The sequence below is a fragment of the Gigantopelta aegis genome, chromosome 10, assembly GCF_016097555.1.
Source record: "Gigantopelta aegis isolate Gae_Host chromosome 10, Gae_host_genome, whole genome shotgun sequence".
Taxonomy (NCBI): domain Eukaryota; kingdom Metazoa; phylum Mollusca; class Gastropoda; order Neomphalida; family Peltospiridae; genus Gigantopelta; species Gigantopelta aegis.
This window is the reverse complement of record NC_054708.1, coordinates 73,029,245-73,096,744: the sequence shown is the minus strand read 5'-3', so window position 1 is coordinate 73,096,744 and position 67,500 is coordinate 73,029,245. Positions and strand designations below refer to the sequence as shown.

At 36.6% G+C, this 67,500-nt stretch overlaps 1 protein-coding gene across 1 annotated transcript; it reads left to right on the top strand.

Annotated features, from left to right (window-relative positions):
* Window positions 1-12,889: 12,889 nt before the first annotated feature.
* Window positions 12,890-26,532, top strand: LOC121384498 (zinc finger protein sens-like). Its single transcript, XM_041514906.1, has 4 exons — window positions 12,890-13,094; window positions 19,403-19,657; window positions 20,167-20,745; window positions 25,494-26,532. Exons 1-4 carry the CDS (start codon window positions 12,995-12,997, stop codon window positions 25,889-25,891), a joined length of 1,332 nt encoding a protein of 443 aa, XP_041370840.1. The 5' UTR covers window positions 12,890-12,994; the 3' UTR covers window positions 25,892-26,532.
* Window positions 26,533-67,500: the final 40,968 nt, after the last annotated feature.

Below are 67,500 nucleotides of genomic sequence, written 5' to 3'. Positions count from 1 at the left end.
AGGAAAATCATTCAGCAAATATTGACAGGATGAGGGACCGTGCAGCAGTTAGGATTTGTTCGTTCCGGATTAATCTCATTTTTTTATATAACCAGCGGGTTTCTTGTTTACACGCTGCATTTGAATGAACCGGGCTGATTCTTTGTTTTCCTGCATGCAGGGAGAAAATCAGAAAAGCTCTACAACAAACTCGCGTGTCTCTTTCAGCTAAATTGGATTACCATCTATTAAGACTGCGGTGCGCCGTTACACAGCTGCATACCACAATTCCTCTCAGTGGCTAATCACCACCCAACAACGTGTAGGCCAACAGGTAATTCCGAGATTACCTCACTCGTCTGCGCGTGCTCGTATTGTCCTCGTGGCCAGCGGCGCGTGGTCGAGGGCTGTTCATCGCCACTGATGTACATTCTGCACCAAACTAACGACCAGTGACAGAACGCCAGATTTGAAAGGATGCGCTCGCGTTGTGGTCGCGGGTTTGTTAAAACTAACAATCGCTCGCATGGGTGACGTTGTCCAGCCGTTGTCATTATTTGGTAACATGGTAACAGTATTATTAGTTCATTCGTTTCAATTAATTTCCGTGCTTATATTAAATTAACTACGGTTCAAGCATGTTGTCCAGGGCACACTTTTAAGACATATAGATAATAGAAAGAAATGGACGTTTGCGTAAAGACACATCAATGGCCGTGGTATGTACTGTCCTGTTATCATGGGAAAGTGCATATAAGATATATTTCTGCCGTTCGGCAGGAGTAGCCTCTCTCTCTCTCTCTCTCTCTCTCTCTCTCTCTCTCTCTCTCTCTCTCTCTCTCTCTCTCTCTCTCTCAATAGTAGCCTCTCTCTCTCTCTCTCTCTCTCTCTCTCTCTCAATAGTCTCTCTCTCTCTCTCTCTCTCTCTCTCTCTCTCTCTCTCTCTCTCTCTCTCCCTCTCTCTCTCTCTCTCTCTCTCTCTCTCTCTCTCTCTCTCTCTCTCTAAATAGTAGCTCCCTCTCTCTCTCTCTCTCTCTCTCTCTCTCTCTCGTTCTCTCTCTCTCTCTCTCTCTCTCTCTCTCTCTCTCTCTCTCTCTCTCTCTCTCTCTCTCTCTCCATCTCCCTCCCTCCCTCTCTCTCTCCTCCCTCCCTCTCTCTCTCTCTCTCTCTCTCTCTCTCTCTCTCTCTCTCTCTCTCTCTCTCTCCCTCTCCCTCCCTCTCTCCTCTCTCTCTCTCTCTCTCTCTCTCTCTCTCTCTCTCTCTCTCTCTCTCTCTCTCTCTCTCTCTCTCTCTCTCTCTAAATATTCGGGCAAAATGTGCTAACCTGAGACCTTTTTAACAATTGTTTCCATCATTCTACCCTCAAAATTAGTTGTAATCCATGTAAAAATGCATAGTGATTTGTTTGCAAACCTATATATCTGTTTGACAGTAATGCTAATATCAATAAATGTTATTATCCATTATTATTCGGGCTTTTTTTTCTTTTCTTTTTTTATTCAGCCTGTCCCCCTACAGATATGGGAGCCCGTACGCCTATGAATCTAACCACTGGACTACAGAGACCAGTATCGAGGCGGGCGGTTCCTTCTGGTGGTTTGGTCACCTCGCGCGTGGCACGATCACGACTACCCGTGGCATGTAACTACATGATACGTAAACATCAATTTAACATATTGTTCCCAAAAGGATTAGTAAAAAGCAGCGTTTGTTGTTTTGTTTAGTACGAAAGAGTTCATTAGTTGAAATAATATGATCGTAACAGTAAAAACAAAACAAAAATATTTATGTATCAGTTTTGCAGAACACGTTTTATTTTGTGTTGGTCGTTGTTACATTATAAAATATATTATACGTGATAATAAAATATTGTCACAGTGCTTTAAGTTTGGAAAGTGAATATATAATGCTTACTGAAATCCCAAAGTATAAACAATAGAAATAAATGTTCATTAAAAAAACAAAGAATTAAAACTAGTAAAAACTAAACCCAGTAATACAATACTCCAGTAATTCTGTAAAATGTTATATACAAATAATGAAGAACAAATAAGAAAATGAGAATTCAGCACACCTAATAAATCAGAAAATGAGAATTCAGAACACCTAATAAATATGAATTCAGCACACCTAATAAATGATAATTCAGCACACCTAATAAATAAGAATTCAGCACACCTAATAAATGATAATTCAGCACACCTAATAAATAAGAATTCAGCACACCTAATAAATAAGAAAATAAGAATTCAGATACCGAATAAATAAGAAAAAGGTAATTCAGACACCTAATAAGTAAGAAATTTATAATTTAGCATACTTAATAAATAAGAAAATAAAAATTCAGCACACCTAATAAATAAGAAAATTATAATTTAGACACCTAATAAATAAGAATTCAGCACACCTAATAAATGAGAATTCAGCACACGTAATAAATATGAATTCACCACACCTAATAAATAAGAAAATGAGAATTCAGACACCGAATAAATAAGAAAATTATAATTCAGACACCTAATAAATAAGAAAATTATAATTCAGACACCTAATAAATAAGAAAATTATAATTCAGACACCTAATAAATAAGAAAATGAGAATTCACCACACCTAATAAATAAGAAAATGAGAATTCACCACACCTAATAAACAAGAATTCACCACACCTAATAAATAAGAAAATGAGAATTCACCACACCTAATAAATAAGAAAATGAGAATTCACCACACCTAATAAATAAGAAAATAAGAATTCAGACGCCGAATAAATAAGAAAATGATAATTCAGCACACATAATAAATGAGAATTCAGCACACCTAATAAATAAGAACATAAGAATTCAGCACACATAAAACATATACAGTACCTATTAGTCTTAAGACCGACGACTTAACTACTACGTCACCGAGGTCTATAATTCATATTGTAAAGTTTTCTGTTTTTGAAAAGCCAGAGTAATTCAATTACTCAGTGTAATATCTTCTTTGATTGATTCATACATTCATTCATTCATTCATTCATTCATTTCAACTTATTTTTTGTTCGTGCTTATATCCAGTTAAGGTTCAAGCACGATGTCCTGGACACACACACACACACACACACACACACACACACACACACACACACACACACACACACACACCTCAGCTACCTGAACTGTCTGTCCAGGACAGAGGGTTAGCGGTTAGTGGACTAATTGAGTCGACGGACTCGCTCTGGGTGGGAGACGATACCGGGGTGCGAAACCAGTACCTATTAGCCACTACGTCATTGAGATCTGTAATTCATACTGTACATTTCCATGGGGTTTTTTGTTTGTTTTTTTTGTTTTTTTAGAGAGAGACCAGAGTAATTCATTCACACAGGGTAGCATGTACTTTGAATCCCAACGAGAAATTAAACTCGAGGTAAAACAAGTAACAAGCCAGGTAATCATACAGGTAATCACACAAATGCATTACTGGGTATTTTGCAATGATTCACTGGCACCACGTGCTTCGATCATATACCGAGAATGGCAACAAACAGCTTCCTACACATTGAACCGTCTCATTAATCATTCACCGTTCCCCATTTAATTAACAGAAAACCAGTCGCTAATTCTGATTGAAAAATTGCGAAAACCGAGAGTCGAAAATGACTAACGAAGGTAATCTGGAAAATTGAGATTCCGGAGTAATAATTTTTATTGCCTACAGCCACGTGCGATGGAAAGCGCCGCCACTGTTACGGCGCATGTCTTTTGCCTCTAGCGCCGCGTGTGTTCCAGTGTCGTGGGAATGACCATCACGGCAAGGGAACGCCGGGGAGGAGACGACAAGTCGTATGGGTCCTCAAACGTGGAGGAGTCACGCAACATCGGTGATAAAACAGCGCCGCGATCCCACCAAGGCGTTTCCCAGCTCTAGCTGTGATATCGTGATCCACGGACGTGACAGGCTCACACTCCCGTGAATGCTTTTCCTGATTACGATTTTGTTGTTGGTGTCGTTGTTTCATGTTCACGATGATGATCATGATGATGTTGATTGTCTTGTCTTGTTGTAGTTGTAGTTATTAACATGTGCTTTCTAAAATTTGTGTTGTGATTTTATAAAGTTTGGTTTGGTGTTATTTAGTATGAACATTGTTTGACATCCAATAGTTGATTTCTTTTTTATGAAGCATTCATTCATTCATTCATTCATTCTTTAATTTAATTTCATTCATTTATTAATTCGTTTATTTATCCATCCATCCATTCATCCATCCGTTCATTCATCCGTTCATCCATCCATCCATTCATCCATCCGTTCATTCATCCATCCATCCATCCATTCATCCATCCGTTCATTCATTTTACGTTAGTTTGACACCTAATAGCTGGTTTAGTATATATGTGCTAATCGTTCGTTCGTTCATTCATCCATATACTAATTCATTGATTCATTGATTCATTCATTCGTTCATTCGTCCATTCATTCATTGATTCATTCATCCATTAATTAATTCATTGATTCATTCATCCTTTCATTCATTCATTCATCCATCAATTAATTCATTCGTTCATCCATTCATCAATTCATTGTTTAGTTTTCAGTGTCTGTTCTAGTTTGTGTGGATATAAGTTGAAAATATTATGTACGTGACCTATTTATGTTTTATATTTTGCCAGTATTTTTTTAATCTAATTAATTTCATTATTATTTATTTATTTAAATTAAAATTCATAGATATATTATCTTTTTTATGTTCTTATTCTGAGTGCAGCGGTTGTTGCATTGACACAAAAGCCAGAGACAATGAGGTAAAAAGTAGACCAAACGCACAGTGTACTGATATCATCTCACCTCTGTAGTAATATCGTATGATGCAAACAATCTCTTACACGTGAACCACACATATACTGAGAAACTAAAACAAGGTAACATATGGCATTGTAGACCACAGTTACTTCACCGACCAGCGTTGTACTTCATATCATATACATTATACAGATGTCAACCAGAACTGGGAAGGAAGGAAGGACATGTTTTATTTAACGATACACTCAACACATTTTATTTACGGTTATATGGCGCGTTAAGGACCACACATATATTGAGGGAGGAAACCCGCTGTCGCCGCTTCATGGGCTACTCTTTTCGATTAGGAGCAAAGGATGTACCAGTCGAGGTGCACTGGCTGAAGCGAGAAATAGCCCAATGGGCCCACTGACGGGAATCGATCCCAAACCGATCGCACATCAAGAGAGCGCTTTTCCACTGGGCTACATCTCGCAGGATTGGTTGTCAGTAACGTGGACTGGGTGGAACATCCTGATACTATGGGAGAGGGTTCTCATTCTAGTCAGGGCCGGATTTAGACCATGGGAAGCCCGGGGCAGGGGCCCGGGGCACTTCAGGTTCGGGAGCCCCTCAACATAGAAATTAAATTACATGATAAATTAAAAAAATTAACTAATTTTATAATTATTAATTTTGTTTAATAAAGGAAGTTCTTAGTCGGGGGGGGGGGGGCTCTAGCAGGGGGCCTAGGGGCAATTACCCCCTTTACCCCCTTATAAATCCGGCACTGATTGTAGCAGTATTTGCTGCTGTTACTAAAGTGTTCCCTTATTTTTCTTGATCAGTATATGTGTGTTAGAGAGCAGCTGTTTGGTACCATGACCTCTGTATATTGTGGGTGGTTGTGAAACTGAGTCAACGTGACACAACTTTTAAGAAGGACAAAAAAGTGTTTTATTTCATGACACTACTATTGCATATTGATTAATTAATCAATCATCGACTGTTGAAAGTTAAAGTTTGCTTTGTTTAACCACACCACTGGAGCACATTGATGTATTAATCATCGGCTTTTGGATGTCAAACATTTGGTAATTTTGATATATAGTCTTAGAAAGAAAACCCGCTAAAAAAAACAATTCCAAAAGGATCTTTTATATGCACCATCCCTTAGACAGGATAGTAAATACCACGGCCTTTGATATACCAGTCGTGGTGCACTATTGGAAACGAGAAATAGCCCAATGGGCCCACCGACAGGGATCGATCCCAGACCGACCACACATCAAGCTAGAACTTTACCATTGGCCTACGTCTCGCCCCCTCGACTGTTGATGTAAAATATTTGGTAATTGTGATACGCAGTCTTAAGAAGAAACCCGCTACATTTTGTTCCATTAGTAACAAAACAAAAATGTTTTCAGTTGGTACTGGTTGGGACGGAAAAAAAACTATATCAGAGAGGGGACCTCAGAAGGGATTCGATCCTTCGGCAGAAGCACCTCATGGAAGCGATCTACCGACGGAGCTAGACCCCGCTCCTTTAAGAAAACGAAAGAGAAGGAATGTGTAACTCAGCACATTTTAAACTATGACTGTTTGTTGTTTAACAATTGGCTGTTTCCACACTTAACGAGGCTTTAATATAGGAGAGAAATCACCTGCCATGATATGTTATGTAACTTTTTTACCGACAAACAGCTACAAATCGTTTATACGTTCTTTCTCACAGACAGGATAGCACATACCATAGGTATACGGGATCTCATTTTTGTAGTGGCACAGGCTGGTTTTTACCCGAATTAAACGAAAATACCCGAATCTTGATAACAACACATATTCATATTACCATTACTACCAAACAGCTATATATAGGGTACGCATTTGTACATGGATTACAACTAATTTTGAGTGTAGAATGATGGAAATACATAGTGAAAAGGTCTCATGCTAGCACATTTCACCTGAATATCTCTGTAATATTTGCCCGAATTTGAGGTTTTGACAGTACCCCCCCCCCCCCCCCCCCCCCCCCCCCCCCCCCCCCCCCCCCACACACACACACACACTTCCAGGTCTCGTACGCTTATGATGGTTATGGTTAGGTTTTTAACGTGTTCATATACCTTTATGGTTTCGAACACGTCTATCCCGAGTCCGGCTTCCGATAAGATACGCGTATGAGTACATACCGTGGAAGGAGAAAATACAATACTGGTAGGTCATCCGAGTAAGGTCGGCCAACTCAAGCAAATGTACACTGGCGATTCACCGCAATTAGTGTAATCATCGTGGATTGACGAGGAAAGATATAGTTGGTTTTAGAAATGTAGTGAAATAATTTTGATTTTTTTTTTTTTATGAAATGCTGATTTTAATGCAGACAGTACATACCACTGTCTTTGATATACTAGTCGTTGTGGACTGGTTGTGACGCGGGCAAAAAACAATCGGAGAATGGATCAACTAATGTGATTCGATTCTACGTCGCATGCACGTCAGAACGATTAAACGGTCGGCTAAATAGAAGAATAAACGGGGTAGGGTCAGAATTCCGTTAATAGTCAGAGTTTGACCAAAGGAAATTCAGATCAGATAATGGACATACCAATGGATAAATGGACGGACGGGTGATTAGACTGGGGGGTGGGGGGGTGGGGGGTGGGGGGAATCGTTTCAGCTGATCACTTCCGAAATGCACGGCGTGACGCGAAGTGTGGCCGTTCAAAGCTAATGACAGGCCGGCCTGGCCCCGTACACCAACTGTCTTTGTCAAATTCAAAGGTAACGGCTGTTTTGTTATTGTCAGGAAAATGTTCGTCGACAGCTTGTGGAAAATAAACATGAGCAATATGCAAAGTGCGACGTAAAAAACTACAATGAAGAAGATTATATAACACTATATTTCATCAAGTGCTACAAGGCTTGACTTGAAATTAGTACATGTGTTTTCGAGAAATTAAAATAGTGAATACAAATTTCCACTGAAAGTTTTGAATGTATTTTTTTTCTCAGAATCTGTTATTCTGTTAGAAATAATTCAATATTTTTAACATTTTCTTAATCGTGTGCTAGGCAGGTGTGTGTGTGTGCGTGTGTGTGTGTGTGTGTGTGCGTGCGTGAGACGTATTTCAGTACGCGTGTGCGCGTACGTATATTTATGTATGTGTATTGAGAGAAGGTACTTTTTTAAAATTTCTGATGCAATATTTTGTGAGAATGTTTTTCGTATGACTAAACAAATTATCCTAAAATGATTTTTTAAAGTGTTTTTAAAAAGTAATAATGAGGAAAGTGAAGAAAATATTGTTCTAAATGTTCTGCAGGGCATGATTACTGTAAACAGATACAATAACTGTCATTTAGTTTCAATCTGTATTATTTCAGGTGAAGGGTGGACACTTCAGCAAATACTAACCTACAGCTATTTAGTGTCTAACAAATCTAGAATATGGTTATATCGACATTTTATCGATGAACAAAATTAATCTGTTTTCTGTTCACCATTTTCCGGTATACGTTTTAAAATGTATTAATTTAATATTAAAGTTTGTTTTGTTTAACGACATCATTAGAGCACATTGATTAATTAATCATGTAATATTAGTTATGTTAAAACATAACCACCTGTTTATATATATATATATATATATATATATATATATATATATATAATAAAAATAATAATAATAAAAAAATAAAAATAACATAAAAATTACATAACCACCTGTTTTTTTTATTATTTTTTTGTTTTGTTTTTGTTGTTGTTTTAATTACTTATGTTTTAAACTCTAAATCAATTGTTTTAAGCAACTATTTTTTTAAATTCTAGTCTATTGTAGTCTTGTTTAGTCTAGTTTGTTTTCGGCTGTAACACCTCTATCTTCAATAAAGAATGATTTGTTTTACAATTTAAAAAAATGTCTCGTTATAAAATATGTACTTTCTTGACACAAAAAAAACTCGCAGAAAATATCATTAAATGTGAGAACCAATAAAAATCTCGAAAGCAATTTTTAAATTTAATGTTTAAAAAATAGCCTATTACCATTAATAAATATTTTAATGCATTATTTCAAATACTTAATTTATTGAAAACATTTTACATTCTAAACTTATGATACAAAACAAAATTCACGCATGAACACCTATAATTAAAACCGAAATAGGTATTAATTATTCATCAGAATTTATGTCACATGTGCAACAGAGTACTCTGAGAAATTACATTGATTGTGTTTTTATTTGGTTGCTTATCATTACTGTGTCTCGGTATGGATCGTTTTGACCATGATTTCTACAAAACAGCTATGATTTTTTTTTCTCCGCGTTATTAATAATTGACCACTATAGGAATCCGGCGTGTGTGTTGGAGCGTGTGCGAAGCGACATGTGGGGAATGGGGTTGATTTTTCTCTGAAGAACTTTGAAGACGTGACGGCGACCGCTCGCACGCGCTGCCTGTCACCGGTGGCGGGTGTAATCAGTGGCGAGTATCTCACAGATTGCGTTTTATCAAACCCGTACACCCTCGGCCGCCTTTTGAAATCCGCCATACGTCCAACACCTGACGGGTTCCACGCGCGAGAAAACCGCGCGAAAACATCCGAACTCGGCACGCGCCTCGCGCTCAAATCTCGCGCTGACGAAAAAGGAGTGGCGAGACATTGTTTTCGACGACTTGTCCCTTCTTCGTTTCTCTACTGCACTGGCGGATCCTGAGGGGGGCTCAAAAGGGTCTCGTGACCCCCTCCCACACACACACACACACACACCGTTTGAAGTTAAAGTTAAAGTTTGTTTTGTTAAATATTAAATTTGTTTTGTTTAACGACACCACTAGAGCACATCGATTTATTAATCATCGGCTATTGGTTGTGAAACATTTGGTAACTTTTTTACACAGTCTTAGAGAGAAAACACACTACGTTTTTCTGTTAATAGAAATAGATATTTTATATGCACCATCCCACAGACTGAATGTTTGTTTTGTTTAGCAACAACACTAGAGCACATTGATTTATTAGACATCGGCTACTGGATGTCCAACATTTGGAAATTTTGACTCGTAGTGTTCAGAGAAAACTCACTACATTTTTCCATTAGCAGGAAAAGATATTTTATATGCACTTTCCCACAGACAGGACAGAACATATTACGGCCTTTGATATACCAGTCGTGGGCCTGTTTGAAGAGCCCTTTTCATCTCTAGAAAAGAAATACGGTAATGTCAGAGTTGGGGGCCCTGGTATCACTATTTTACATTAATGTTATACTATAAACAATATACAAGAATACAAATAATATGTCACGACAGTATTAAACACATTCCTTTTGAGAATAGTGTGCGCCCCCCCCCCCCCCCCCTTACAAAACTTCGATCCGGCTCTGGCTACTAAATTGTCTACAAATCAGCATTATAAGTAAATGTAATGGACATCGGTATTAAAGACTGTGTTATTTATACAATTTTCATAATCGAAAAAAGGAATAATAAATTTAATTTCTCCTGTGGTTTCTGAGTAAGAAAAGAATAATCTTTGGCGCAACAGGTAGTTAGTTATGATAAAGCTTTGTCGTCTAGGCGCGGTTCAGTTATAATATTGACTCGGCAAGCGGGAACGCAAACATCACTTATCGCAAATGTGGGAACTGAGCTGCTTGTGGCTTTCGTAAAGATCAAGACACACTTCATAAATTATTGTCATATTGTGCTTTTCACTAAACAATATAAAGATTGAAAGTGCTCGTAACATCACCAAACAACGCACACAAACAGTAAAAGTACCACGAAATCGCACACACACACACACACACACACACACACACAATTACCAACACACAATCACACACACACACACACACAATTACCAACACACAATCACACACACACACACACACAATTACCAACACACAATCACACACACACATTCGCACACGCACACGCGCGCATTCACGCACACACAAAACGTCACACTTAGAAAAAAAACCGCAAACACCACACACAAATACACGATCAGTGATACACATATATACACGCACGCCAACACAAACACACACATTTTTGTCCAGTCGGCAGTCAAGTATTTAACTATAATGCAGGTTTTTGACAGACACAGCAGCGTGACTCTTTAAATAAATACCAATAGTGAACAGACTGACTGGGAGATGAATAATAAGCAACGCTGAACACAAACAATAGATATCCGGTGTTTGATTTCAGCTAACTAAAAACACGTCTTGCTAATCTGTTGATAATAAAATAATAAAGGATCATTGGACCTAACTGGCGGTGGAGGGACATTAGGCACTAGTTTTGTCATATAGTATATTGAGTTTTTCTGAAATTACGTTCCACTGCACGTCATGTCCATGCATATCGGGGACTCTCCCGCCACCCCCACTCCCACACACTTCACCTTTTATATTTATCTGTCGCCCATAACACGACTTACAGATAGTATGGGTGTCTCCACCCCACTCAATGTGGGTTGCCCCTCAATTTAAAAGCCTTATTATGACTCCACACAGTTTCTTCGTAGTCTAAAATTAACTCCAGAATGTTTCCACGTTGTCTAAAATTAGCCCTAACCCTGATGTTACCCCTGCCAGTAATGAACTGAATTAGTAATCTGGAGCCAATATTTCGACTATAATTAAAATACATGGCAGCCGAAATAGTTGACACTCAAAACGTATCATTGCTTGGGTGTTCTCAGTTAAGGCATTCAAGTAGCTATATCATGTTAAGTTTGTTTAATATGCACACATAGTTCAGTATAATATACTAAAAATAAAAATAACTGAATCTGTCGGGTAATGATTGTAGCATAAGCTACATTCAAACCCACTGGTACTTCGAAGGCATATCAGTAATTTGATTGAAATATATTTTATTACATAATATAAATTATACATTAAATAATATAGTCCATGAGCGAGGACCCATTGGCTCATGGACTAATAGTTTATAAAATAGGAATGGACACATGTTAATAGTATTGTGCTGACGTTATTAGTAACTGTTTATTCAACTGTCATATGGGTGTTATTTTTTATAGCTTCTTTCTTACTTTAATTGCAATTATTATAATTTTATTTCTTGGTTTCCCACAGATATTCATATTTTTGTTTTTATAAATATATTTTCTCACTGATATGTCGAATACTAATGTTTCCTGTTTATAAATATATTTCCCACTGATATATCGAATTCTAATGTTTCCTGTTTATAAATGTATTTTCTCACTGATATATCGAAAGTTAATGTTTCCTGTTTATAAATATATTTTCTCACTGATATATCGAATGTTAACGTTTTCTGTTTATAAATATATTTTCTCACTGATATATCAAATACTGTTTCTTTTTTAGAAATATATTTTACCACTGATATATCGAATACTAATGTTTCCTGTTTAGAAATATATTGAACAACACAAAATCAGTGTTATGATTAGCTTGTAATTATAATAGGTTTATTTCATTACAAATGCTCAATTTGTGAAATGATACACGATATACCAATATATAATTGTCCTGAATCTCAAAATGTAATGTTATTGCTGAAAAGTATATTCGTGTTTGTTTTGGCCTTCAGTATATGTATATCTAATATTCAGATTTCTAATACCTTGTATCGTGCATACTAGTAATTTGTTTACGCCGCATATAAGACGGGAATATGTGAAAGTGTTATTGGCATGGCAGTTCTAATATATACCAAGCTGTTAGTTTGAAATAATTACTAAAACGAGCGACAGGGAATATTTATTTTCTCTCAGTAAACTTTAATAAACCTCTGGCATACACAATCGTATAAATTCTTGCATTTCAAATGGACTAACGTGATTTTGACAATGTTTTTCTGTGTCTTCAATCACTTTCTCCAAATCCCAGCGGACCAAGAGGCGGGATGAAAAGAGAGGTTGGTCTTCAATAAACAACTGGCCAATCATAGCAGTTCTCTCGCTGATTTGGCTCGCGCTCTCGGAAGCAATCATCGAATGAGCATCCGCGTGTTGCGTACGCTCGGCAAATCGCGTATTGTTAAAGGCAGCCCGTAACAGCTGTTTAGCGATGGGATTATAACTCTTAATACTTTGTTTCCACTTGCCGGAGATAAAATAATTACCATGCCTATAAAGATTACAGTTCAGATCTTGTTAGGACATTTCATTGCTGTTCTTTGAGTGACCTCGGTTCGAGATTTTCCTGCGAGTGCGTACAGTGTTTTAGTTGAATATGCCGCGTTCGTTTCTCGTTAAGAACAAAAAGGAAGAGGAACTGTTGGATGGCCCAGAACATAAAAGTGCATTTAGAGCTGTGATGCCCAGAAATTCAGGTAGGTGCATTTTAAAATGTTCTTCTTATAAATTTAAAATAATAATAAAAATATATACCTGATGTAATGATATTGATCAGATCTTGCTCTCATATTAGTTTGCCTCGCAAATATTTATAATTTGATTAACTAATATGCATAATGTAAATTTTAATTGCTCTCTCTCTCTCTCTCTCTCTCTCTCTCTCTCTCTCTCTCTCTCTCTCTCTCTCTCTCTCTCTCTCTCATTCTGTATGTGTGTGTGTTTGTGTGTGTGTGTGTGTGTGTATCTCTATACCTCCATCCATTCTCTCATTCATCAACCCATCCATTCATTCATCCATTGACTTTTTCATTCATCTACTCGTTAATCCACCAACTCATCCATCCATCCATCCATCCATCCATATCTAAGTATCTATACTTCTAAATATATTAAATGGTGTTCCTATGTTTCTACATATTTACCTCCTATGTCTCTTTCTCATTGTCTCTTTATTTCTCTCTCTCTCACTTAACTTTTTCTTTTCTCTTTCTTTCTCACTCGCCATATTCTGTCATTATGTTTATTTATTTATTTAACATTTAGTCAATTAATTACCATTACAGACTACAGAATATACCGCCTAAATTAGAAAAACGTTTTTATTTCACACCACCACCAACATCATTGATATCCCTTCCATTAAAGATCCCCATTAACGACGCACAGAGCCATTTCTTGAATGTATAATATAAATTGTTTATTTCCTCATCTGTTTAACACGTGTTTGTAATCTCTCTTTTTTATATTGTCCCTATTGTAGTTTTATGACATTACAGGTTTCTTTTATGTTTAGTTACTATAAATAAATTAGTAGTAGGCCTATATAGCATCATAATAGTGAGTACAAAATATACATGTATACAGTTTAAAGCTTATTTTAAACTTAACGTCCTTGATTTTACATTAAATCAAAAATTATATGGGTTTTTTTCTATGTTGACGATGCCTATAATTATCTATACTTTGTTTATAAATATAAGCTGTATTACATAAATATTTAATTAATATATAAATATTTTAAAATTAATTCCACTAAACTCCTCGCTCCTACATCATCTAAACTCACTGTGATTTTAGAGAGAAATATAAAAATCATTGGGGGTTTTATTTCGTTTTTCTTCTTTTCTTTCGTTTCGCGAGTCTAGACACACACACACACACACACACACACGCACACACGCACACACACACACACAAATTATTAATAATTTCTTGCACACGCATCTGGGTTGGTTGATAGTTTTTAATGTTCTTATTGTTATTGTTCTCTGTTTCGGTGTTTGTGTTTGTGTTGTACCGAATATATTTTATATTTCTAGTATTTCGAATATCAAAATACCTTTCTTTTGTGTGTTGGTTATTGAACGAGAGGTCTTACTATAGACATTCGGAGTCCTAATTAATACTTTGATATCGTTTAAATAAATCGTATTAACGAGAGCAAGGCGACTGACGTGAGAAAAAATCCACGATGTACGACAAAGATGTATATTAAATTTTTACCCCCATTATAAATATGTACACAGATATGTACAATAATTATTAATAGTAATTAAATAATAATACTTAATAATATTTATATCACTTGCCAAAAGTGTCTATATCATATGGTTTTACTTTTACGAATATAGCATAATTACTTATTCTCTTTTCGTCATTTTGTTTGATTTTTGTGTTATTATTATGTTATTTTATCCTAACAAGACACTGTTTACTAACACTGGTGTTTCAGCTTTTTTTTAAATTTAGTTTCTACGGATGACAGATATATTTTCATCGGATCAAACACCCGCGCGAGATAATGTTTTATAATTAAGGAAAAAGAAAGTGTCATGCATTGTAATGTTTGTTTTTCGAAGGAATTACCCACTACTAAATATTTCTTAAGGTGTGGAGGCATTTGATATCCAAGTCAATTAAAGTGTACACGATAACACATGCACTGTTCAGCAAGTAGCACTTTACACTGTTGTGTTAGGGAGGTGCAGGGGGTTGAGGGAAGGGAGGTGTCTGTCTTAAAAAGAACATCTTCCACGTCTTAAGTCCCCGTTTCAAAGTCATCAGTACAAATGAGCGCGACAATATTGTCGATAGCACCTAGTTAATCTTAATCTGCCTCCTCATTGATCCCTTTAATCCGCGCCCGTAGTGAGCCACGCGGCACTGGTATTAACCGTTCAGTGTGGAGGGATGAAAAAACACACACTTGTCGCATCACCTTGACAGGAGTAAACCAAACGCGTGGCATGTTGTGAATTCTAACACGTTGCACGTTGCGGTGCTCGGCCCTCTGAACTCAACAGGTGTTCTCGCACTTTACCCGTGTGTTCGATTGCCCACATAAATCATAAAGATCAAGGGCCGTACCTGCATAGGCGTCAGAAGTGGGGTCGGGGTGTGTGTGCAGGAATACACGGCCTATCCATTTCTACAGCTGGGGCATCACGGTGTGCAAGTTAAAGGCGATCTAAATATGGATATGGATATCTAAATATCTAAATATGGTCATTGTTTTAAATTAGTAATCTGACAGTTCATTAGTATGAAGCTTAACTTTCTGCACGTGATTAAAAACTGATTTAATACGACAAGAGTTGATTATAAACATTCTGAATAAATAAAGATGTTACTTAAAACATATATATATATATATATGTATTTTATTATGTAATTAATGCAAATATAAATCTTATTGTACTTTGTTATTTTATTCCCTGAGGAAGTTTAAAGTTTTTAAACTAAAACGTTGGGATTTTAAGATCGTTTTCAAGACACATTTAATATAGTAAATATATACTAAGTTACGAAAGAAACGCCAGATTCAAACCAATACTATAGGTATATTTTTCGCGACACCCCTCACTTAAAGGCTAGTTTCATTCCGTGAAAAGGACACTAAATTTGGTTAATCTACAAACCTTTAACACATTTGAATAAAATTACAATAAAATGAAATAAAAGTTTGTGAAGTTGAACTGAGAAATACTCTATGGAAGTAGTCTAAAGCTCGTCTCCATAGCTGTCACTTCTGAGAGGTACGTGAGTTTTAGAAATATGGAAAATGTATTTCGCGGTATTACAAACATCAATATAATAACCAGAAGCACTCGAGTGCACGGATCTGGATAATGTAAACAATGCAATGTAAGTAATGTCTGATTTCAGTTATCAAAACCAGATCTACAGTGAAACATACGCAGTACTGATTAAAAACCAGGGTTTGTCTCTTGAAAAGAGTAGTTTCTGTTTTAATTAATATCATAACATATATTTTATATAATAATTTACACTGTGTGCAGCATTATGTACAGGGTATTGGTATTTTCACGTCTTTCTTTTGTCGCTCAGTATACGAACCAAGCACCATAATTAGGTTTAAAAATGAAATTTAAATTGAAATGTTTTACACTGTTATCAAGTTGCAACATTTCAGATAGAAATGTTTTTATTGCAGTAATGAGATTTAGCGAACACGAGATGAGAACTTGTTTCGTTACAAATTTCAAGTGGAAATAATGTTTAGCAATAACGAAACTTAAGACAGCAAAAGTAAATTTACTACATGTGTATTTATTTTGTTTCACTAAATAGAAAAACAACTTTCATGATGCGCATTTCAGCTCTTCTGCTGAACGTTGTAATAAATAAGTAAATAAATAAATATTAAGGAACAATATCTAACAGATTTAAATATCTAAAAGCCTCTCTTATGGTTGTACTATTAGCCGTAAAATATGGCAGCCTTTACCCATCAAACAAAATAAACCCACACATAAAAACCACACACAAAACAACAACAAACAAAGACAAAAGAAAAAATAACATAAAACCATTATCAACGTGTGGATAACACATGTATTGTAATTATATTAATTACGCTTATATTTTTTAAATTAATTTATCAATCAACGAGTAAATAATTTTAGTCATATATTGGAAAACTGTCAAATACATTTAATGTTTTTATTTGATGTCTACACGAAAGCACGTCATATTTCTGTTGATAGAGGAAACTAATTTCAATTCAATTCAGTTCATTTTATTTCCGTATATGCTTTATAGCACATAATTTAAAATCGTAAACAAAATCGTAAACTACATATATATCCAAATTATAAAACCAATAATCAATACAACATTACATAATAATAAATATAAATTATTAAATAGGTATATAACTATTATGTTTCATGAGGGATACAGCTATTCTAATTATTAACGTTTCGCTGTAGCAACTTAGAAAATGTACCAATGTAACTGTTAATAATAAATTTCACAACTGGGTTACTGACTTAGTTTTAAAAAACGCAGTTTCAAAACTTCAACTTGAGTTGTTTTCCTTGGGGTGTTTTCATTGTTTGTTTATGTTTTGCTTTTTTAATTATTTTCTTCTTTTCCCCCACCTTTTTTAATGTTTTGTAATTTGTAATAAATACTTTTAAAACACTTTTTTAAATTTTAAAATGCGCTGCAGAAAAACACTATATCCCTCGAATGTGAAATTATTAATATTCTTTCCTTCATCGCGTCATGTAATATGACTTATAAATAATAAAATATGATGATGTTGATATTGATGATGTTGTTGTTGTTGTTGTTTGTTGTTTGTTGTTTTGTTGTTTGTTTGTTTGTTTGTTTGTTTGTTTGCTTGCTTGTCATCAAACTCGTTTTTACTCTCTTATCTTTATTAGATAATATTCGATAATTGTTTTCCACGAAGCCATTGCTATTTCTATAAATTTAAATTGCTGGCTAGACTAAAGTTAATTTCTTTATACGTACAAGGTGTTTTCAAAAACGAATACGCAATACGCATACGCAGATATACGCACACATATACGCGGATATACGCACACGTATACGCGGCTATACGCACACGTATACGCGGCTATACCCACACGTATGCGCGGATATACGCACATGTATACGCGGCTATACGCACACGTATGCACGGATATACGCACACGTATACGCGAACGAAAGTGTCCCCAGTTTGCAGCCAATGTAAGATGTTTGCGATAACAGAGCCTTGTTGGCGACTACTATTTCATACTAAATACATGTTCTTGTTTAGAATACCAGTGTCTGTATATCGAATGTGTTTGCGGTCGTATACTAATGTTTGTTGCAACCCGTTTTTTACTTTAATTCGTGATATATACTTTTTCGTACGTACGAAATTATTGGGAGGTAACATCTGGTTTGGGCTACTACAAGCATTAAGACAACAAAAAATGCCTTGAAAATACAGACACTGATATTTTAATTTAGAAAATGTATTTAATTTGTATGTTACGTCATCGAAAAGGCTCTATTGGTCGGAAACACTTTACAATGGTTGTAAACTCAGGACTGTCCCTTTACTATTGTAGACTAGTGTTTGATTGTCAAATGCAATTCAAATGCAGATGTTGGAATATTAACTTAACGGTCATTCTTATTGAATTTTTCAATAATAAATATATATAAAACAATTTAGCAGAAAATAAAACTATTTGGATGTAAGGATTTTTTGTTATTCAAAGTATAATATTTATATTTCACAAGAAAAATTAATAAATATATTTGGTGGTTATGCAACACTGAAACTGCTACTTTAAAATAGCATTCCGTTTCTTTAGTTTTATGGTCTGGTTACTAGTAAGTCTTGTCGCACGTATTCATAACGTGATCGTTTGTATAACGTGACCCAAGTTCGAGTTAAAATCTAATTATGGAAAGGTAAAAAGATAAGGTTGACGATTTGTTATATGTGTACTTTCTCCCAGATTGTGATTTTGTTTACGTTCCCACGAGTGCAGCGAGTTGATAAAGTGCATTTCATGATTTAACTTTTTCACGTACACGGTTTGGTTTAGATTTAGTCATACAACCACCCACGACATTTGGTATTTTTCAGTAGAAAACAAAATCTGAACGAAAACCGATAATTATTTAAACGTTATATACATTAGTTTGGAAGAAATATGGGTTTTATTAATTTATTCATTTATTTATTTATTTATTTATTTATTTATTTCATGTTTTGTTTTGTTATTTATTTAAAATATGGCAAGCACAAGCTTGACTTTTTTTTTTCTGTTTTTTTTTTTTTATTGTTGTTGTTTTGTTGGGGGTTGGGGTTTTTTTGGGGGGATTGATGAATAATTTTGTTTGTGTGTGCATGTGCATTTTTCGTTTGGTGATTTTTTTTTTCGGGGACTGGGATTTTGTTTATTTTATTTTATTTTTTGAAATATTTTTAATCGTGTTTCATCGTTGCTGTTTGTTTTCTTTTACACAGATATGAACGTGCAGACACGAGACACAAAAAATGACCAAGACAGTCAACCCGGGTCGACACATCACACGTTTCTTCTTACGCCAACAGTTGTTGTGAAACGAGAACGTGAGCACGTGCAGCCCGCGGACGCACACGCTCAGACGCCACTCTCACCAACGAAACTAGACAGACATAGCGATTTGTCCGCCTTCAGTGTTTTCCGCCCTTGGTTGACGGAACCGAAGCAAGCTTCGCAAGGCACTCACCTATGGCAACGTAAGAGTGCATTTTAATATTAAATAATCCACGTTAACATGTTCGCTTGTTTATTATGTGAAATAAAGACTCTTATTTTATGTATACATTTGGTATAATTATAAAAGTTGCACTAGTCACTACTGTGTAAGCATAATATCTAAAAACAAATATCATATTATAGGTCTGTGATATTAGATTTAGGATACAGTATTTAGCGACTGTTCGGTCGTTAACAAAATGTTGATCTAACCACACGTTGGACTCTAAATGTCCATAGTTCGAAATGTGTTGAGGTGTCGTTAAACAAACTTTCCTTTCCTTTCCTTTTGTTCGTTGAACATTTCGAAATTGTCAGTATTGAATACTATGTCTGCTCCAGCCCGATCCTCACATATAAACAGAGTGGTGCTAAAGTACGCTCGAGCTACATCTTCATTTATTACAATACTTGATTATGTTTTTTTAAAAACTTTTTAAAGATCTAGGCTTACTCTCCACACTCTGTATAATGTATTTTATTTTAACAGGCGAGCCTCTGGGTACCCTGTTACAGTCGCGTGAATTCCGTCTGCGATATGGCGACTTCTACCGCTATCACGTTATGCACGGGCTGACGCAAAACCACCTTGACCTTTTCCCGTTCACCGCGCCCTTGTGGGCGGACCCACGGTTCCACCCTCACTTCGACAAGAAACCCTGGAACTGCGGCTTCTCCACAAGAGGCGGCAAACCCTCCTCCGGTGACGCGACCAGTGAGGCCACCTACGTCAAGGGCTCCTATGAATGCGTCAAGTGTCTGAAGCAGTTCAGCACGCCACACGGACTCGAGGTGCACGTGCGGCGCTCACACAGCGGGCGGCGTCCGTTCGCGTGCGACATCTGCAACAAGACGTTCGGTCACGCCGTGAGCCTGTCGCAGCATCGCGCCGTGCACACGCAGGAGAAGAGCTTCCAGTGCACGCAATGCGGAAAGACGTTCAAGAGGTCGTCCACTCTGTCGACGCATCTCCTCATCCACAGCGACACCAGACCCTACCCGTGTCCGTACTGCGGCAAGAGATTCCACCAGAAGTCAGACATGAAGAAACACACGTACATTCATACAGGTAATTATTGCAGTGCTTGATACAATCTGAGACGTGTTCAGGGGGGATCGCGGTCGCTTACTAGACTGGTGGGGGGGGGGGGGGTGGGGGGGGGGGGGGGTGTTGTTGTTTTTTAGGGTTGGGTTTGTTGCTCTCTCTTTTTTTTTGGGGGGGGGGGGGGGTTAGGTTGCTGAGACAACAAGCGAACGAAACGATCGAGTTCATAAACCTGTGCAATGGCCAGAAACAATGCGTATTATGATATGGTTCCATCTCAAGCGATCATTTGACCACTGGACTTCAATTTGAAATTCCGAAATCATCGCTCGTCTATTTCCCCAAGCGATGCTATCGCATGACGCACAATCGCTTCATTTTGAAACGATGATCGTTAAAGTTTGCAGCCATTGTAAGATGTTCTCGACTAACAAGGAACTGTACTAAAATTACATACTGAATATAGTTTTTTGTTTATAATATCAGTGTATTTATATATTCTATCCTTATGTATATATATCCTAATGTTTGTAAAGTAGCCCAAACTGAATTTAATCTCCCAATAATTCCGTACGTGTGAAACAAATATACACTAATATTAGATAATAAAATTATGTTTGACTTCGCTAGTACAAACATTTGGATGATCTGAAACACATTTATATACAGCATCTATTAATTCATGAAGAAAACTGTATTTAATATGCGATTTTTGACATTAAAACATCTCTGTTCGTTGGCAACATATTAATGACAACACACTCAGGACAGTGCCTTTGGGTGGAGGGCAGCTTTTACATTATAGTTGTTTAATTCCGCCAGTAAAACACGGCGCACCATTTGTAAAGGATATTAGAGAATTTCTATCATGACGTTCTCGTCAAATCGTTGCATATGCAATTAAAGGTAATGTTTTAAACATGTATTCATTTAAATCATGTCCTACCTGTCCGTTGCACTCGTATGCTGATTGGTCTGTCACCACTAAAACTCAGTCTCATTAATAATGCATAGTGTTGGCGACTCACATTTAATTGGAAATCATACTTTGTATCTCCCTTATACAGTAATAAATTATACAACTAATGGACGGCAGTTTGCATAAATTTCAATGAATCTTTCTTTGTTTGCATCTTTCTGGACTGGACTTCAAACCGCATTAAATTCACAAGCCATGCTGTTTATATATTAAAAAAAAAAAACATTTTCGACAGCTTCGTTTACACGTGCATGCAGTGATCTGAATGTTGTTAAACATGCAGCTGCTTATTCGTTTATCATTCAATCAATGAACTGTTGCAACGACGAACTGTCGGTAAGCACGGTGTAGATGTCAGCTTTAGAATATCATACATTCAACAATGAGTAAAACAGACAGACAGGTTTTGTAAAAAAATGAAATAAAAAACCCCCACAAAAACAACACCAGCAGAATAGAAGAGAACTTCATTTAATCAGGCACGATAGGCATTGTTATAGTTAATAAATGAAGTTGTTTCTATAAATGAGAGTTGCGGAGATAAATAAATAAAAAGAGATATATAAACTAATTGACAAGCAAACTGAGATAGGATTGGCCCGAAGGCATAGTTTTGGATCAGTCCAGGGTATATAATCTTTTTCAATCTTAATCTTTTTAAGGGCATATTTATTGTTTAATTTTTCATTTTTCATTTACCTGTTTGGAAATGCCCAGTCAAAAACAAGCGTCACACTAAAGTAATTAAAATTAATTTTTATTTAAATACCATAGGTTATTTCAACGACGCATCAAAATCCCCCCTATGCCTTTTATAAATAATTCAAAATTGCCCCATTAAAAATTAATTATCTGTCCCACACTCGACCACTGGCCATGCCAGAGACTGGGTGTGGGAGAGACGTGCCTGAACCTTAATTGGATAGAGGCACGTTAATAGAGTTTACGCTACGCCACTGAGATAGGCTCACAGATAGGTAGATCCGCAAACACTATACGCTCGATAGGTATTACGCACGCACGCACACACGTACTCACACATCACAGATAGAGCGAAAGGAAGACATTAACAAATAGTTTAGGATATCTGATTTTTGTCATATCGATATTTATAAACCATTTTCAGTTTGGTACGTTAGTTCCAGATTTCTGTAAAATCAGTAATCATCGAAATATTTGCGATTGGAAAATTGCGTTTACACGGAAATCTGATGTTTTTATAACCTCCATAATAATCAAACATCTTGTTTCATATGGAAGTCTGATTTTTGTAGTTAATATTAATTAGCATTAGGTTTTTAATTGGAAATCTGTTTATATTATAAAAAAAAATAGTTTATGATTTAATTTCCAGTTTAAAAAAGCAACACCACCATATACATTTGTTTTTCATTTGTAGATCTATTTTTAATACAGTTAATATATTTTTTTTAACATTTTCTGTGAAAACCTGGTAGCATACAGTGGATATTAATAAAAAAGAAAAAAAAAGAAACGTTTCGAAGTTCGGATTTGAATAATCAATATTAATTAAACATTGTCATTTCTAAATCGGTTTTTGAACAAACAATATTGAAACATTTCTATTTGGAAGCCTCTTTAGTAAACCTGTTTTGAACAGTTATTATTAAGAAAATGTTTTCAGTTAAAATCTGTTCTTTTACAGTTAACATTTTAAGTTGAAAACCTGTTTTTATACAGCTGCTATTAATCAAACAATTTCAGTTCAGCCGGACACCTGATTTCTATAAAGTCATTATTAATCAATCATTTTACCTGTACACCTGGAGTTTCTCTTACAGTCGATACTAATAAAACATTGTCACTTGGACACCACGTGTTCGTCCAGTCAACGATAACAAAGCATTTAATCTATAACTCATTGATTTTTATTAATCATGGTTGTTGGATGTCAAACATTTGGTAATTCTGACATATAGTTTTAGAGAGGAAACCCGATACATTTTTTTATTAGAAGGGATATTTTATATGCACCATCCCAAAGACAGGATAGTACATACCACGGCGTTTGATATACCCGTCGTGGTGTACTGGCTGGAACAAGAAATAGTCCAATGGGCCACCGACGGGGATCGATCCCAAACTGACCGCTCATCGTTGAGCGCTTTACTATGTCTGAACAGCGACTTTTAACAAAACTGATTCAGTTAGATGGACACCTGATTTCTCTGTGAAGCCCATTTGCTCTAGAAAGTGGCTCTCGGGTTTGGTTTTTTCTTTCTTCCTGGAACCTAATTTGTCTTGAGACCAACGGAAATCATGGGAGTCACTAAAACGGCACATTGAGTTCTCTGTTTTCAGGTTAAGCCAATAACGCGCCTGTGCGAGAAATCTGTCTTTTGGGAAGGACACTCAAATATTTGTGATTACCAGAGAAATTGAAGACGATATTCGTACAAACACTGGCTTAATGAAGGCACATCAAAGCCGTCTCGCGGGGTAGCGGCGGCCATTCTCTACGACCAGGATTCGTCGCCTTACGCCATGTTTGTGCTTCGAGACCCCAAATTTCACAATTAAATTTGGCCCATAATCTGGAGCGTTATAATTAGGCCACGGTTTATCACAACGCTGGAAATTAGTGACTTCCTTGGAGACTGGAAAGGGCAAAGTTAATCTGTATTGGCTAATTGCATTAGTAGTTAACAGTGGTTCGAGATGGAATCCTGCAGACGCACTGTGGTGTGATTTTACTAGCCTCTGGGGTCATCTACACTCGTCCATGGCGTCCACGGGGGTCCTGTCGTATTTTTAGAGCACCGTACAAGTCGTCTCTTAATGTACCCGTCGTGTGAAAATCAATTGCGTCCAAGTACTTTGTGGTTTAAACGTTAGTTAAAGCTAACTGTGCGGTGGTCAATAAAAAATTACTCGATTCGTGGCGCACCGATTTAGTAACTGATATTATTGTGGTGAGATGCATCTGCAAAAACTAAAATACATTTGTAAATGACAAATAAATAAATAAATAAATAAATAAATAATAAAATAAAATATAGATTCCAATAATATTAGTGTTGTCAGTCAGTCAAGTATGTTTGCCTGTTTGGTTTTCTTTACTTTATGTCTGTTTGGTTTTCTTTACTTTATGTCCGTCTCTTTATTTGTCTATCCATACAAGACACATACAGACAAAATGTATGCCTGTAGCACACCTAAGCAGAGCTCCATGGCTAGTACATCAAAGGTCGTGGTATGTGCTGTCTTATCTTTTGAAGTGTGCATATAAAACATTCCTTGCTGCTAATGGACACACAATGTAGCGGGTTTCCTCTAGGACTACGTGTCACATCTAATAACGGATTATTAATAAATCAATGTGCTGTTAGGGTGTCGATAAACAAAACAAACGTTTAACTGTCTTTCTTTACTTTCTGTCCGTCCATCTGTCTGTCCGTGCGAGAGACATACAGACAGAATGTGTTTGCTGAAACAAATATTTTATAGCAAATAATGTACATATACAAAAGGATTGGACACAAGTTATCCAGACTGTCTGTCTGTAGCTCATCTTAGTCCGTCCCATCTTCATACAAAAATGTTTTTATGTAAATAATTTCAATTTGGTATAACGTAAGAAGAAAAGTAAAAGTGTTTTTGGCAATAACAAACAAAATACTATTTTTGTGTGCAGTTTAGAAAACAATCAGCTCAGAAATAAATAACTTGTAGTAAATTCCATAGTATGAAAAAAAGGCGTTCCCTGTGGGAAGGACTATAACCTATTTTGCTAAAAAAAAAATTATATTTTTATTTTATTTTATGTTTGTAGGTGAGAAACCTTATAAATGCAGCCATTGCGGCAAGGCGTTCAGCCAGTCGTCCAACCTCATCACCCACTGCCGGAAACACACGGGCTTCAAGCCGTTCTCCTGTAAGAAGTGCACCAGGGCCTTTCAGCGGAAAGTCGACCTCAGGCGCCACGTGGAGACACAGCACGCAGAGGACAAGCAGGAGCCTGCCAGCCAAACACAGGAGCACAGGACGGAGTCTCCACTGATGTCACCCATGACGTCACCCATGACGTCACCAACTTCTTCGTCGCTCTCTTCGCCAATCAGCCCGCCTGTCTCTTCTCATTTGTCACCGATATCCCAGAACTCTGCTCACATCCCGCACTTCATGTCACAGCCTCAGCGATTGGCTGAACACATAGCTCTGCGTTCATAACCACCCTGCGGGGGTTTATTTATTTATTTAGTATTCGATTTTATTCGATTTTTATCCGTTACCCCCACCCACTCTCCATCATGGAAGAAGAACAGTGGAAAAGTTGTCAAGTTAATATACAATTGTGAATACACAACAAAACGAAAATGTGAATAGAGTGTGAATATAAATGAAGACTCAAACAAACAGAATTTAATTGTGAATACACAATAACAATGTAATTATAACAAAAAGTGCAGTGTTCGGAGTGATGGGGTTTCTTCTTCTTTTTCTTCTCTCTTTTACGGTCGGACTTGTCTACGGAGTGTCTTATGTACACAGGTGGTTGTAAAACAAGATGTGCTTCATAATAGGTTCGACTACTGTTTTTTGGACATTCTAGTGATAGGGTAGGGGTGGGTAATTTTTTCTACTAAATTTGATCGAACACATTTTAGTTTCCAGTGATTTGTAGTGGATTCAAGAGCATAGTGAATTATCATTACCATTTTAACATTGTACCCTAGTCAGTAAATGCACATTGTTATCTTACCAGCCATACATTTATCTCCTGATGAATTTTAACAAATTGTTTAAAGGGACATTTGTGTTTTTATAGCTTATTTTCGGCTAATAGAGTCATTGAAATTACACATGAAGCTTAGAATTTTCGGCTAATAGAGTTCTAAATGTTTGAACTTAAAAATGGATTGAAGCTTACTGCAATATGTTTGTGCTTATATATTTATATTCAGGTTGTTCTAAATGTCATTATTATAGCAACAGTGTAATCAAAGTATGTGATAAAATGGATTCTATCTCTCAGTAATATGGTCTATATATATAATACGATATATATATATATATATATACATATATATGTCATATGTCATATATTAGCTAGCATACCCAGTGTAATCAAAGTATGTGATATGACATATGTATATGTATATGTATATGTATATGTATATGTATATGTATATATATATATATATATATATATGTCATATGTCATATATTAGCTAGCATACCCAGTGTAATCAAAGTATGTGATATGACATATGTATATGTATATGTATATATATGTATATATATATATATATATATATATATATATATATATATATATATATATATATATATATATATACATATACATATGTCATATGTCATATATTAGCTAGCATATCCAGTGTAATCAAAGTATGTGATATTTTTCAACTCACATATTTTCAGAATTTGACTTTGCAAATTAGATAAAAAATAAAAATTAATCGAGGTCACGGCACTAGGTTTATTGCCATCTAAGCAAACGTCCTACGCCGACACTCCATAATTGACGTATGCATTCATAGTGATCATTCAAAAACATTCCAATAGCAACCTTACACTGAAAGCTGTCGAGCGTTCAGAAAACTGTATGAGAATTATTGCGACCATAAATGTAATGAATGTGTGATTCTAATGGCTAAAAACTCCTCTGCTAGCCGAAACATTTAAGTATTGGCTATAAATTGTGGAACGTCCCTATTAAAAAAATCATTGTTATAACTTTTCTTTTAATCAAACCCAGAGTAGATGGTGTGATAAGTAGTTTTTCTTTTCAAATAAAAAGACAAAACTATGATGAAAATTTTATCCGAGTGATGCTTGGTAATATTAACCAGAAAAGGTGTTTTATAAACAGTATGGTATGTACTTTCGATAAAATCTTGTAAAAAGTAACACAAATTTGGTTAATATTTGACCAATAAATTATTATTTTTTTCATTCATTTTCTAATGTCTAGCGTTCAGAGTGTTGCGTTCATTATGATTTATTTTACAACTTCATATTTGAAAGTTTTAATTTGTAAAATTAATCATTTGCCAAAAAAGGGTTAAAATCTGAGTGACAGAGTGTTTATTTATATTTATATCGCCTACTGTGCAATTTTGGTGAATCGGTGTATCTTGACTTTCTTTTAAACTTTCTGCTTGACTACAATTTTATTTCTAAATTAATATTTACAAAACTATTAATACGAAAGCTATTGCTGACGACTATATCACAAGAAGATGGTGACGTCATAGGCGATGATGATTACATAATTTAGTTTCTTCATATATTAACTAAGCTTCAAGCACAAAGTCCCGAGATGGATCCCTGGCCATGCCGGAGACCGGACTCGGGATAGACGTGCCTAAAACCTTTGTGGTATATGGGTACGTTAATATAGTTCTCCTCCTCCCCCTCAAGCACGGAACTCTGCTAGTTGCTCACAGCTGACATTAGCGTATTCAGGAGGAGAGGACCCAAGGGACACGATTCCCACAGTCCCACGTCCTTTTTTCTTTCCACTACCTTTTATATTTGCTTGTCGCCATATAACACGCCTCATCTTGGATCAAATCACTGCTCATACCAGAGGCGGGGCCTGAAACTGAAGGCTGTGGGTATGTAAAAATGTTTGGACGTTGGACCAGTGTGGGTGCCTTCCCCAATGTAAATCCTGGTTAAACTATTGACAACGGAGGATGTACATATTTTAGTGTTGGAGAAAAAAAAGCTACTCTTGCCGATTATAGCTAAGGATGAGGTGTTTTTGCATCTGGGATTTTTATCTGACAGGATAGTTCATACCAACTCAGTATTTTATTAATAATCGTATAGCATTGGTGATGTCTACTTGCACTTGATGAACGCACCCAGACAGTCACTCATCCACGTACCCACCCTGTCAACATTCTTTGAAGGTGGTGTCGGCGAAAATTCAATTTTAAGTGCTGCATCGCACGGTGTTTGACTTCATAAAGGGCTTGGCAACTTGCAAAATGCACTCCATATATATATTCTTCAACTTATGCTCGCTATCATAGCAAGAGAGTTAACTAAGTCGTATGTTCTTATTTATGTATACGTAGCCAAAATTTAATTATAAGCCAAACTATTGAAAAAACACCACTGATATGACCACTATGTAACTGGTTGGCTAAAGTAATTTTGGGGACACGCTAAATGTATATATTTTCAGGTAACATTTTGTTCATAATTTAGTAGGCAAACTGCTGTGCAATAATGTCTACACGTAACTGTAGAAATGTTGGTTTGTACAGGTACACAAGGTTTATGCTCAAATAACAAAAAAACCGACAATCATGGCTGTGAACGTATTGTGGTTATTAATGTTCATGTGTAAATAAAAATATAAACTGTGTGCGTTTATCGATTGATTTATTGATTTGTCTGTCTATCTCTATCTATCTCTGTCTATATATGCATAGAGGGGCCATTCAAATATCGAGTAACGCTCAAGGGCTGAGCTGGTGTAGCTCCAAATATTTGAATTTAAGTGGTTTACACAAATATTGCTCCAATTATTTGGAGACGGAAACAATTTTAAGATTTATATCTCAACCTTGCTAAAGTTTATTAAGTTGAATTAATACAAAAGATTAAAAATACTTTATTAGGCAAACCAAAACAAGTCGGTCACTGGTCAAACCAAAACAAGTCGGTCACTGGTCAGACCAAAGTTCCAGAATTGATGCGGCGCTTTTTTCTCTTTTTTTTCTTTCGTGGATTGCACAGAAAAGGTGGGTTAATTTAGGGGGGGGGGTTTACGCCCTCCTCATCCTTGGTCCATCCTCAATGGCCATGGTGCTCCCACCCTTGCCTTGGTATCCTAAATATTTTATTTATATTTTCCATATAGCCAAGGCAATTTTTATTACTTCAACTTGCTACTCATTTAGAACAATAGGACCTGTTTTAGAGAGAAATTAAGGAAAGCTAATGGTCCAAGCCAGTATATAAACCATTTTGGCTCCAAATGTGGGTTTATATCCTAGCAAGAAAAGCCCGGCAAAAATCGATGTCTTACTGCGGGAAATAAAAAACAAATGTTCACGCGTGAGGGTCAAAATCGACGTGCGCGCTGACCAGAGACCAGAAATTTATTCCGTTTGGCCTTAACACCTCAAGCAATGAATCGTTGGATTTGTTTTAGTGATGTTGAGAAACAGTCGTGTTTTGTTACAGCGCAAAGAATAGCACAACTAGAACATCATAAAACTCGTTGGCTTCACTCGTATGTCCCTCGAGATAGACGAATTCCTCTGAATATTTCTGACTGGGAAACGATGGCTATAGCACGGTCCATCGTCATTATTTAATCAAAATCATACAATGCGGGTGAAAAAGACAAACGCCAGTCTTGTGAAAGTGTTGGTGAAGGAGATGACCTCTAACCTATTTTTAACTTTCCTTAAATAAGATTAAACACCGCCATGGCAGGTATTTCACCAAGGTGAAAACTTCACCACAACTACAAATTGCTACCTCTAAATGATGTTCCTTCATACTAGGTAGGGGCGGGACTAAACCCAGTGGTAAAGCGTCCATTTGATGTGCGGTCGGTCTGGGATTAATCTCCGTCAGTGGGCCCATTGGGCCATTTCTCGTTCCAGCCAGCGCACTACGACTGGTATACCAAAGGCCGTGGTATGTGCTATCCTGTCTGTGGGATGGTGCATATAAGATATCCCTTGCTACTAATGCATAAATGAATCGGGTTTCCTCTAAGACTATATGTCAAAATTCGAAGTAAATTACATTCGTGTGTGATAAATGGGTTAAAAAAGACTACCGGATAACACTACCAAAGTATAAATCTGCCTAGGTGAGGATTTTGTGAAGATATCAAAACGCCACAAAGCTAACAGGTATTATTAATTTTAATTGTTCCTACACTGGAATCAACACAAAATAAAATCACAACTTACTTTATATACCATCCATGCAATAAAATGGTTCACAACATTAGTCATTCATGCCAGTAACATAGAGGCGCCACTCAAATACTAAGTAACGCTCAAGCGGTGGGCTGGTGTAGCTCCAAACATCCATGCAATAAAATGGTTCACATTATTTGGTCATTCATGCCAGTAGCATAGAGGCGCCACTCAAATACTGAGTAACGCTCAAGCGATGGGCTGGTGTAGCTCCAAACATCCATGCAATAAAATGGTTCACAACATTTGGTCATTCATGCCAGTAGCATAGAGGCGCCACTCAAATACTGAGTAACGCTCAAGCGGTGGGCTGGTGTAGCTCCAAACATCCATGCAATAAAATGGTTCACAACATTTGGTCATTCATGCCAGTAGCATAGAGGCGCCACTCAAATACTGAGTAACGCTCAAGCGGTGGGCTGGTGTAGCTCCAAACATCCATGCAATAAAATGGTTCACAACATTTGGTCATTCATGCCAGTAGCATAGAGGCGCCACTCAAATACTGAGTAACGCTCAAGCGGTGGGCTGGTGTAGCTCCAAACATCCATGCAATAAAATGGTTCACAACATTTGGTCATTCATGCCAGTAGCATAGAGGCGCCACTGAAATAGTGAGTAACGCTCAAGCGGTGGGCTGGTGTAGCTCCAAACATCCATGCAATACAATGGTTCACAACATTTGGTCATTCATGCCAGTAGCATAGAGGCGCCACTCAAATACTGAGTAACGCTCAAGCGGTGGGCTGGTGTAGCTCCAAACATTATGTGGCGCTTTAGAGTGTGGGGTGTACAAAACACTGTTAGGTAACGCAATTGTTTTACAGGTAGACATATTTCCACATTAACGATTAGAAAATATCGAGATCAAATGAGTAACAATGCTTTTACAGGTCGTAAAACAAAACGTCACAACAAATATAGAGGCTGCTTTAATGGTGGGGGTAATACGATTTTACTGTAATACTGCAAACATAACTGACAAAGTGATTCTTCCTCCAACGCCCCCCCCCCCCCCAAAAAAAAAAGAAGAAAAAAGAAGTATGAATCGAACTAAAGTTAAACTTTAACTTACACTCAACGACAGGACATCGTGTCATCATTATTTAGCTTCATATTCAGTTAGTTTTAGATATGTTATCGTAATTGCACTTCATATCCATTTGTATAGGTAAAATTGTTTAAATTACATTTTATAAAAAAAACTTCAAATATGATTAGGTGGATTGGTAATCATCAAACTTAAAAACGATGAAGCATCATTGACCTAAATAATTAAAACGTAATAATTTACAAAGGAGTTATTGAATTATGAATTTGTTGACAAAAAATTAAATACGATTTCTATATTTTCACTGTAACTAAAATACAGTTTTACGGTTTCTGCAGATCTGTATATTTCATTGCTATGTATATAATAGATTACTGTACTCATCGCGTATAAATACATTGTCACGGTTTTTTGTTTGTTTATTATTTAATAAATATTTTTTATAGAGGAGTAGGTGGGTGTTTCATTTTGATACCAATAGCTCTATGTACAATTGTAACGGCCCGACATCTGTTTTGTATACAAGCACTTGTACCGTCACACTGGCGTAGCCAGGATTTAATATTGGGGGATCATCCACATTGGGGGAGGGGCAACCACATTGTCTAAGAGTCATGTTATGGGGCGACAGAAAAATCTATAACATGATGGGGGTAAAGAGGCGTGTGTCTCTCCCCCATCCCCGGCTACGCCCGTGTACCGTCACTGTTCCAATGAGGGTTGGTTTCAGTGGTGATATGCTGTAGCATTGACTGTCCTCCATTGACTGAAAACAAGTTTATTGCTGCTGACATACTATACTTCTACATTTAATTAGTAATGAAATTAACTTTAAATTTAAAATCATGATGATGATGATGATGATGATGATGACGATGACGATGCTGATGATGATGACGACGACGATGGCGATGGTTGATGTTGACGATGGTGAAGATGATGATGATTTTGGCTCAGGAGGTATGCTGATGTTGGTTTGTTTTAATAGCTCTGTCAAAACAATTTGGGCTTTTTGCGAAATATTTTTATTCAGACGAGAATACTTTTGAAAGAAGTGTTTAGTTATCGTTGTTATTAAGCCTGTGTTGAAAATAGCTACAAATGGCTTTAAGTGTACGTATGCAATATTAGTGGTCGATATGACATGTATGTCATCGATTACGAATAAACAGCGATGCTTTGTTGTGGGCCGACGTCAGGTGTCGATAGTGGCAGTCGTGAATATTATTTGTCAATGAGCAGGATGTGTAGTACAGTGTTAGACGCTCACCTGAGGTAAGCGTGGTCACAGGGTCGATAACTCTCGGTGGATCCGATAGGGCTCTTTTCCGTTCTAACTAGATGTCCCGCGATTGGTGTATGTGCTTTCCTGTCTTTGTAAAGTGATATTATAAGTGTACAGCCACCCCACACCCCTTCTCTCTTCATGCTTCGGACGCCTAAGGATGTTTTTATTAATTTAGAAATTTTGGCACGTCGACAGCTGTGGTGGCAATTCCGATTGGGCAGAATATGCCCACCTTTCGCTAACACCTGATATCATCACTGGTTTGACAGTGATTCATTAGTGCATGTCATCACAGCTGTACTCATTCTAATTAGCTCTGTCCAGTACTAGTTTTGGTTTAGTGAACTAGTCTGGGACTGGCAGTCCTCTTTTGTGGTGCAAACGGGAAGAAATCTCCAGTAAAGAGCTCTTCGGGTGTTACAACATGGTGTTTACCAATTACGAATATCTACTTCCCGGCCTATTTAATTGCCCCATTACCTATGTGTCGGTGTGAGCAGTCAAAAGGTAACGACGAGCCGATACTGTATCACTGTATGAACATGATGGACGTATTTTTTCTTATTAATCTGTATGTCATAATATAACTAATTTTAATCATACAAACTGAAATGAATTAGAAATAGTAGAGCCTAACACGAGCAAATTAAATGAAATAACAACAAAAGAAAATAAAACACGCACAAGCACAAACGATACCCCGAACGGTAAACAAACAAAACAAATAAACATAAACATAAACATAAACAAGTTCCATAGGCGTACGGGCACCCATGTTTGTAATCTTATGCGAATACGCTTCCTCATTTCGTTATTAAAAAAAACACGACTCCTACCGCAATGGAGAACAAGCAAATCAATTAGACTCTTCGGCTTCCCGGGACTTTTATTATTCGGCTTACCAGTACTACCCAAAATACAATTTTCTACTTCCGGGGTGTGGCTGTCCTCCTATAGACGAGGCAGAAGGTGGATATTCATGGAATCAACCACTGTTTTGCCAAATGTCCAATGGACTCGTGCAGAGATACGGCTCTGACCATGTTACGCGGTTTTGTCGTTCGGATCTTGGTCTTCCTGGTGTTTGTAGTAGATCACAATTAATTGTATGTGAAACACAAAAAAGATACGGATCTAACATAGTTGTTAGTTGTAGTGAGATGTTACTCCGGTAGCAATTCAATTCAAGTCAATTCAATTCACCTTATTTTCGTAGACCTCATAAGAATAAAAAAGATTACAATGCAAAATGTTAAACAATATGTGTGAACTTAAAGGCGCTCAATTACGGATTTAGTGGGCCTTATTTCTCTAAATATGGATTATAAATAAAAATTACATTCATTTGGAATACCAAACCTAGTTATTGTATGATCCAAAACATTTTAATTGAACTACGATCGAGGGAATTCCATGAAACGCTTCATTTTTAAAATTTGGAAGTCTTCTTGTGAAAAGTCATAAAAATACGACAAAACAGACTCGTAGTGACAACCGTATAATGTATTTTAGAATTTTATATAAACGACTGCCGTGTAAAGAGACTTGGCAAATGAGGGCTGGCTATATATAATAAAATAATAAAACAAACTATATAATTTCATGACGAAAATAACTGGGAATACGCTGAAATAAAATAATAAACAGTGGGAACATGAACTCACCATTTATTATATTATTATTATTATTATTTTTATTATTATCAGGCACATGTGCATGGAATTTAGCAGGGGAGAGAGTCTAGACGGTTACAACGCTATAGTACTTGGTTCGAAAACGGATAACATGTTTTCTAGCGTCACAAATGTGGCATAAGACCAGCCAGTCGTTTTTCGTTAAAGGTTTGCAAATTATTTTGACTGATTCGCAAAGTGGTCATTTGGTTTAATGTACAGCGTAAACAAAAAATCAGTATAGGGGGACAAATTCAGCCTGCCGTTTGTGCGTGTGTGCATGCACGTTAATCTTGCATTTTTATACACACACACACACACACACACACACACACACACACACACCGATAAAACACCGCCCCCTCCACCCAAAACGTTAGTAGTAGGCTAATAATAATAATAACAACAATAATAATTAATAATAATAATACACTATTATTATTATTATTATTATTATTATTATTATTACATGTATTATAATGTTGGTAAAATCACATCGCGGTGGGGTGGGTGAGGGCGGTTGTTACAGAAACATTACATAAATTTAGAGGGGGACCCGGGAGATGTCTCAGCGTTACTGGTATAAAAAATATGTATTTTGTATTTTGCAATTTTGCTCATTTGAAATATGACTAAATACAGCAAAATAACCTTTTAGTCATATTTATTTGCGGTAAAATTTACTTTTTAACAAATTTACGTAAGGAGCCTACCTCAGCAGCTGATAATTTGTAAAAAAAAAATAGTCACATCGTATATAAACACCGTCTAGTTCAGAGTAGGCTATTCTTTCAAAATGTAACAATTCCTATCCAAGTCAGCTGTTATGGCATATTTTGCATAAAGTGAATTTGACAAGGTGGAAAATGACGGTGTTTGTGATCCAGATGTTTCGAGCTTTTTGCGTACGACTAACGATAAATTTACCTATAGATGCAAAGGCTTAACTAGTCGGGATGATCGACGTTTAGCATGCTTCTTTTACTAAAATAAATTAATGTATAAGCTTATTATCATTCAGTACATGTTTTTATTAATTTTTAATAACTTATTTTCATTGTTATTTTTTTCTATTTATCCTACGTCGCAGAGGACGGTAATGCGTTCTCGTTACACGAGTTTGGTAAATCGTTTTGACACTGCGGTTATTCGGGGGATACCCGTCACGTGACTCAAAATAATACGTCACACATCTGCTCTCCAAATAGCCGTTATTTTTCTCTGAATTATGGACCGTCGACATAATTCAATTATTTTAATAAAATATCAATAATAAGTGAAATATGCTGGTTATGTAGATGGTTCAATAAAGTAATTTTATGTACAAATCAAATGTATATATTGTCATATAATACTTTGTTGGGTCAATAATTAGGTCAACCATCCGTGATTGAGCGCCTTTAAATCAAACTATGAAACCCAATTTGTAATACATCATGAAATAACAGTATATATGAATTGTTATTATTACATAGGTACAGAACTATTAGGTTTGGTGGGTGGTACAGCCAGTCTAATGATTGACGTTTTGCTGTAGCAACATAGAGGGATTTTAACACGTTAGTAATAACTATCATACGCGGATTACGAAATAACTTAATAATTCTATAAACCGATGGTTTGCTGTAGTAATATTATTTATTGTATTTAACACCCATAACATGATACTTCAGAATATGTGCGTTTCGTGACACATCAGTCTTAAATCGAGATAATTATCGAAAATATTAAAGGGACATTCCCGAGTTTGCTTCATTGTAAGATGTTTTCGACTAATAAAATATTTCTACGATTAAACTTACATATATAAATATATTTTCTTGTTTAGAATATTAATGTCTGTATATTCAATGTGTTTCTGGTCATCTTAATATTTGTAAGAAGCCTCAACTGGATATTGTCTTCAAATAATTTCGTACGTACGAAAAAACATATTTTAGCAAATAAAATGAAATTTAATCTAGTACAAATATTAGAATGATCAGAAACACGTTTAATATACAGCCACTAATATTTTATGCAGAAAAATACATTTAATACGTAATTACCAGGCCCGTAGGACGGATTATCAAAGTGTGTGTGGGGGGGGGGGGGGGGGGGGGGCTCATTTTTATGGTTGTTCTATCGTCAGGTTTCCGTATTAGCATTATAAGACATTTTAAAGTCCCGAAATTAAAACTGGCGAAATAAGTGCCCCCCCCCCCCCCCCCCCCCACCCACCCACCCACCCCGGCTCCTACGGGCCTGATTACAATCGATAACATCTTAAAAATTGCAGCAAACTCAGGAATGTCCCTTTAAAATCGCGATATTCATTTGAGTCATATAACTGATATCTGACGTCATTTAATGTTAAGCTCAGTCTCGCCTCACCCTATTATAACATAATGTACTCATGTAAAACACAAACATAACTACAGTATTAATAAATTTGTATGATCAAATGTTATCGCAGAATGGCGTGTAACGGTAAAACAATATAATATGCATAATCTACTTTAAATGATTAAATAATACAAATATACTCGAGATGACACGTATTTTGATACGTCAAATATGTTTAGGTGTGTTCAGGAGACCGACCGCTCGCTGTCTCTCCTTAGACTGGTTTAAGTGCTCAGTTTACATGAATGTCATAAGATATAAGAAGCTGGAAACCATTTAAACTGTTCGCAAGCGCTTGCCATCCTAAACACGCGATTGATTGTTTTCCTGTTATAATATCGTAGTCAGTTACGTCTGAATATATATTTCTTGTCAGTTTTTCTTTTTCTTCTTCTTCTTCTTCTTCCTCTTTTTCATTATCTTCTTCTCCCTTGTTTTTTTCTTCTTCTCCTTTTTCTTCTTCTTTTTCTCCTCCTCCGCTTTCTTCTTTATCTTCATATGTAACGGCTTGTATTATTAGACAGTTGTAAGGCCGAGTAACCGAGTTTAAAAGACCAAACTGTTGCCAAAATACAGCGCCTGAGATGGCACTTTAATTCCACACTCGTGACTTAACAACGGCTGTTTTTTTGTGTCCCGCTCCTTCTTAATGCCTAACAACTCGAAAGGTCGACACTTCCGTCGATAGCGTGTGTTACATCCCGGATGGCCATTTAGTTTTTATCGTCTTTTTACGACCCGCCGATGAAAAGCGAAACTTAATGAATCAATACTTTGATTCAACAGGTGAGATTGTTAAAATTCGTAATAGTGGATTTATATCCGAGTCGTTGTCTCCACAATGCCATAATAAATTCTGTAATACCTCTGTCGTTTGCTCCAAATGGATTTGCGTGTGCCGACATCTGGGTATATATCAGGGACTGTTGAATTTAAATGACCGTGAACAAGTAGCTTTATGATTTCTGCCAACACCTGTTTAGATGGTGTAGAACATTTATATGATAAACCCGTAAGTTATTGGTTTCGGTAACACTGGCTCTCGACTCGCTCAGAGAAGAAAATCCATAATGGCTAACATTTGCAGGTCTTTGTTTTTCTTAAGATATGATTTCTGTCGGTCTGCAGTCACAAAGTCGTGCTACCGTGATCGATAGGGGCGTGCTTAATAAAAGTGGAGAAATCTTAAAATAGCGCACTCCATTTTAAACAGGATTGATCCATTGCATAATACAATCCGGGCCACGTGGAAATGAAAATGCTTGAAAAATGCTATGTATGTCTTACCTCCAACATCTTGGCTCCATCACTCATAATCATAGACAGAACTATTATTGAATGTTAAATTCAAAATCCGAAATGTGCTTGAAAAAAAAAGCTTTTTGTTTATTAAAGTACTCAAATCATAGTTCTTCGTATTTATTTTGTAGCATATAGTTTCACTGCGTAGAAATTATTTTATTATTTAAGGCATATTTTATTTCGCAAGACATATTTTACTTCTGAATGCACTTTTACGTCACAAGGTATATTTGCTTCGAAAGATATACATGCATTTCATTTCGTAAAGTAATTTTCACTTCGTAAAGTATACTTCACTTCGCTTGGTAACGTTTGTTTCATAAGCTATTATTTACCTTTATGTACTAAGGATCGACTCTTAGAATTATTGTAAGCAATTTTAAATATTATTGTAAACGTATTCTAAGAGTTTAGCTTTGTTAGTTATAATAATGGTTTATTATAATTAGTTTTTAAAGTAAGTTGTCATCATGTATTAACATTCAGTTTAACTCTGTTAGCTAGAAGTTTTTGTTTTTGTTTTAACTTAGCTGTATTTGCTAGTTAGTTTTATGTTTGTATTATTTTGTCAACAGATTTCCCGATGAAGCTTGAAAATTCGAAAATAAATTAAAAGAATTGTGACTTCAAAGGAGTATATATTTATTTTGTGTGTGTGTGTGTGTGTGTGTGTGTGTGTGTGTGTGTGTGTGTGTGTTTAAAATGTCCTTTCTTATTCTACAAACATCTATAAATCTATAAAATAATATAATATGCAAAGCCGTTTTAATAGTTTACCATCATTCTGACCGCGTCTACGCCAAGTTTTTATATTTGTTTTTGAATAAGAACTATTTTGTTTTGATGTATATATATATTATAGGCGACAAGGCTATAGATAATGAATAAATTAATGTTTTAATAACACCCATCTATGGGCTCTTGGGTGTCAAACTAAGATAAGTACATGTATATGAATAGAATTAAATTAAAAATAAAACTTGTAACAAACCAGCACAGTGTAGAAAGCTGTGGATAAAAGCACAATAGAATACGAATAGGCAATCAATAGACGTGGATCTACTACTTTACAAAATACTCAGGTCGAATGCCGATTCGCTATTCTAACTTTCGTAGGATAAAGCCGATATCTTAAGACAGCATCCAGTTATTCTCTCTATATACTATATATCGATTTGCAAAGTCGCCATTTAAGGTACACTTTACTTCTTAAAGGCTCATTTTTATTTCTACATTCCAAAATATTCGTCTCGGTTTCTAATACACTATATGTATTATTTCTCTGTTGGTTTGACTGAATATATATATATATATATCATCATCATCATAGACTATCATCCATTTCCATATATTTGTCAAGTCATAATTTGTGTGTGTTATTCACACCTGCATTACCATAGAGAAGGTACATATGATATGCTCTATTTGTTAAATATATGAATATCAATTTCTGCTGGTCGACCATGAGCTGATGACATTCCAAGGAAGACTTGAGGTTGCTTGAGAATATTCAAAACAATAATTTTTCCATTCTTCACAAAAGCGCTGTGGGCACCATAACCACTAAAGGCATGCACAGCAGGGATTCCCAGTCAGTGTCTTCCCTGCATCTTTAATTATGCAGTGCACATCTTTAAGAGATCTGTTGTTGCTAAGTTGAGTGTAAATGAATGAATGAATGAATGAATGTTTAACGACACCCCAGCACGAAAAATACATCGGCTATTGGGTGTCAAACTATGGTAATGCAAACAAATAAAGTGATGATCAACATCAATATAAAAATTCAAGATTTAAATAAAAACAGTGTAAAGAACTGTACAAAAATACAAATGTCACAGATAGATACTGACTTTTACTAAAATTTCAATTACATTTCGAAAAAAAACAAGGGGATTTGTGCTGTATTGGCCATTCTCAAAGAGAATGTTACACCCCTGCACCACGGTGAGGTTACAGCACGTGCAGGGGACGTTGAGTGTATACAAATGTTCATATCTGGGATGGTGAACTGGCTGCAGTGTATAGACATTGAATAATAATCTTTAACTGCATCTTCTTGTGTACTTTACAATCACCTCGGATATGTTTTGCATACCATCAGAACTGGAAACATGTACTTCTTCTCACAAATGGAACCTTCTTCCAAAGAAATTGAGGGCAGAGGTTTCCGTTTTCATTGAAAAGTAATGTATTCCAGTCTCTTAAGACCTTTGTGAGTGTTCTTTAGATCAGGCGTGGATTGGAAGAACACCTTGCTCACTCTATAAATGTATTCAAAGCACAGGGTGTCAGTGGCGGATCTATGCCCCCCCCCCCCCCCCCACCCCCCATATATCAGACAGTCCAGGATGGACTTAGCTGAGAAATGTCCAAAGAAACGCTTGAGGTGAAGTGGGTGGTTTGTCATCTGATGCTACAAGAGCTGTTGACATGTTAAGGGAGGAGCAAGTGCAAGGGTCCAGCGGAAAAAGATGAAATTAGAGAAATTGTGAAAATGATAGACATTATATTTGAGTCAGATGTTAAGACTGAAATAGGAATGCAAGTCAAGTGCTCGATATGCCTGATAACAATATTTGGTGTCATTTATATACATCCAAGCATAAATTAAGCACAATTTAAATAGACATGTATTATTTTTTAAATATTACAAGCTCCTGTGAGATAGATTAATTGTAAATATAACAAATACAAGCCGAGAAAAGATGTTTAAAACTGGCTGGTACTAACAATACAGGGGCATCTTCATGATATTTGTGAACATAGTATACTATAAACTCCATACACTGAACCATATTTGAATAATGCTGCCTCCACATGTAAAACAAAACCAGGGCAATTTTTGTAATAATAAAAGGTTCAAGCAGGCCTATACTGCTATGTGTACACATAGAAATTAATGTATTTATGGCATTGCTAAACTTGTTCTGAGAAGTATATAATTATTTATACCACATATTACATTGTTTTGTAGTTGTTATTAACATCTAGTTTAGAATGAAAAGAGTCATGTAGAAATAGAAAATAGAAATTGTGAACATACATCAAATTTAAGTCAGAGAATTGGAAATGAAAGTTAAGATTTTCCTAGTGCTATATATACCTGTTGACAATATTCCATGTTGATGTCAATTATATACATCAAAACATAAGTTAAGCAGTTCTAAAATATTACAAGAAAACAAAACCAAAACAGGCTATTGTAAGATGAACTGTTGTGAGATAGGTGAATTGTACATGTAATGCACACTTGCCTAAATTAACTGTTTATATGTTTCTAAGACGTGTATATTCAAAATATCCACATATATGTATTATGTACATGGTTTAGACAGCATGTACTGAACAATGTTTGAATAATGTTGCCTTCATATATTATATACAATACAAATTTAATAATAAAAGGTTCAGACAGTTCTAAGTACATAAATAATTAATTATATGTATCTGGAACGGCTTAACTTTTGTTGGCGAGTATACTATATTCACACCACATATATTGCATTGCTTTGTGGTTTGTTGTTATGAACATGATGTTTAGCATGGATAGCATTCATAATATGTTTCTAAATCTTTTCAAAATATGTTTGGATGTTAACTTCAACACTGCCATTCAGTGTTTTTCATATATTATGTTTGTACGTAATATCCAGGGCACTTCACTTTCATTGCCTCACTATACTTTGTCAGATGCTAAAAGCATTTAAATTTTTGGTGGAATAAATGCACCAGTTACCCATCTTCGAAGTAAAAGCATTGATATAGTTCAGATTATTTTCAAATATATTTGAAAATTAGGTAGAATATTCACCTCGATCGGAAAGTTGCCCTGTTAAAAACTAGGGTACCTACATTCAAAAGTGCCCTTCTGGCACACCCACCAACAGATTGCCTTCAAACAACCTGCTTTGAATATGTTTATGGATAAGCTTCACATATGTACTCTTCTTGACCTTCTGTTATGACTCAAAGTTCAAACACGCTATCCTGGGTACTCACGTGACATGTTTCGGTTGACTGTCTCAGACATATATTATGGTTAGTGAATAGTTATGACTGACAGATCTACGAGCATACAGACATACGATCCAATACTAGCAGCCGATGATTAATTAATCAAAGTGTTCCAGTGGTATCATTAAACAAAATAAACTTCATTTCTATGGTAATTCAGTGCACAGCACACTGAGCACGCTTGACCATTATAACAAATAACATAATAATGCAATCGTAAAAGCTGTTATAACAATAAATGCAGTTTTCAGAAAACTTTATTTCTTTCTTTTTTAATTGTTGGCAATAAAGGCTCTCATTCTTGGTTTTCTTTTATCAATCTCTTCCCGCACTAGTTTATCGATTGTGGTTTTGGAACTGCCTGGTGTACGGTTCTGCGGAAAATTGCATTTTATGACTGTATTTTCTTTAACAACCAGTACTGTTTTTTTAATATGAATCACGTTCTATTCTCCAAATGGCAGCTAATTGACATGTTTAGTAACTCTGTTTTACATCACTGTGGTTTGTTGCCAAATAAAGAGCATCCTCTTACACCGCGGACCACGTTGGCGTTTTTTATCAACAAATCAAAACAGCTATTTGATCCACAAGACTCAGACGTTTCTTTCATTTGGCAGCGGAGTGATCAATAAAAATAGTTCCCGCGGGAGTCCGGCGCATATCGGGGGATATCTGTCCGTAAACAAACGTCTCCCAGGGTGCATTGCGCACCAGCGAGGACTGCAGTCCTTGTTCTACGACAATGTTAATTCGTAAAACTACGTCGTCAGGGCGTTGCATCAGGTTTCATCAAATCAATCCGCTGATGGGGAATTAATTTTCTTCTCGACCAGCATGTCAGATGGATGCCTCCAGGGACATTAGCGGTGTCATTTATTTAAGGAAACAGTGAAGTGGTGCCTGCAGAGTAACGCAAATCAAAGACCCAGCCGGATTTGGATTGCCTCCCTTGGCTGTCTCCTCGCGTTAACCGCAATACAAACAAGACAGATAAAACGTAAAAATTGTTATTACATTTCTGTGAAAAATAAGTATGCTTTGTAATCGTTATTGAGGTAATTGGAGAAGATTAATAAATGGAAGATGGTTTCGTACCCAAGCGACAGTCGAGGGAATAAGGGAAATTAAGCACTTGGCTTAAACAACTGTTATGTTATTAACGAGCTTGCGCATTCGTCCAAAATTACGAAAAGTCGTGTGCGCAGAGTGCAAACTGATACTTTGCTACGTCAGGGTTCGCTTTACTTGCTGTGTTAAAGGGGAACTACTAACGTTGCATTATAATGGTCAAAAAGTGTTGTTTTTTTTTTTTTTTTAAATTTGTAAAGACAATACTTTCAACTACTAGTACATGTACATGCTCATAAAAATACAACGAAATAATTCCATTGAATAGTTGGTTAAATTACTGGAAAATCTATTAAGTTGTACGCGTACGTGTTTTGTCTACATATAAAAATGTGCAGTCAAAAAGGAAACATTAGACGCCAAAGTACATTAGAGGAGGTAAAAAAAAACAAATGATGCTTAAGATGTTGAAAGTTACTAACAGAACAAAGATTTTTCTACATCTAGGTAGTACTAAGCCAAATAACATCCAGCTGGGTCAAAGTTCGAGGTGCACCGAACTTTTGATAGAGCAGTTAATACTACAAGTCCTGCCATTCGTGATAAATGTGACAGTGTTTGTTGTCCAAATAACTTTGTTTCATCTGGGCAATAACTGTATGCAATTTTATTTCATCTAGTATCACTGTCAAGTAGCCTTATGTTTGCAACATGTATGGTGTACTTGTAAAACTAAGTAGTACAATTTTGTGCGAAATAGGAGTGTTGTAAAAAAACCACATACAGTTAATTCGAAAATGAGCCCTAAAAGGTTCTACCTGTTTCAATTAATACTTTCAGGGAGGTGTTGTAGTACTGATATTAATACTTTCAGGGAGGGGTTGTAGTACTGATATTAATACTTTCAGGGAGGGGTTGTAGTACTGATATTAATACTTTCAGGGAGGGGTTGTAGTACTGATATTTATGGGTCACAGTTTAGTTGATATGTTGCATATAGTATTTTAGTTTTAACCACATAGGTTAACAATGCACTTGTACATGATAGTACACATTTTTAATTGTTAATATTTATTAATTTATTTTGGGATTAGCCCGCTCTAAATTTGCGCAAACTAAATAATTTTCTAGAATAAATTAACATAACTGTTAAATATAATTTTTGATTAGCGCTTGTAATTTTATATATCGAATCCCCATTTTTATAATTTATCCAAATTGACCTACTAAATTACATTAATTGGTCCCAGGCCACACCACTGACCTTGACAGAGCTGTGACCTGTGAGGGACGTGCCCAAAACAATAAGGTAAAGGGGCACGTAAATAGAATTCAGGATCAGATTAACAATGTCGATTATGGGATTTTATTTGGTATAGTACAACGTCTACCAACTAAGATAGTTCCCATTCCCGGTTTAAAAGAAAAAACAAAGGAAAACAATAGAAAATTAAGGTTGGATTAAGACTATCAGGCCCATGCCTCTGCCTCCATCTCCGATTCCTTGGGCTTTCTGCGTAATGCATCAGCTTTTGGTACTTTACAAGTTTATGTATTGCCTTAAAAGCACAGACCCTGGTTTCAGTAAATCTACAAACCTGTAACAGATTTCGATAAAGTTATAAGAGAGAGAAGCTAAAATCTGATGTTTAAATGGTGAAATAATTTCTAAAATTAACTAGAGCTCGTCTTGATAATCATTATATCTGAGACGAACGTGCGTTTTTAGAATTATTAAGCATTTATCTTGGGGTATTACAAAAACCTGATGTATGAAAATGAATATTCTAAATAATAAAATGTAAGTACTTCTGACTTAAATTATTTAAAAAAAAAAAAATACGTCGTAGTGTTTACAAACTAGGGTCTGTCACTTTTAAGTTTTACCATCAGTTGTTCGCATCAGATAAATCACCGATGACAACAAACTGCTGATATAATAAAATGATTTGAGAGCCAGAACAAGATCATGTTTCATGTGAAATACTCCAATTTCAACATAACCCGTGCATGCCCTTTTGTGCGAGTTTTAAAAATATGAATAATAATTTGATCATGAACAGCTGTTTAAAAAAAAAAAATGCTTTGTTACCGAAATATAAATTTCAGTTCTAGTGTTAGTTATAACACAACATATCAGTTTGGTTGGTGTCATGTTCTTGGTGCTGTCATATCATTTAGCTAATCAAAGGCAAACAAGAATATTTATTTAACAATGCCTGAGCACATTTTAAACTATTGCGTTTTTGTATCTAACATATGGTTTAGTTATTTCTCGACTTTTGATTGTTAGAGAGAAACAGGGGGAAGTATTCGATCCTGCAACCCATCGTACCTCAGGTGAGAGGTCTACCACTGACATACACTGTAACCCATAACAAGAGAGATAGTATGAAGTACAGTATATAATGTTTTACATCTGGGGGAAGGGCGGGGTGGAGGAGGTCATGGTGTACATGTATTGGTCTAGCAACCAATGTAGTATTCAACCAAGACTTGTGGTATTTGTTTTATTGTGGTCACCACACTCACCATCGCTCGCCGGAGATTAATAGGAGAGTAATACTTGGCTCCCCTTTTCATGCAAATTAAAAATATAGGACTACAAAAGGATTAAATATATGCTCAATGGCTTAATTAAATGGCTCCCATAATCTAAGTTAAGGCAGCAATTAATCACCCCCTTCAATTTATTTAATGGCATATACTAGTATATATGCTGGAGATTTGTTTATGCAAACTATTGTCAAATTATTTAATTTGATCTTATGGCTGGTAGAATTCACAAACAATCACACCCGTATCCCACTGTGTTATGTTAGGTCATTTATTATATGTTATACCATAAATTTGTAATTACAGGCATTACCCCCTGCGCGTGTTCTTCCTCTTAGTGGTGTAGAGGTGGAAACATTCTCGTGGACTTACATTGGCAATACAGCACAATCGTCTGTGTCTTTTAACAAATTAAAAATAAATGAATGCGTCAAATATGCGAGCACGGCACAAGACTACTTCATTCTTCCTGCACCGCCTGTAGGAGGACTGCCACTCTCCAAGACTGGCTTGATATAATGCAGCTTGTTCGTGACAGCAACGTCCCAATCATGTTGACAGATCAAAAAGATATATTGGTTAATATGATATTTAAAATCACTAATGTGTAAGTCACAAAGAATATATTTTCATGTTACATTTTGTGTCATTTATAAATAATAAAATCCTGGGTTTAAAAACACAGCCTCCCATTTTTGTGTGTGTTGGGGGGCGATTTTTGCCCGAATTAAAAAAAATCCCCGAATCTGCAAAACAACATTTATTCACATTAGCATTACTGGCAAATAGATAAATAGGGTTGCAAACGTTAAAGTTAGTCTGTTTTGTATAAAAAAAACCACTAGAACACATTGATATATTAATCAACGGCTATTGGACTTCAAACATTTTGACATATAGTCCTAGAGAGGAAACCTGAAACATTGTTTCATTAGTAGTAATGGATATTTCATATGCACCATGCCACAGGCAGGATAGCACATACCAGGGCCTTTGATATATCAGTCGTGGTGCACTGGCTGGAACGAGACATAGACCAATGGGCCCACAGACGGGGATTGAACCCAGATCGACCGCGTATCAGGCGAGTGTTTTACCACTAGGCTGGTTGCAAACGATGGTTTACAAATAATGTTGTGGGTAGAATGATGAAAATACATGGTGAAAAGGTTTCAGACCAGCTCATTTTGCCCCAATATCTGTATTGGTTTTGTTCGAATTTGATTATTTGTTTCCCTTCCACCCCCGCTCCCCTGTTTCGACGCCTATGTTTTGTATTGATAATTCCCTGTCTGTCACAGTCACTGGCGTAGGAAGCGGTGAGCAGGGGGGCTTGTTAGCAGCAGCAATGGTTTTTATATATTTATACATGTGTGTGTGTGTGTGTGTGTGTGTGTGTATGTGTGTGTGTGTGTATATATATATATATATATATATATATATATATATATATATATGTATATGTATATATATATATATATATATATATATATATATATATATATATATATATATATATATATATATATATATATATATATATATATATATTTATATTTATTTATTTATTTATCATATAATATCTTACATTTTCAGTGCAATCAAAGTATGTGATATTTTTAAGATCACAAACTTTAAGAATTTGATAACTTTGCAAATTATATGTAAATTAATCGAGGTCACGGCACTAGGTTTATTGACATTTAAGCAAACGTACTTCTGTGACACTCCATAATTGACGTATGCATTCATAGTCATCGAATAAAAACATTCCAATGGCAATTTGACACTGAAAGCTGCCCAGCGTTCAGAAAACAAAAAAACGTTAAGCCCTAGTTTGTTTTGATGTAAGGACATCCAAAATGACGTCATTCGAGTTTGACGTCATTTCCATTCAAAAATACACCGCGCCACATATTCTTACGGCATTTGAATATCTAGTAATGGCGGACTGGAATTAAAGTTGCGTGTACAGTTTACAAAAACACGTTGTATTTAGCTTGAGATTATATGATAAAGAGATTATTACCCTCGTGTATTTCGGTATCGTCACTATCATATATTAGGAATAAAAATAATGTATTATGCTCCTAATATATGATATTGACGATACCGAAAAACACACTGGTAATAACCTCTATATATATATATATATATATATATATATATATATATATATATATATCTGTGTGTGTGTGTGTGTGTGTGTGTGTGTGTGTGTGTGTGTGCCCCACACACACACATTTTGGCACCTTCCTACGCCTGTGACAGTTTTCATGGTTTGACCACGATTTTGGTTTTTGACTTTATGAAGATTTTTTAGTAGGCTTTGTTGTTGATATGCATAATTGTGTCTTTCACTAGTGTTACTTTTTACATTGCGTGTCATTGATCATTGTATAATGTTTGTATTGGTGTTTAGCATGGCGTACATGTACCTTTGTTTGACAACCAATAGCCAATGTGTTTTTGCTGTGCCGTTGACACTCAGTCATTAATTTACATGCATTACATTACATTATATTGCATTACTTTATATTACATTACATTTAATTAATGATATTACATACCACTGTCCATGTGATGGTATTTTAACAGAAATATGACGAGGATAGTAACAAAATATAATATTTCGTAATTAAAGGTAGGTCAACTCAAACAAGAGTCTTATGTGTTGGAAAGATGCATACCCGGACCACCAACACATACTGACACTTTAACAAATGAAAAACGTGTAATTTTAGAGTTAATAAAAAAACATGATTATTCCTGCTAACTGGGGGCAGCCATTTTGTTTCGTTTTTGTGACGTCCGGTGGTATAGCTTGGGGCGAAGTGACGTCAGCTCCGGCCATCTCCTCTATACACAGTGTAAACAAACGCTCTAATTTACGACAAGGCGCTTCGCTTTCATCAACCTGACTTGTAAAACAACATAAATGACTTGATAGTATAATAAACTATTTAACTAAATATATTTCAATTTGCATCAATATAACGAGATGGTGTTATAGTATTTTTCTTTTTTTTAAATCTAAAGAAAAAAATGCATATTATTAGAGCAAAAACGACCACTCACGATACCCAAGTGATACTTTTCTTTTCTTTGGGACGACGTAATTGGTAAGTTTTGTGATTTTAGATGGGGAAGTCTACTTAATCAAGGGTTTTACAGAATTACTTACAGTAATAAAACAGGGAGGCTGATAAGTCCATTACGATTTGAGGGATATCCGTGCGGTTATCACACAATATCCTGTGATCTTAATAAAAGAGGCACGTCTTTTTAGTGTGTCTAGACACCTGCCAATCAGGAACCACAGGTACAGGCCACGGAAAGAAAAGACCAATTAACCAAGAAAACACTCCGATTATTATTTCAGTACATGGGTTAATTTATGTACAAAACATAATACAGTTATTTCAACACTTTGACAATGGTGGTTTATTTTGTATTGAAAAATAATATATAATTGTTGCTGGCTTACTGAGATGGCTATTATTACAGAACATTGCGATGCATCCGCAAAAATCAGGTATGTTTTGTTTCTTCAGTTCCAAGACTAATTCCTGACGTGACACGTTAGGTATTACGTAACCACCAGCTCGCCAGAGGGCGTATTCACTGGGATGGTACAAAATGGCTACCCCCGTTATATATAATAGCCGTCACATTTAACCGTTTTATTAATTAACTATACGATTATACTTGTTGATATTAAGCAATAATGTGCATTATATATCGTTGAATGTGCATACCAGGCCAAATGCCTTAATTTCCCCCTCCTTTAAGGTTAAAGTTTGTTTTGTTTGGAGCACATCGACTTATTGATCAACGGCTATTGGATGGCAAACATTTAGTGATTTTGACATGTAGTCTTAGAGAGGAAACCAGCTACATCTTTCCATTAGTTGCAAGGGATCGTTTATATGCACCATCTCACAGACAGTACAGCACATACCAGTGGTAGAGCACTGACTGGAATGAATGGATGTTTAACGACACCCAGCACACTGGGTGTGGCTAGAACGAGAAATAGCCCAATCGGCACACCGATGGGGAATTCCGTAATTTAGCCAAACACTGGACGGAGAGTGTTAATTTGTTTATAACCATCGTACTGACAAGTTGGGCTTCTTGTGTGTCAATGCTCGGGAAGTGCAGTACGCCGCTATCACACACGCGACCGAGCGTGTTGGTATCAATCTAATCGTGGAATCTGGCTCTCTCTAACTTCTCAGTCTGATTTCTCCTGGGTTCCAGGTGCTAGAGAAGCAAATCATATTCCACCTCCGGCCAACAACAAAAAAACCAGAGAATTCCTCAATCATACTGATGTACTAGATCGTTGAAGACCCCTCCGTTTTGTTCTCGTACTTTCTACGATCTTGTTTTGTGAAACGGTGACTGATATCGCTTTTCAGCTGAAGAAAACCAATGTATTTGTTAAAGTGGCGGGTGAATTATTCTTCTATGTGTGTAGTGGCTCGAACTTGAATTCACCTCACAATAAATTATAAAGTATAATATAATAATATTAAAATTATATGTATTACGAATGTAACCTCCAGTTTTAGTTACCACAAATGATCAGAAACAGTTTTTATTATACATGTATACATAGCAATAAAATATATAGATCTACACATACCATAAAACTTATATTCGGTAAAAAAAAGTTACATTTTCACTGTATTTTAGAAATCGTATTTATTTTTGTGTGAACAAGTTCATGATTCATTTATCTCCCTTGTACACTATTACGATCTAATTATTGAGGCCAGTGTCGCCGAGTCGTATTCACGTTTGCTGATTACCAATGCATCTGATCGTATTTGAAAAATAAAAACATGAAATTTAAACAATTATACCTATAAAAAATGGATATGAAGTGCAATTACGATAAAATATCTAAAACTGATTGAGTAGGCCTACGAAGCTAAATAATGATGACACAATGTCCTGTCGTTGAATAATTTAAAATTTAAATTTAATTCGATTCTTGTTTTGTTTTTGTGGGTGTTTTATGATGATCGCTGTGTCAGTTATGTTTGCACAGCAGTATTATTAAATAATTATTAATTTTATAATTAAATAAAGTTAATTGTCATTCATATTTCTTTTTAAAAGTTCTTGTCAAGTAAATTTTTTGGAAAATTCTAAGGGAACAAATATATCATGGCGTTACGTGTTTTCGATAGGATAAGGAAAAATATTAACAAAAAGCGAAATATATTGTCAAAAACTAGGAAAGATGTATATAATAAATCGACCATTTCATGGTGGGTGGGGTTTTTGTTTCGAATACGATTTTTATGGTGGTGTGTAAATACCACATTTCACTCACTGCTTCGTAGTTCATGGAAATGTGGTTTTCACACATCACTTGTTGACATAAAAATCGTATACACAATGGTGTTACACATTGGTTCAAACTTAATTTCTTGCTTAGAATGTTCATTCTGTACATCGAGTGTGTTTTTGGCTGTTATAATGCCCATAGAATCTCAGACTTTATGGAACCATTTGGCGTGTACTAGAACGTTGATTTCTTACACACGAGAGAGATCAGCCGTTGTAGATCATTTTTGTCTCCAATATATGTTGGCCATCACGTTTGAGACTTGTGATTGGTTGCTCCACGGTGATGACCCGATCGCCACAGCCATACCATCCAATAAAATTTATACAATCGAAATTGATTGCTCTGTGATGTTCTAGGTAACTTGAAACGGACTGTTCCATTATGCATAAATTAATTGTAATTGCGAGCGCCGTAAATGAGTTTCAATTGAAAAAGACGTTTAAAGTTATTTTAAATCGGGGGGGGGGGGGGGGGGGGGAGGATATGTAACAAATAAATATTGCATTCGTTTATTAGATACGTTTTTTAAACAACTAATTTTTAAAGATAATTGAACCAGTTTACAATTATCAAATGTTTGAATCTAACATTCAGTGATTAAATAATCAATGTTTTAAAGCTGAGTCGTTAAACAAAACAAACTTTAACTTTTATTAACTTTTAGAATGTTTGTACTGATTTTGATATGTTTCCATACATTTATCTTTGTTAGACACCAAGAAGCCAGTGTATGTTTCGTTCTGGGGTGTCGTTGAACATTCATGCATTCTTCCTTTGAATCCCAGGGCAGTGTACTTGAACTTTAATTATAAAGACAACATTAACTGAAAATAAATCAACTGAGATTAACTCGCTGAGAGAAGATTTGGTTAGTTAGTTCTCCGCCTCCTCGAACTCGTGTCCTAAGTACACCGTTATGATAATGAGAATTGACGAGAGATCACGAGATGACACGTCACCACGCACTTTGACTCGTGCAGCCATAAGACCCGAATCGAGGCATCACCGCGCTTGGAACGTGGGAAACTCTCACCTCTTACCAGCCTTTATAAGATTTCCTTAATAACCTTCCCCTTCTGTAACTGCTCCTTTGCGCCTGGCCCAAGATCTCTTCGTCAATTATGCTTTTCTCGTTACAGATCTGTGGCGGAGGGAATTACACGAAACACCTTCCCCTTGGAATGGTGTCAGGTAAAAAGTTAGACGGGCCGCCAATTCGGACGAGGTGAGGAAAAGTCAGTTTCCTGATGACAGCCAATAAGAGTGTGCAGGCTAAAAACGGCGTTAAGTTTGTGAGAAAGTTCGTGCTGTCACGTGCAAGGTACGGACACGTCAGCGGGAACTGTTGCCCGTGCAGTTTTCCATGTTAAAATATTCACGTCGTTTCTATAACTGTCGTGAGAAATCCTCTTTGCTTATGGTGCAGTTCTTGGAGTCGGCAGGCGTGATGTTTGTCAGTGGTATAACGCTTGTCTGAGGTTCGATGGATCTTAGGATCGATCGCCCACGATAGACTGGGGTTTTTTTCTCCTCTGTCCCATGGCCAACCAGTGTTCCATGGTTGGTCCACCAAAGGACATCGCGTATAGGGGTACGGGCTCCTATATTTGTAGGGGTTGGGGGACAGGCTGGTGCTTGCCCGAATTAAAGGAAACTTTTCGAATCTGGATAACAACATTTATTCTTATTAGCATTGCTACCAAACAGCTACATAATGTTACAAATGAATCACTCAATACATTTTATTTACGGTTATATGGCGTCAGACACATGGTTAAAGGTAAACTCAAACAAGAGATTTATGTGTTGGAAAGATGCATACCCGGACCACCAACACATACTGACACTTTAACAAATGAAAAACGCGTAATTTTAGAGTTAATAAAAAAAAAAAACATGATTATTCATGCAAACCGGGGACAGCCATTTTGTTTCGTTCTTGTGACATCCGGTGGTATAGCTTGGAGCGAAGTGACGTCAGCTCCGTCCATCTGCTCTATGCACAGTGTAAACACATGCTCTAATTTACGACAAGGCGCTTCGCTTTCATCAACCTGACTTGTAAAACAACATAAATGTATAAAAAAAAACTATTTAACTAAATATATTTCAATTTGCATCAATAGAACGAAATGGAGTTATAGTATTTTTCTTTTTTTTTAAATCCAAAGAAAAAAATGCATATTATTAAGCCTATTGGTATGCTACGTTCGAGCAAAAACGACCACTCACGATACCCAAGTGATAATTTTATTTTCTTTGGGACTACGTAATTGGTTAGTTTTGTGATTTTAGATGGGAAAGTCTACTTAATCAAGGGTTTTACAGAATTACTTACAGTAATAAAGCAAGACGGCTGATTGATTACGATTAGAGGGCTGTCCGTGCGGTTAACACACAATACCCTGTGATCTTAATAAAAGAGGCACGTCTTTTTAGTGTCTAGACACAGTGTCTGGGGACCGTCTAAATATACACCTGCCAATCAGGAACCACAGGTACAGGCCACGGAAAGAAAAGACCAATTAACTAAGAAAACACTCCGATTATTATTTCAGTACATGGGTTAATTTATGTACAAACCATAATACAGTTATTTCAACACTTTGACAATGGTTGTTTATTTTGTATTAAAAATATTATATAATTGTTGCTGGCTTACTGGGATGACTATTATTACAGAATATTGCGATGCATCCGCAAAAATCAGGTATGTTTTGTTTCTTCAGTTCGAAGACTAGTTCCTGACGTGACACGTTAGGTATTACGTAACCACCAGCTCGCCAGAGGGCGTATTCACTGGGATGGTACAAAATGGCTGCGCCCGTTATATATAATAGCCGTCACATTTAACCGTTTTATTAATTAACTATACGATTATACTTGTTGATATTAATCAATAATGTGCATTATATATCGTTGAATGTGCATACCAGGCTAAATGCCTTGATTGTTCCTTCCTTTAACGACCACACATATATTGAGAGAGAATACCCGCTGTCGCCACCTCATGGGCTACTCTTTTTCGATTAGCAGCAAGGGATCTTTTATATGCACCATCCCACAGACAGGATAGTACATACCACGGCCTTTGTTACACCAGTTGTGAAGCACTGACTGGAACGAAAAATTGTCCAATTGGTCCACCGACGGGGATCGATCCTAGACCGACCGTGCATCAAGCGAACGCTTTACCACTGGGCTACATCCCGCTCCCATTTATACATGGAGTACAACTAATTTTGCGTGTAAAATGATGGAAATACATGGTAAAAAGGCCTCAGGCTAGCACATTTTGTTCCAATATCTCCATCGTTTTCGCCCGAATTTGATGATTTTGCGTGTAAAATGATGGAAATACATGGTAAAAAGGCCTCAGGCTAGCAAATTTTGTTCCAATATCTCCATCGTTTTCGCCCGAATTTGAGGATTTTGCGTGTAAAATGATGGAAATACATGATAAAAAGGCCTCAGGCTAGCAAATTTTGTTCCAATATCTCCATCGTTTTCGCCCGAATTTGAGGATTTGCGTGTAAAATGATGGAAATACATGGTAAAAAGGCCTCAGGCTAGCAAATTTTGTTCCAATATCTCCATCGTTTTCGCCCGAATTTGAGGATTTGCTCCAGTACTAGGGTTCCGTTGCTGCCCCTCCGGTCTCGTACGCTTATGAGGACGTGGTATGTATTGTCCTGTTTATGGAAGAGTGCAGATCAAAGATCCCTTGTTTTATTGATAGGCGTAGCCTATGTAGATGCAGCGGGTTTCCGCTCTTTCCATCGACCAAATGTCGAAATAACCATAATACTATTTTAGATATAAAAACAGCCGTTGTGAATCTATGGTTCTATATGAACTATTAATAAATAATATGTGATTTAGTATGTACTGGTGACTGTATGTGAAATAACATACATGTGTCTTTCCAGTATTGTCAAAATGTTACGTATTGTACTATTATTGAATTTTAATTGATTGTTTTAATTGTTTCGGGGGTTTTAAACATTCTTTACGATGTTGTAATAAAGTGTCATTGTCTTGTAAGCTGTGGCTGTTTGACGTCCTTTTGGTACAGACTTGATGTTGTTTTATTACCACAATACAATGTCACATTACTTTCAAACACTGCAATGTTTAACGACATCGCAGCATCGGCTATTGGGTGTCAAACAGAGGTAATGTTCAAGTCGATTCTTCATCAAGGGATGATTCGCTGTCGTTCGAAATTTCTGATGACCATGACGTCCGTATTCTCGTGTAACAGCATGAATGATTTCAATATACTCGTGTGTCTGTGTGTGTGTGTGTGTGTGTGTGTGTGTGTGTGTGTGTGTCTGCGTGTGTCTGTGAGTGTGTGTCTGTGTGTGCGTGCGTGTGTGTGTGTCTGCGAGTGTGTGTGTCTGCGTGTGTGTGTGTGTGTGTGACTGTGTGTGTGTGTGTGTGTGTGTGTGTGTGTCTGTGGATCTGTGTGTGTGTTTGCGAGGGGTGTGTGTGTGTGTGTGTGTGTGTGTGTGTGTGTGTATTTATTTATTTATCCTGCAACCACGGTTTCTACTGGCCGATTATGATGACCAATTAAAGCAAAGTGATAACTGTATATTAGCAGATTATAACTTTTAACATCATGTACACGTGGAGAGAGTTCACATCTATGGTACATAACACTGCCAATGATGCTGCTACAGCTCATATCAGACATGCTCTGCTCCAGGCTAAAACGTACAGACAGCTGCTGGAGGAGAAAAGACTATTACATAGAATAGTTATCTGTCTTCACCTATGGATCGTAACAAATACAAAATTATTTGCTTAAACCAATAAAATAATTGAGCTTCCTTTTCATATTTCAGTGTACATTCGAGAGATGGTCAAAAGGTTACATGGCTGAAAAGAATCGTTGATGTACATTGTTTAACCTATTATCTGTGCTGAAACAATTTATCTAACGTCCTCGTGTCCTTGTAGAAAACATAAGCAATATACAAACTGTATTCTTGCATTGGTTAGGAGCTAATTAATATATAATCATAATTTATGATACATTCACTTAAGTATGTTTATGAATATGGAGCCAGGCTGGACACAAAACATTTGAAGCGAGTCGGCTAATATGTTCTGTTATAGCATTATTCAATGGTTTTGGTTTAGCATATCAGAGAATTGATTTTTGTCTTCATATGTACTGGAATAAAGAATGCTAGTCTCATAAACAAATGTGATAAAACGTGTCAACCAATATGGAAAGTTGTATCAACGGTTTGGCTATCATTCTATCTTTGCATTTGCTTGCAAAAAGGGACACGGGTTTCTTTAGGGCATGAGCTTGTGACTGCAGGTATATTTCTCTATCTAGGTATATCGTTTCATCTAGCTAACGACATTGGTTATGCCACATGGTTATCCATGACAAACTCAACACAAGGCTAATTTTTCATGACAAGGAGCCAAAGACAGGACGTTTTGAAAGAACCAGTAATTAAATGTTCTCACACTAAGCGCTTAATGTACATTTCTGTAAATGAGTTTACTAGAAATATATTTAACCAAATAAACTACTGAGTCACAAGCATCACGTATAACTGAAATTAAGTATAATAATAATAATAATAATAATAATAATTGTATAATATTGTATAATATGTATAATATAATATATGATATACCGTGTGCTTTTGTATTTGTTTATTTATTTATTTATTTATGGAGTGTTTACTCTTTTCTTTAGTTTGTAAGTATTGTTGTTAAATAGAACATATTTTCAAAAGGAAATCTTTACAATGAGCACATCGCTAATTATGTTATTAGTTTTTGTTTCGAGACATGTAAAGACATGTAAATCTCTACTTTCATAATATTTTATTTTTGTTCAATTTCTGTAACTTCTACAAATATATATATTGATTTATTTTATTTACATCATAACTTTGGCCACTGCGAGGGGCGGGACGTAGCCCAATGGTAAAGTGCTCACTTGATGCGCGGACGGTCTAGGATCGATCCCCGTCGGTGGGCTCATTGGGCCATTTCTCGATCCAGCCACGAATAGGATGATGCATATAACAGATCCCTTGCTACTAATAGAAAAATGTTGTTGGTTTCCTCTTTAAGACTATATGTCAAACTTGCCACATGTTTCACATCCAATAACCGATGATTAATAAATTAGTGTGCTTTAGTGGTGTCGTTAAACAAAACAAACTTTAACGTTGGTCACTGCGCATAATTTTAAAAACGCGATACATTTCCAGTCATCCCATATATGGCCCCACAGTATTCTTAAAACCCATTTTAAAAAGTGACATCCACCTTCGGAGAATTCCACTATGATTCTACAACACTCTTAACATGGATGACACAGGTGGGTTTTTTAATTTTGCCGCCTGAGTATAGCCAAATTCCTGGATTATGATATCGATCAGAAAGCCCCTGCGCGTGCTATAACCTCACCGTGGTGCAGGGGTGTAACATTCTCTTTGAGAATGGCCAATACAGCACAAATGCCCTTGTTTTCTTCGGGATACAATTAAAGTTTTGAATAAAAGTCAGTATCTATCTGTGATATTTGTGTTTTTGCACAGTTCTTTACACTGTGTTTTTGTTTAAATCTTGAATTGTTATATTGATGTTGATCATCACCTTATTTGTTTGCATTACCATAGTTTGATACCCAATAGCCGATGTATTTTTCGTGCTGGGGTGTTGTTAAACATCCATTCATTCATTCATTCAATCTTTCATTCGATCAGAAAGATTCACCATAAGTAACTGGAGTATTAAAAATAACAACTACTAGCATAAATTCAATGTGCATTTCATTTTGGATTTGGTCCAATGTGGTACATGTATATCATTTTAGTGCAACTTGATCAAGTGGTTACCTTATTTTAACTTCAAAAATATTGACTGATTCTGACATCAATATGACGGACTGTTGTTGATTTTGTAGGTGGTGGTGGTGGTGGTGTCCTGGTTAAGGATTTTAACTATGATTCTTGATCGTGATCGCTGTTGTCGCCAGTTTCGTTGCTTTAAGTGATCGTTTCCCGGGCTCTGCAGACAGATAAACTAGTATAGTGTTAACGTACAATGTCGAAGAGTCGCTGTGCGATTCTTGTTGAGAAAAGCCATAAATAATGTCCGACAGTTGCTCCCTCCCCTGGTCCCGGTATTAACAGCCGACTTCGCTAACCGTGTCTGACGTTCCGTCAAATGTGACAAAATTACCTCTGCCTTCCAGCCAAGTTTGTATACTGGAGGAGAAACTCGTCCCGAGGGGGGCAAGAGTAGCTGGTGGAGCGACCCCGTCCACTTCTGTCTTTTGTCAGCCGACTTTCCACTCGGGTTTCCTGGGACGTGGTGTAAGTTCATTAGCTAGAAATCAAGCCTCGCCTCTCAATCACCATCCCCACTTGAGAAAAGCCATGAAGATTTCGAGAGGCAAATTATGCTATTAATGATTTCATGAGAGACGCGTGTCTGATTTGCCTTGTAATCGAATCCTTCTCGTCTGCTCGCGACGCGCAATTCTGCACTACGTTTGCTCGCGTAATGAGAAAGAACAAAATTTGATTTGATTCCTACGCGCGATAGGGTGGTGCTCTAATTTAACGCGATTTCTCGCAGAATCTCGCGAATCAGACCTCGCCTTTACCTCCGGCATCCGACTTCTGTTTCCTAACATCTAAAGAAATCGTGTTAACGACATAAACTGTAATAACGATTTTAAACAGGTCCCTGATTCCAGAGCGGACTTGTTTCAATTAAATCCAGCGTTAAACAATTTCCGGGTGAGAAGATTCTCCCATTGACATTCCCATCACAGAGCCTTTCAAACGTTGTCTGAATTCTAGTCGGCCCAAATCAATTAACTCGGTGGCAATCGTTCAAAATAAAGTTAGCCCGTTTAAGTCGGGGATCAATTGGCAAAATTATAAAAAGTAAGACGTTCAGTGACCCTGTAGCGACCAAATTAAACCGATGAGATTTCAATGGTTTTGCTCACATCAAAAGGCACGGCTTGGAACAAATCTTTCATTTTGAATGCGGCTGCAAAAACATTTATTTGCCAACAGAATTATTCAACTAATACGGCGGCGCTAATATTATTTAATCATATCTTCTTGACCGCATATTGGCTTTATACATTTATGATTTAGATGGCGTTCCATTGTGTCTGAAGGGTTTTGACATTATCCCTGCCGTGTTCAACTAGTGACGAGTTTCATCAGCACACAGCTGTTTGTATTTGATCTGTGTAACAACAGACATCACATGACATTGAATAGCTGTTTTCTTGCTTTCTATTCTAAAGAGTCACATCATTTTGAGGTAACCAATATAAACTTTGAAAAAAAACCCGGAGAAAAGAGGAAATAATCGTTGAAGGGACTTTTCTGACTGTGTAGTCTTTCTAACATATTATGCAATGGACAATACACGGTTAATTGTTGATTCTATATAGTGCATGGTTAGATGTGGGTTCGTGGAAAATAATCTCCGGCTAGAACAATAGTATGCCGTCAGAAGTGTGGTTTAACGTGTTTCAGTGTTATAGAGACTGTTCTGAGTGTGCTGCCAGTGTATGGTGTTTCCGACCACTGCGGCCTTTAAAAACGAAATAAACTTTCTTGTTTTAGAAAATATAGTGTCTCTCTATCCAGTGTGTTTCTGATCGTTCTAATGTTTGCAACCCTTGCAGCTGTCCACGGTAATTGACAATGCCGTGGAGACTGCCGTGAAGGTTTTGAATTCTCTATGACACCTTTTGTTATTGTTGTTGACTATATCCGTGTTTCTTTTGTTGTGTTGGGGTGTTGTTGTTTTGTTTTTTTTTTTTTTTTTTTTTTTTTGGGGGGGGGGTCGTTTTTTGTTGTAATTTTTTCCATAGATATTTTTTTAATTAAAGGTGTTGTGTTTTAGGCCTAGTAATCCAAACTAGATTTGATCTCCCAATGATTTTGTATGTACATATACATACATATACATATACATATACATATACATATACATATACATATACATATACATATAGATATACATACATACACATACATATATATACGCGCGTGAGTGTATGTATGTATGTATGTATGTATGTAACACACTGGATACAGAGACACTGATGTTCTTAACAAAAACATTTATTTGTAGCGTAAGCCTAATTTTAGTGTTAAAAAGGTCTTATCAGTTGACAGCAGCAAACTCGGGTCAGTCTCTTATAACAAATATTTAGCTTAGAATACCAGTGTCTCTATATCTATGACTGTGTATTTAGTCCAGAATACCAGCGTCTGTATATCTATGACTGAGTATTTAGTCCAGAATACCAGCGTCCGTATATCTATGACTGTGTATTTAGTCCAGAATACCAGAGTCCGTATATCTATGATTGTGTATTTAGTCCAGAATACCAGAGTCCGTAGATCTATGACTGTGTATTTAGTCCAGAATACCAGCGTCCGTATATCTATGACTGTGTATTTAGTCCAGAATACCAGCGTCCGTATATCTATGACTGAGTATTTAGTCCAGAATACCAGCGTCCGTATATCTATGACTGAGTATTTAGTCCAGAATACCAGCGTCCGTATATCTATGACTGAGTATTTAGTCCAGAATACCAGCGTCTGTATATCTATGACTGTGTATTTAGTCCAGAATACCAGCGTCCGTATATCTATGACTGTGTATTTTAGTCCTGAATACCAGCGTCCGTATATCTATGACTGAGTATTTAGTCCAGAATACCAGTGTCTGTATATATATATATATATCTATGACTGTGTATTTAGTCCAGTGTGTGAAAGCAATTCAGTTATTGATTTATCCTATATTCATTGTATTTTTAAAAAACCCTAAATGCTTTGTATGCAAGTGTTCTTGACATCTGCCATTGAGTAGCGTATGTATCGCCAAAAGAGTTAAAGGGACATTCCTGAGTTTGCTGCACCTTTTTAAGCTGTTATCCACTAACAGAGACTTTTTAACGATTGTCATCACATATCAAATATATTTTTCTGCATAAAATATTAGTGGCTGTATATTAAACGTGTTTCTGATCGTTCTAATATTTATACTAGGTTAAATTTCATCTTATTTCCTAAAATATTGTTTTCTCGTACGTACGAAATTATTTGAAGACAAAATCCAGTTTGTGTTTCTTACAAATATTAAGACGACCAGAAACACATTAAATATACAGACACTGATATTCTAAACAAGAAAATATATTTAATACGCAAGTTTAATCGTAGAAATATTTTACTAGTCGGAAACATATATGGAACTGTATATCGGTCGGTTCAAAAAGACAAGGTACGTAACAAAAACATACGACATTAGTTCATACATTACAATTTTCAGTAAAAAAAACTGTTGGCATGCGTTATATTTCCATTACCTTTTTGTGAATTAGTTTACATATTATTTGTGACAATTTGTTAAAAATCAATATAATGGTCCAAGTTGCATAAATCTGAATTATACATAACGTGCTGGCAATAATCTGTTGAAAATTGACGCCGGATACGGGATTTTGAATGGGGATGCAACATATGAATTAACATAATACTTTGTATTTTGTGCCCCGTATCTCTCTCTCTCTCTCTCTCTCTCTCTCTCTCTCTCTCTCTCTCTCTCTCTCTCTCTCTCTCTCTCTCTCTCTCTCTCTCCCTCTCTGTCTGTCTCTGTCTCTGTCTATCCTGTCTGTGGGGTGGTGCATATAAAGGGTCCCTTGCTGTTACTCGAAAAGAGTAGCCTATGGAGTGGCAGTCGAGGGTTTCTACTCTAATTATATGTGTTGTTGTGACGGTACATGCTCTTAATTTGTTTTCGCCTGTGGCGATATTAATTGTTTTAGAAGGCCGTGTGCAGTTTCATTGCACTTAAGCCCAGATGGGCAACTTGTTATGTAATACTTCTGCGCGACGGTCCTAGATCGGTACGCCTAATACACACCCAGAGCAGGTGTAGAGGCCATGTGGCTAGTAGTTACGTAATATCTTCGGTAGTGCTGTTTATGGCCAGGAGATTGGTCGCGGATTGGCGACAGCCAGACTGACGATCAGAGAGAAATATACCGACTCTGGGAGAGGTGGAATATCAGATGATAAGATTCGGTGCCGCGATTTACCCCCGGGCGATATTTCGATTTATAATAAATAGCGAGTGTTTTAGAGTTATGGGGGAAGCAAAAAGGACAGAACGAGAGGAAGGTATCCCGGGGGAACGTTAGTCCGGTTGGACTTTGGTAAATATTTTATTTTCTGCTCTGTGTATAACCTTGATGTGATTGATGTGACTTTAAATATTTTAATACTGTATTATACCAATATTCTTTAGACAGTGTCTCCGGTCATCTGACGAAGTAAATCGTAGACTTATTGTTCTAACATTATACGAGTATTTGGTAATATAAAGCTTAGCCAGTCATCCTAGAAGACCTAGGTAAACTGTAGGTTATTGTCTTTATTGTGATAGGTACCAGTATTAATTCTGTGTTACAAGGTTACTGAATGCGTAGTTAGGGTTAATTAAAAATTAACCAGTTGGGAATAGTGTTGTAATTCCTTTATTAATTAACTCCTCCTAGAAGCGTTTCTCAATTATCACACGTGTGGGTGTTATGTCACGGTGAAGTGATTAGCATATTGTGTAAACTAAACTCCTAGAGATTAACTAATTAAGTGATCAGTTCTGGGTTGTTATTATTGTTGTTATTAATTAACTACTGCGGCTGTGCATTTGTCAGCGTAGGTTAATACAGATTCCAAAGTGTATTGTGTTTTTGTTGTGTTTTCTAGTGAACTAAACGTGCTATAATAATATATACTTTATATAACATCGTATCTCTGATCATACCTAGACGAGCCATACTAGGGTTTAACCGCCTGTTACAGAGAGATCTAATAGATATACAGTTAGGAGAGATATTTTGATAATCGTGTTTTATTCAGTTACGGGTATTATAGAATCCCCGTGACAGGAGTCTTTAACGATATTATGTCCGATGTCATATAATTGTAAATAAAAATGTGCTGTGTCGCTAAATAAAATATTTCTTCCTTCCTTACATCTTTAATGCGAGTGCGGCGACCCGAGTGATAAAAATATATTTTGTTTAACAGAAAACATGAAATCAAGTTTGTACCTAGAGGGTAGGCAAGGGCAGGGCCAGGGGCAGGGGCAGTGGCATCCCCGAATATATGAAAAATGTTTATTATTTCATTTAAATGTGACCATAGGCGTACGGGCACCCATTTTTGTAGGAGACATGCTGGCTTTTATCGTGTTTTTTCGTGTGTGTGTGTGTGTGTGTGTGTGTGTGTGTGTGTGTGTGCGCGCGGGTGTGTGTGTCTGTGCCTGTATGTGTGTGTGTGTGTGTGTGTGTGTGTGTGTGCGCGCGCGGGTGTGTGTGTCTGTGCCTGTATGTGTGTGTGTGTGTGTGTGTGTGTGTGCGCGCGGGTGTGTGTGTCTGTGCCTGTATGTGTGTGTGTGTGTGTGTGCGCGCGGGTGTGTGTGTCTGTGCATGTATGTGTGTGTGTGTGTGTGTGTGTGTGTGTGTGTGTGCGCGGGTGTGTGTGTCTGTGCCTGTATGTGTGTGTGTGTGTGTGTGTGTGTGTGTGTGTGCGCGCGCGGGTGTGTGTGTATGTGCCTGTATGTGTGTGTGTGTGTGTGTGTGTGTGTGTGTGTGTGTGCGCGCGGGGTGTGTGTGTATGTGCCTGTATGTGTGTGTGTGTGTGTGTGTGCGCGCGGGTGTGTGTGTCTGTGCCTGTATGTGTGTGTGTGTGTGTGTGTGTGCGCGCGCGGGTGTGTGTGTCTGTGCCTGTATGTGTGTGTGTGTGTGTGTGTGTGTGTGTGTGTGTGTGTGTGTGTGTGTGTGTGTGTGTGTGTGTGTGTTAAATTTTGGTGTTTGTTGTTGTTAGTCGGGTTTTGGGAGGAGGGGGGGGGGGGGGTTGGGTAACGTATTCTACACAACCAAGTGGTTCCTGCCGTATTGTGGTTCCTGCCGTATTTACCCATACATTATTTTGATGTTTTTACAAAAGCTACTCTTTCCAAAAAGCATCAAAGGAATCTTCTGTAAAGACATTCTAGTAGACAAGATAGTACATACTACGGCCATTGAATTATTCGTCGTGAATTACTAGTTGGGACGGGGGAAATTTCAAATTCCAACAAGGACGATTGAGAAATGTGCCAAAGTCGAAATCTGTTTACGATGTAAATGATCTCAACAGACTGAATTAATGAAAACATTACGGGGACCCAGTTTGAAATGCCTTTTAAATCAGGCTGTATTTATTGCCACCAAATAACACAATTATTATGTGACTAAAGTTTCTACACGTATATTATAACAGAAACTTTTTATTACTATCCTAATTTCGGACATAAATTGTTATCCTAATTTAGAAGGAACTCCGCACACATTTCATTTGCTATTGATATAAGTCATCCATCGTCTTTGAATTAATCAATCAACTATTTGGCTCGTGCTTACATCCACTGAAGGTTCAAGCACGACTGTCCTGGGGAGCGCTACCGCACGCCACTGATTATCGCCGCCCTACCCTAATTCACTGTCAAACAAAAATACAAAATCTTGCTTTTCTCTCAAAGCGTGTACAGTGTTGTTACGAGTCTGAATTCCCAACTAAAAAACGTTTGACAATACATTATTTGGCCACAGTTGTGAAAGCCAACAGCAGTTGCGTGATATGTGTTTTTTTCTTTTCTATTGTTAGTCGATATGACTGCAGACGAGCGGACAGGCAGTCTTACAGTTTACAAAGCTTGAATGCGAAGTAATCCGCACTCCGTCACGCACATAACCACACACCACCATAAACAAAAAACATGTCCTTCCTTTCCTTGATTTCCGACTATGATTACCAGTATTATTTCTCACATGTGCAGCTGTCTCCGTAATAACTTCATTATTCAACATTGGTATCAGGTGATGACCGTCATTAATATATATATAGCATTCATTAAACACGTACCTCAGGTGACAATCTCATTATTTAAAGCGATCGTGTCAATGCTAGGAGTCAGCTGCAAAACACATCGTAAGTTTACAACTGCAACTACCATTTACACCGATCGAACGTTTACATGTCTTGGGCATTTATTTCAGTCATAAAGTTTTATTATTAGAGCATTGTAATGACAAAATAAAATTAAATATGAGTATTTCAAACTACATGTATATTAAATTTATATTGCACTGATAATAGTAAATTTGCATTTACGTGCAACACTAGAATTACGATTTTTGTGAAATCGGTCTTTGTTTTTACGATATTCTAGCAGGTCGTCAGATCAAGTGTAATGTTAGTATTGTCTAATGTGTGTGAGCTTTGGATATGACAAACATTCAAGCGATATCACATGATGCGGCTGCGCTATAAATTGTAGTTCGAGTCTGTCGGGACAAATCTATCAATGACATTATGTTATTAGCATAAAAGGTCATCTGACATAATGGAAAGGGAAGGAAATGTTTTATTCAACGACGCACTCAACACATTTTATTTACGATTAAATGGCGTCGGACATATAGATAAGGACCACACAGATATTGCGTGAGGAAACCCGCTGTCGCCACTTCATGAGCTACTCTTTTCGATTAGCAGCATGGGATCTTTTATATTAACCATCCCACAGACAGGATAACACATACCACGCCCTTTGATATACCAGTTGTGGTGCACTAGCTGGAGCGACAAATAGCCCAATGGGCCCACCGACGGGGATCGATCCCAGACCGACCGCGCATCAAGCGAACGCTTTACCACTGGGCTACGTCCCGCCCCTAATGGACAAGAATGAATGCATGTTTAATAACACCTCAGTTGCTATTACACAGTTGTGGCAAAATTAATAATCCATGGGAGGATTTAGAGCGGGTGGATTGGGTGGCTGGCTACACCCTGTGTTTGGACTAGTATTAAATAACACCGGTTCTCCTACCTCTCATCGAATAATGAAACTAAAACGTCCAACTTGTTGCAGCTGAATAGCGGGGTAAAGTATGCAACACAAAACATTAAAAACATGTATAAAACAAGTTCATTACGTTGTCTGTTGATAAACATTTACTTCGATACTTTATTATTCCCCTGATCTCTCTCCCAAAGAATACAACGTATTACATAGGGGTAAAACTGAAGGGGTGGTGGTGGTGAGTATATTAGAAGGATCTGCTTTTGAAGAAACCAGTGTTTGACCTAAGAAATATTCAGTTTCCTGGCTACAGCACACCTCATCTCGTGTGTCTGTATAATGATACAGCGATATTTAAGAATATACAGCCTTGTTACCTATTTTCGCACTCAACCATGAAAACGGGGACGGGACTTAGCCCAGTGGTTAAACGCTCGCCTGATGACGTGTAGGGCTAGGATCGATCTCCGTCGTTGAACCTATTGGTCTATTTTTCGTTCCAACCAGTGCACCACGACTGGTATATCAAAGACTGTGGCATGTGCGATTCTGCCTTTGGGGTGACGACTGTAGTGGATCCCTTGCTACTACTAAAAAAGGTGGTTTCCGAGTCAAAATTACCAAATCTTTGACATTCAATAGCAGATCCAATGTGCTCTTGTGGTGCCGTTAAACAAAACAAAAATTATTTAACAATGAAAACTGGCATATTACATTGTGACTTTGCAGTTAGTTAGTAACAGGTGTATTTTAATATTATGCGTATACAACTTGTTTGACTAATATTTAACACCCAAAACAACACACATGCTATAATAACAATGGCTTTCTATAATATATGCTGTCAGTATTTATCATGCTACAGACTGATCAAGTTGAATTTCACCATGAGATGTAGATGGACTTTAGTTACTTAGTACAAAGTTGAAGTTAAAGCTAGTTTTGTTTAATAAGACCACTAAAGCACATTGATTTATTAAGCATTATTTGCGCCATCTCTCGGACAGCATAGCATATACCACGGTCTTTGATATACCAGTCGTGACTTGGTATAAAGGCCTTGTATAGTTACCGGTATTCCTTTGACTATATATTCAAGCCCTCACTTAATGTGTAGTGTGGACATTGGCGTAGCCTGGGTTTTATATTGGGGGAGGCGAAAACCAGTCTATGAGTTGTTATGGGGCGACAGAAATATATAAAT

Excerpts from the sequence above, each read along its gene's own strand:
- LOC121384498 (XM_041514906.1), top strand. The coding sequence starts at position 12,995 with ATGCCGCGTTCGTTTCTCGTTAAGAACAAAAAGGAAGAGGAACTGTTG. Across the intron at positions 13,095-19,402 it reads TGTGATGCCCAGAAATTCAG|ATATGAACGTGCAGACACGA; the intron begins GTAGGTGCATTT and ends TCTTTTACACAG. Across the intron at positions 20,746-25,493 it reads ACACACGTACATTCATACAG|GTGAGAAACCTTATAAATGC; the intron begins GTAATTATTGCA and ends TTATGTTTGTAG.